Below are 72,089 nucleotides of genomic sequence, written 5' to 3' on the forward strand. Positions count from 1 at the left end.
TTTGATCTAATTTTCGTTTCTTACTTTCTGTCATGTGATAATCCTTTGGTACAGTTTTCTGAACATCTGCAAAATATTGTCCGGAAACTGCAAGGGCCTACATGAACAATTAAAGGTGGGGTGCATGATGCTTGAAAGCCAATGTTGACATTAGAAATCACCAAAACAAACACGCCCTTGACCCAAATGGGTGTCACCCCTGTTTTGATAGCTCCGCCCTACACATACATACGTAACCCAGGCAACTGTTCTTGCGGAACCTGTTGGGGCGGATGGCCGAGGGGATATTTTTATCAATAAATGAACTCAATGAGTAATACTATGGTAATACAAATGTGTTTTTGTAGTACTGTGTGTTGTACCGTGAAAGGTTTAGCTCCGTTTCACCCAGAAGACATTCAGTTCTCTCCAGTGCTGGAAAGCTGATCCTATATTAACACGGGTCCTACTCCTTGTCTTATCGTAAGCCTTTTTTCACTTTTTGTTTTTATCCGCCATGTCAATGTTTCAATCACTTTCTGCTAATGTCAGACATGCGCAGTGAACACTCTCTCCACCCCATTGACAAGACATGCCCCTTTATGCTAATGTCAGACATGCGCACTGAACACTCTGTCCACCCCATTGACAAGACACATCCCTTTCTGCTAATGTCAGACATGCGCACTGAACACTCTCTCCGCCTCTATTGGCAAGACACGCCCCTTTCTGCTAATGTCAGACATGCGCACTGAACACTCTCTCCACCACATATTGACAAGACAAGCCCCTTTCTGCTAATTGGCTACACGTTTGTTTTGTTTGTTGGCCTGACTCAGTTTTCTGAAACATTTCTCAAACATCGTGCACCCCACCTTTAATAGACATATATGTATTAGGTAATAAATGCTTGGAATGAACAAACATAGCATGAACCATTACAAACCAATCCAGTGCTTTGCTGTACTGCTGCTAAGCTTTGTTAAGTATACTGATATAGTATCTGCATCCCACCCTTGAGTCGTGGACGCTTGAGAGCGATATTAACCTGCAAGAATTGGTCTTTTCTTGGTCTTTGCATTTATGCTTTAACCAGCATGCATTTAAATAAACCTAGGTGAATTCTGACTAAACTGGGCTTGAGCTGAGATTTATTTGTTTTTCTGAACAATCTGAGAAGTGGAGTTTCTCTGGCTGTCATGAAACTGAGGGCTGAGACAGACGCAAATGATGTTGTTTTAATGAGAGATAGGAAGCAATCTAAGAAATACAATGACAACCAAGAGACAACCAATGACAATACAAGGGAGGAGACCGGACAGGAACCAAAACAATACACATGTGGCAATGTCAACAAATGTGACAATGGGTGACATATATCCCCCTTACCTGGTGGTCCTGCACTTCTTGGTGAGAAGTCTAAGCAATACCCAAGGTCCAGAGGCAGGCATTGTCCATTCCAGAGGAGTTTGGGAGCAGACAAGGAGCATACTAGTCCAAATCCAGCAGTGTCAACAATTTTCTTCCTAGAGTGGGTATTGCTGGCCCAATAGCCTCCTGCATGAGCAGGTCATGAGATGCCGCACTATCATCCTCAGATGTGAGCAGGTCAGCGGAGGCTGCACCATTGGCCGCAGGCATGATCAAGGCATTGGAGGCCATGCATCAGCTTCTTGAGGGAGCTCTGTAAGGATTTCAATTCCTCTTTGTCTCTAGTCTTCCATTCGGTGTAGTAGCTTATGAACGGTTAAACGGGGAGGGCCTGACTGTCGGCCGGACCAATTAAAACAATTAAGAGTGATGGATAACAGATGTTAAAGGTACCCAAGGTTCAGTGGACATGTAGAACTTGGTGATGTGTCTTGTTAAAATACAGAACAACTTAATCCCTTTGCTCTTATTTATTCTTGTTGACAATAAAACTGGATGCACAGTACACGGGTTTCACAGGATAAGTGGAATGCTTAGGATGCACAGGATGGTAAAAATGGTAAAGATGGTTTTCTGGTCACTACAAAAAATACAACAGAGAAATCAAGCTCACAAATAATAATAAGGATGGAAGTCATGCAACATCAAGCATAATATCTATAAACCTACTAATGACAAGTATACAACCCATCAGATTCAAGTAAACAATACAATACGTAACACATCTAATGGAAGAGGATTGTGGGAAATGTAGTATAAAGGAAAAAGGAAAAACTAATTCACAACTTGAGCTACCAATCAGAGTGGTAGGCTTGAGAGTACTAGGCTTGAGAGTACTAGGCTTGGAACACCCCAGGGCCCTGGATCCCATCCACGGCAACAGCATTTCAAAGTTGGCACCATAGTCTCCAGTGCTTCTATCCATATTAGGATAGATCAGGATGATCTGGATGGTAGAGGCAACGTTGAACGAATGGTCACATATTCCTAACTGCATCAAGTCAATTACCACTTTAGCAGAAATAAAGCAGTGGGTAAGTAAAGAAAAAGTATATTATAGTATATTGCGAAATTAGCAATCTTCCTTTTAAACAATCTTTATCATGGGTGAGTGTCTTTTAAACCTTTTCTCTTTTATGTGTCACTTTATACTTATTATTCTTTTTAACATATTTTAAACTGTTTTTATTAAAATCACATTTATTTTCTTTAATTGTTCTTTGTTTTTTTATGATTTTATCTTGTGTCTCTAATTTTTACATATATATTCTAATTTCTATGTAAAGCACTTTGAATGACCTTTGTGTATGAAATGTGCTATACAAATAAACTTGCCTTGCCTTGCCATTTGTGCTTAACACTAATATGCCTTAAGTCTGTGCATATTCTGCATTGTGCTTTGGATATTCCCAGAATAATAATCATTTAATCGGATGGTTGTTGACTTTAGGAGAGCACAGACTGACAATTCTACACTGAACATAGATGAATCCTCCATGGAGATTGTCAAGAGTACCAAATTCCTTGGAGTTTATCTGGCGGAAAACTTCACCTGGACACACAACGCCAGTTCCATCACCAAGAATGCCCAGCAGCTTCCTGTAAAGGCTGAGGAAAGCCATCCCCTTCCCCCATCCTGGCCCCATTCAACAGATGGACCACTGAGAGCATCCTGAGCAGCTGCATCACTGCCTGGTTTCGGAGTTTCATATTGCAAGAAGATATCGCAGCATATGGTGAGGACAGCTGTGAAGCTTATCGAAGTCTCTCTTCCCTCTATCTATCAATCTCTGGATCCCTCAGGATGAGTAGAAAAAGAGAAGCATTCCAAAATTGGTCACGCTGGGCGTGGCAGTGCTAAGGGTTAGCAGTGCTAATTGTTTGTGATCCTTATCCACTTGAGCTACCACGTTATGTACAAAGTGCAGCCAGGGAAGCTGGCAAGAATAGCTATAACAGCATAACTGGTAGGGAGATAAAGAAGGTGATACGGACATGAATTCTTCCTGGGACAAAGTGTCCAACCACTCCACAGTCAGCAAACCTGACTGGTCAGACGACTGCATCCAGACATGCTCATGAACCCTCCAGATCTGCTCCATTACCTAAGAAGAAGAAGATAAGCCTGGACTTAAACACTAACTTAAACTGATCCATAACTGTGGGGTTTTGTAGGAGATGCTGTAGCCTCTGTCTCACATTGTAGCCTTTACTACTTGAAGTGCTCCACACCATTAAGGGCAAGTCGTGGCCTAATGGTTAGAGAGTCTGACTCGTAATCCTAAGGTTGTGGGTTCGAGTCTCGGGCCGGCCACGACTAAGGTGCCCTTGAGCAAGGCACCGAACCCCCCAACTGTACCCCGGGCGCCGCAGCATAAATGGCTGCCGGGGGTGTGTTCACTGCTGTGTGTGTGCACTTTGGATGGGTCAAATGCAGAGAACGAATTCTGAGTATGGTTCACCATACTTAGCTGCATGTCACGTCACTTTCATTTGTCTGAAATAGGCATGGTTTAAAAAACAAAAGTTCACTCAGGTATTGTGGCGTGAGACCATTCAGTGCTTTACTGGTTATGTCATGTCTACAGTGGGTGTTCAGCCTCTTCTTCCAAACTATTTACATCAGTAAATACTTTGACAAAAATAATACTACTCACAGCAGCATTCCCCTTATTTTTGTTCACACCCTTTCTGGTATATAAAAAATATTCCCCAGGGCTGGCCAATTTCTCTAAAGTATTCTCTAAAAGTTACCAATATTTCACTGTTTTGGCGCCTTATCCCCTCAGAACTCGGAGAGTCCCTCTCTGTGGTGACACATCAGCACATGCACGCACATGCACACACATGCGTGCATGCGCACACACACACACATACACACACACACACACACACACACACACACACACACACACACCCCTGGTGTACAAAAAAGAGAGCTGAAACACTAGAATTTGCCTCTTCACTGTGTAGACTTTGCCTTGTATGGAAGATACCTTTTGGTGCAGCAAAATAAAATTATTTCATTAATTCTTTGAAGAACTTCATCCCATAAATGTATGAATTTAGCCGTAATGACTAATAACTTTATTTTAAGACCAACTTCACAAGCAAAAATGCACAAGAGCATTTAGATATGTTTGTGCTTTTGTTAACCTTGTTAATTTTATAACTGCACATTGAATGAAATTTGTTTATAAATTCTTAATTTATTCATTCATTCTTAATGAAACTTCCTGTGGTTAAGTTTAAACCTTCTGGGGAGAGATTTGGTGTTTGTATAAATAAACCCCCAGGTAGTCGATTATGTGGGGATTTGAAACATCCCCACAGTGTCATCACCAGAGCCGATCCTGACCTCCCTGGGGCCCTAAGCAAAATTCTGCTAATTTCTCCTACCTGACCTGGGAGCCATGTAAACCATTTGCCACACATTCACACTTGCACTAGCAGCACTGCACAGCTAATGTAGCTAAACAGATAGAGACTAGAGACAGAATCACATCAACTTAACTTTACTGTTATTTGCTCTTGCTTACATCAAACTAGAAGAGAACACAAGTTTACCTGATTGCTGTTCTCACATTTCACTCTCATTTTGATTCTTTTTTCTCTTTTCATGGCCAGATGGATAGCTCCGCTTCATATTGTCATCTACACAGTAAACATTAACACACGCTGTAAAATGAGGCAGGGGGAGGCGGGGCCTTGCGTCATTTTTCAGGGCCCTAGGCAACTTGCGTAGTGAGCGTATAGGGCCGATCGGCTCTGGTCATAACTGCGTCGTATGTTACTGTGAAATCAGTTCTGGCTCTCACTGATCATGTCACATCCTGTAAAGGATTGAATGTAATATTATTTATGTCTATAAATAATATAAATGTCTGCAGTCACTTTCCACCTAATATAGCTGATGGACTTTACTGGTATTTTGACCAACTAAATGTTTCTCCTCGTCTCTGAAACGCATCCGTACCGTGTGGCCAAGCAGACGATGACAGATGAGGACACAAAAGGATGAAACTTCATGCTGCGGTAAATCACATTACTGAGCTATAATGTCATTTATCTCAGTCTGCTGGCTCCCAGATGGCCCAGAAGTTCCAGAGACATGCAAGACAACTGGAGTCTTTTCTCATAACCTCATGAAATCTTAGCAAGCTTGTCGAAGCCAGCGAGGCAGTTTGATCTGTTTAATCTCTTAAACAAAATGTTTGTATTTTATTCAGTTAGAAGCGAGTTACGTAATGATACCAAAATTATGAACGAGTGATGTGTTTGTATCGTGTAGCTCGAGAGATTCGGTTACTGTTCACATATTGAAGGAAAGGCTGTCTGAGTATTCTGTTGTGCAACTACTGATCTTCTGAAACGTTCACACACAGCATTCACAGACTAATCCACACTGGTGGAACTTCAGCTATCAGTTTCATCTACAAAATGGAAAGGCCTTGCTAATATGGAGGGAAGACAGAAGACAGGAAAGACCTTAATGACCTGAGACATTAATCATGTTTAACCTGGTTATAGACTCAGAACACAATCCTTCAATATTTTAAAAAGTTTTCCTCCTTTTATACGGAACAACATGCAGCAGTATCTGAACTTTCATTACGTTTTTGAATTAAAATGTCTTTTTATCGATGTACGTATTTTCACTAGATGTCTATAAGATCTATAGACAGACTTTCGACCACACGTTTAACCATGATCTCAGCAGCCAGGTTGAAGAAGAGACCATGCTTTTGTTCACAGGTTTAACGAGCATCAGTTAGACATAAACACATCGTTTCTATTCTTACTGCTGTTTAGATTTAAATCTAGTTGTGGTGTGACATGATGTAATGTGAGCAGTAAGTGTGCTAGCATCATGTGCTGAAGCTAGCATGTTGGCTAGACCCTGAAAACATCCTCCATGTATTAAACATTTCAATTAAATTGTGCCAGAAATATTTTATTTTTCATTTAATTATTTAGGTTAACTCGTGTAAGCAATGATTTTCCAGATCTTTCCACCGTCCCATGTAAGAAACCCAAACTTTTGATGGCAAATGTAGATTTAGATTGGCTCTATGACACAAGCTACTCAATTACACATCTTTCCGTTCTGCAAAAAATTAGCTGTTACTGTGGGGAAAGTGCTTCCTTTAACAGGATATGTTCTGTTAAAAAACACAAAGAAGTAGACGGCGGGGTTGAACAAGAGCAGGTGCTCATTTAGGCAGAATGTAAAGTAGTCAGTCTGCTATTTACTCACATTACTGAGGCTCAACTACACACAGAAGTCAACAAATGTGTAATATACTTTCACCCAAATCTCTGAAGTGTCCTCGAACAGCGAAGAAATGTCGTTGAATCAAAAACGGAATATCGATGTGGACAAATGACAGATTTTCTTATGTTGAACTTCAAAAGGTGTTTTTTTTTTAATCCGTAATATATTAGCTATAAAAAAAACCCAGGATATTCACATCTGATCATTATAAAATTTTTAATGTGTACTCAGAGTGAGTTTTTCATTCCTAAACCTCAAAGCAGTCTTCAGTACATCAATACTGAATATGAATTCTTATAAAAACCTGTGCCTATCTCAGGTGTCATCAGGCATCGAGGCAGGATACACCCTGGACAGAGTGCCAACCCATCACAGGGCACACACACTCTCATTCACTCACACACTCACACACTACGGACAATTTTCCAGAGATGCCAATCAACCTACCATGCATGTCTTTGGACCGGGGGAGGAAACCGGAGTACCCGGAGGAAACCCCCGAGGCACGGAGAGAACATGCAAACTCCACACAAACAAGGCGGAGGCGGAAATCGAACCCCCAACCCTGGAGGTGTGAGGCAAACGTGCTAACAACTAAGCCACCGTGCCCTCCTGCAACAAAATTGCCTTTGAGGAATGAAAAACTTGAACTTGAAAGAACAAATTTGGTTAAGACACGAATAACGATATGGGGCACTATAGCCAAAAAAGTGCTTGGACCCCTTGTGATCGCTCCATTTAGAGGTATTTTCTAGCACATAATCATTTTAAGTGTTTTAAGTGTGACAAGCTACAGTTTGTAGCATTCATGGTTTTATTTCTATCTTTTCTTACGACCAGATTATAATTAAAGGAAAAAAATATTCTCTTTTTTCAGGATTATTGATGCAACTTTTTCTGATCAAATTTAAACTAGTACTTGGACACATTACAATCATTGTTTGCAGTAATAAATTCTGGTGTTCTGTCATTTTATCGAAGAATTTTGTTAGCAAATTTTTTTCATCTTTTGATTTAAATACTATATAAAAAAAATACACAACAAAATACAGAAAATACACAATTTTTTATTAGTTTTTTTTCTCCCAAAACTGAGTAAACAAAACCCTTATAGATCAAGTACAAGTGTTTGTAGTACAAATCCAAACACGAGCTGAGACTTTCAGACGAAAGCAGATATCTCATGCATGTTATTTACTGAATAGTGGAATCGGACATGTGTATCTCAGACATAAAGAGATCCCATAATGCACTGCAAACGCCGTGATACTGTCCGACGTGCGATCTGAGCAGTAAACAGTGGAGTGAGGTGTGTTTCCTGCATCACTTTAATTAAAGCTTAAAGCAAGCTGTTCAGGACGTTCAGATCCGTCCCCAAGTCGGCGTTTATGTTGAGCAGCAAACTTGATGAAAGGAGTCACAAATAAGCTTTTAAAATGTTTAACAATGTCACATGGAGAGAGAGAAAAGCTGCATTTGGAGTACGCTTTGTTTTTAAAGCTCCAGTTAGGAACTTTAACTTTAAATTCATGATATGAAATATTTATATCAAAATGGATTAATAACATGCTAATGAGGCATGTTGACTGTCTTAAAGAAATAAAATACATCAGACATGTGAATACATCACTCCCCAAGCCTTGTTTAGTGTCTGAAGCTTGCTTCATTAGTTACACGTTAACCTCAAAATAATACGATGTAGACTGAAGCAGTTTTGCATAGTTTATCATTATCATCATGAATATTCTAATGTATTCAAACTCTAGGCCACGCCCCCTACCTGATCCTGAAGTTGACACCAAACAACATCATTTATACTAAATACCAGCTTTCCTTTCTGGTTGGTGTTATGTGGTGTGGAGCAGACGGAGGAGCTTTATGCTGTCGGCTGTAGTAACCCGTGAAGGTCGTGGAGGGCGCTCTCGATCGTCACGGCTAGTTTCTCGGCGTTGGTCTCCTCGCAGCAGTTGAAGGCGGTGATGGAGAAGTGAATGTGATCCGGCTGAGGATTGTAACACACGGCGTAACCGTCCGGAACCAGAGGCCCGAAACACATCACGCTGTCCGTGTTAGCAGGAACCTGCAAGTAAAAACAGAGTTGAGTACAAGAACAACTCAGCTACATGTCAGAGAGAAGACACAAGGAAGGAAGGAAGGAAGGAAGGAAGGAAGGAAGGAAGGAAGGAAACTCTGATGACTAGCACCTTAAACTCCTCGTCTTTGAAAGCAGTGAAATTTTTGATTGAAAAGATGAAAATGAAACTGTTTCAGTTGGGAATGACTTCTGGGAAGGTCTGGGTAAGAGCATCTGTTCTATAAAGTGTGTGTGTGTGTGTGTGTGTGTGTGTGTGTGTGTGTGTGTGTGTGTGTGTGTGTGTGTGTGTGTGAGACAGAGAGAGATAGAACCTGTCCAGTGCGGAGTTTCCAGTGTGTGGCGAGCCCATAAGCCGTGTCCATGAACATTCTGGGCACGCTCAGTCCCTCCTCAATGGCCTGCAGCTTCAGACCCAGCAGGTGGCGATCGATAGCCTGGCCTTTCAGCGCCTGACACACACACACATAGACATTAAACATCCTCTATGCAAAAACACCTTGCACCAGCTTTATATAAAATACTGCTCTGTAGTTGAATGAAATGTGGGCGGAGTCACAGTCACCTGATCTGTCAGCTGACTGTAAGCTTCCACAGCTTCACGCAGCAGCTCCACCTTCACCTCACCCTGATACACACATACACACACACAGAGAAAGTTAATTCTATGTTCATTTTCCCTCTCCTCTTCTCTCATTGGTTCACGTGACTCACAATGAGGGAGGGGTCATCAAAAGCCTCAACGAATCTCAGCGTCTGATTGGTTGGGGAGCGGATGTAGTCGGTGCGTCCTCCTCGGAACATTCGGAGTGTTGCGATGTCACAGGCAGCACACACCTCCCCGTGCACTCTGAACACACACACACACACACTTAAATGATCAACCTGCTGAGATTTCTCTTGACTTCTGCTGTCTGTATGTGTGTTTAATCAGATTGTGTGTGTCTGTTCTTGTCTGTGACACAGATGAAGATTTGATACAGAAGCAGCTGGTGACCAAAAGGTTTAAATCTCTAAGATCTGTCCAGTGACTAATATCTTAATAAACAAATAAATAAATAGTGTTGTTTTTGCTCACCTGTAGTACGCGAGCTGGATGGCCATCTGGATGAAGGAGTTGGGGCTTAAAGACAACTTTTTGGGAAACTCCTTCCCAAAGTGCTGGAAGTTAAAGCAGCTGATGTCCAGATCATTAATGAGGCTAGAGAGAGGAAGAGAGAGAGAGATAGACAGACAGACAGAGAGATAGAGAGACAGAGAGAAAGAGACAGAGAGAAAGAAAGAGACAGAGAGATTATGGGGATAGATATGTTTTGAGTATTATGAATATGTATTTTTACAGATGTTCTTGACAAACATCAGGGTTCAGTGTGTAAATGTGCAGCGAGGACACACTGATACTCACATGTTGAGGTTCTGCTTGGCCATCTCCAGGTCCCACTTGATGGCACGGTCGATGTAGAAGTAAAGCTTCTTTGGCATGGGCAGAGGAACGAGAGGAGCTCGGACTGTATCAGGCTTCTTACTGAAATTATAAGGATTGTCTAAGATTAAGCTTTCTTTCTATTGACAGGTGTGTGTGTGTGTGTGTGTGTGTGTGTGTGTGTGTGTGTGTGTGTGTGTTTGTACCAGCACTGCAGGACATGATCCAGTAGGGTGGCTATTGGAAGTCCTTCAGCTGTGGCCTGTTCATACAGGAGACCCCACGATCCATCCTCACTGACCACAAACTACACAGAAGGAAGAGAAGATTATGGCAAAAAAAAACTCCTGAGTGTCATTAAGCTCTGTAGCTCCACCCACCTGTAAGGTTTTATCGAACCAACGATTCCCACTGTTGGAGTAGGTCCCGCCTCCATGAAGGATCTGAGCTGCCATTCTGCTCGAGTATCTAATCATCCATCAGACAAAGAAATTCAAATGATTCAGTGATTCAATCAAATGATTAGATTCAGTGGCTTAATTGAACCAAATTAATGGATGATAACCGAGGAAAATATATTAGCAATCACAAAGAGAAGTAGATGGAGAGAGAGAGAGAGAGAGAGAGAGAGAGAGAGAGAGCGCGCACGAGAGAGAGAGAGCGAGTGAGCACGAGAGAGAGCGAGCAAGACAGAGAGTGCAAAACAGAGAGAGCGAGACAGCAAGAGAAAGAGAGCAAGAGAGCATGAGAGACAGAGAATGCAAAAGAGAGAGCGCAAAAGAGAGATCAAGAAGGAGAACGAGAGAGAGAGAGAGATGAAGAAACATTACATACTTCTCATCACAGATAGTCATGACGGGCGAGTCGAGACACAGTGTGAACAGACTTTTCTCTATCAGCCTCACAGACTCCTTATTGATCTTATCTAAGAGACAGGACAAGGACAGTGAGGAAGGAATGTTGTGCAGTAGGTAGTGAGTAGTGATCAGGACATGTAGTGCAGTAGGTAGTGAGTAGTGATCAGGACATGTAGTGCAGTAGGTAGTGAGTAGTGATCAGGACATGTAGTGCAGTAGGTAGTGAGTAGTGATCAGGACATGTAGTGCAGTAGGTAGTGAGTAGTGATCAGGACATGTAGTGCAGTAGGTCGTGTGCAACATCCCAGTGGACTGTTGTTATTTTATGCTGTAATGCAGTAAAACAGGAATGTTCACAGATTTCTTCATGTGTACTCAGTCAGGACATGTTTACTGTGTGTGCATGTGTCTGTGTGTGTGTGTGTATATGCGTGTGTGCATGTGTGTGTGCGTGTGTGTTACCCTGCAGTAGGCGTGTGTAAGCTTGACCCCACGTGTGTCTGTGGTCACTGGTCAGGATGCCCATCGGCTCTTTGTCGGTTTTCCAGGACTGAGCTCGGATCCGACAAAGCTGAGAGTGAATCTGACTCTGAGTGAGGGGGGTGCCATCACTATTGTACACGTCCAGCTGGAAAAACTACACACACACGCACACACACACACACGCACACACACACGCACACACACAGACACACACACACACACGCACACACACACACGCACACACACACACGCACACACACACACGCACACACACACACAGACACACACACAGACACACACACAGACACACACACAGACACACACAGACACACACACAGACACTGCTGTGACCGATTCTAATTTCAGGAATTTTTTTTAGAAGTCTTGACTAGAAATAAAATCAAATGTTAAAGATTTATTAAAATGACCCTGTAATTAAGTCACCATCAGTCACCAACTTCATCTAAACTGCTCTTTGTCTTTAAACACTGATTTGGACTTCAGAATTCCTGCAGTGAAAATGTTGTGTATGTGTCTGATGTGATCTGATGTGATGTGATGTGATGATACACACCATAATGAATGATGATGCTGTGCTTACTGTGATATTGAGCTGATTAAATCCTGTCTGCTGTGCTGCTTCTCACCTGGTAGTTTCGGACCACGGTGATGTGGGCGGGGCCGCGGCGTGGGCGTCCATAATGAATCATATTATCATGCTTCGGACCGGGAACACGACAGGAAGAGAAGAGACGAGGAAACAACTCCATACACAATGGCCTGCCTCGCATATACTCTACTGGTAACCTCCCACTGAGAGAGAGAGGGAGGGGGGGAGGGGGAGAGAGAGAGAGAGAGAGAGAGAGAGAGAGAGAGAGAGAGAGAGAGAGAGAGAGAATAAAAATGTGTATAGTCTCTTGCTCAGTGTTATAATAAAAATAAAAAGTGTTATGTTATATATTATTATTATTATTATTATTATTATTATTATAATAAAAATAAAAAGTGTTATGTTTATTGTGCTAAAAACACAAACCTGTCCACTTTATTCTTGAAGTCGAGCACAGCGGAGATGAGCTTCGCTGCAAATCTGCACACAAACACATACTAAAGCACTTAAACACAGTGACCAATCAGAGGACAGTGCTGACTGATTCATCTAAATGCTTCATCCAATCAGAGCGCAGTGTCAGTGATTATCACCCTCATCCACTACACTCGCCCTCATCCACTACACTCGCCCTCATCTATTACCTTTAAAACATAAACAAACTGCTCAAATATTATCCTGATTATTTAAATCTGTAGCCATTAATCTTTTATCCCTGAGCTCGGAGATTTCTGGTCTGTTAACTGACTTTATTTATATTTGTTGCATATAGCTTTAGATTTTTTTCCACAAGGCACATATAAACATATGCCCAGTGTTAAAACCATGTGTCTGTGTGTGTGTAGGGGTGTGTGTGTGTGTAGGGGTGTGTGGTGTGTGTGTGGTGTATGTGTGTGTGTAGTGGTGTGTGTGTGTGTGCAGGGGTGTGTGTGTGTGTGTGTGTGTGTGTGTGTGTAGGAGTGTGTGTGTGTGTGTAGGAGTGTGTGTGTGTGTGTGTGTGTGTGTGTGTGTGTGTGTGTGTGTAGGTGTGTGTGTAGGTGTGTGTGTAGGTGTGTGTGTAGGTGTGTGTGTGTCTGACTCAGCTACAGCTCACTTCTGGATGTACCTCCCTTACTTGATGACTGTATCCAGTCCAGTTCTTGGGTGGACTGACATTTTGTTGCAAGAAGTAATAATGCTGTGTGTGTGTGTGTGTGTGTGTGTGTGTGTGTGTGTGTGTGTAGGAGTGTGTGTGTGTGTGTGTGTGTGTGTGTGTGTGTGTGTGTGTGTAGTTGTGTGTGTAGGTGTGTGTGTGTCTGTGTGTGTAGGTGTGTGTGCATGTGTGCGTGTATGTAGGTGTGTGTGTAGGTGTGTGTGTCTGACTCAGCTACAGCTCACTGATGGATGTACCTCCCTTACTTGATGACTGTATCCAGTCCAGTTCTTGAGAAAGAAAGAAGTAATAATGCTGTGTGTGTGTGTGTGTGTGTGTGTGCTCACAGTAGCTGTCCTCTCCAATCGCTGAAGTCACGTCGGGGCAGGGAGATGGCTGGGTTGGAGTGAACAGCCAGGGGCTGACGACTCTCCAGATACGCCCACTGAACCCACCAATCTGATAACTACACACACACACACACACACACACACACACACACACACACACACACACACACACACACACTTAACACATATGAACACAACCTACATTTTATCTAGAGGTTTATCTAGACATCTCCAGTGTCAACGTTGTGTAACAGTCGAGTGTGTAACTCTGTGTAAGAGTTAAAGCTGTAACTATTGTGTTCCACGTAACTCCTTACTGACTACATTGAGTGTTTAAACAGAGTCTCACGTGTGTGATGATATTTACCCAGTTGTGTGTGTATTTGGCGCGTTTCTCCAGCGCCCCCTGCAGTCTCTCTCCCAGTCCCCCCACACTGCCGAATCGCTGCACTGTCTTACGTGTGTGCTGTAGCTCATCCGGAGGTAAGAGCGGCTCCAGGGCCAGCAGGTAGCGCTGCAGTGTCTGAGCTAACTGAGGAACCGGCTGAGGGGGAGGAAGATCAGATGGATGATGCACTCGTCTCACTGGGACCTAAAAAACACACACACACACACACACACAAATAATTACACAATTAACACACACTTCAAAGCCTTTCACAGCACGTGTATGATGATGAAGCGGAACGATACAATGATTATGATCTTGATGTCATCACCACACACTTAAACTTTAATATTAAGATGATTATATCTCCTCGATGATATCTAGAACTCTAAGAATCCTCAGAGTACTCAGAACCAGATCAGTGTTTGCTGCGATCACACTTGACCTTCATCCTACCTCAGTCAGGGATTCCCATAATACACTGCAGGGGAAATAAAACTGGATGTTGCTAAAGAACAATTATTAATCTAAAGTCTTCAGTGAGGTTGTTGTGTTGTCCAAGCTCTTCTGCAGAAGCTTTAAAGGATCATAGACACAGGGATCAGACAAGAACGAACTGAACAGAGGAAAGACAAATGAAGCTGATGTTCCCTCGCAATCGGAAGACGTCCAGCAGCAACATCATCTCAGATCAGGTGGAAACCAGTGGAGCTCTGGTCCACCCATCTGCAGTGTGATCTACAGGTTGATCAGAAGTCACCGTCATGAACAACCTGTGGTCAAAAATCCTCCCCTGCTACAAGGAAATAAAACCAAACTATGCACAAAAGCTTAATTTCTGAGAACAGAAGAACTGCAGAAGGTTTTCTGGACTGAGGAGTCAAAATCCTAAACATTAGCTCTAACAGAAGGTAGCTTGTTCCCCGAAGAGCTGAAACAAGGGTGAGTGTCGAAGGATGGTGGACGGTCCCTGCAGGTCTGGGGCTGGAGTTCTGTGTACGGTGTTGGGGATTTGGTCAGAATGAATGGTTGCCAGGCAGATACTTATCCATCATGTTCTCCATCAGGGCTTCATCTGATCAGTACTGAATAACTCTAAACAAGTTAAATCTGACGACCACAAACTTGCTGCCAAAGCCATCAGGATGAAGCTTCAGTAAAAAGTAGAACAAGAAGTGGGATGTGGTAGTCTAGTGGTTAAGGTGTTGGGCTACCAATCGGAAGGTTGTGAGTTTGATTCCTACGAATCGACCAAGCTGCCACTGCTGGGCCCCTGGGCAAGGCCCTAAACCCTCAAATACTCAGTCGTATAAAAATGAGATAAAAATGCAAGTCGCTCTGGATACAAGGGCGTCTGCTAAATAATGTAAAGTCTTGATGTCTCGAGGTGGTACGTGACCATCACAGAGCCCTGAACTCAACCGTGTGGGGTTACATAAAGAGACACAACTGTGGTTAGTTGCTGTGTTTTAGGCACAAAGTGGACAAACACACAGCAAATACAGAATAGATTTACATTCTCCAGACAGTTTGTATGTTTACATGATTATACTTAATGAATATTTACACTTCTGAAAGTATCCAAAACAATAAGAGAGACATGATGATGATGATGATATAAAGTATTTCAGAAGGTTTAAAGGTCTGGGTGTCATTACTGTAATATAAAGACTAAAGTGATTCTTTCAGTGTTTAATCGGAAGCTAAACTTCACTTTATAACCAAACACATGCATTATTTATATAATAAATAAATAAATAAATAAATAAATAAATAAATAAATGTAACTTACTCTGGAGCGCAAAGCGAAGTTTGCTCGTGATAAAGTCTCTAAAATCATGATGACCACTAAACAAACCAGTAACTAAACAAACTAGTAACTAAACAAACTAGTAACTAAACAAACTAGTAACTAAACCAGTACCTAAAGCAGTAACTAAGTTCGCACTAAAGTGTAAACACAAGCCTCAGCAGAGACACACATTATTTACATGCATAAAAACACGCTAAGTATGAAAAAGTGCACAACATCGACTTCCGGTCACTGGAGCGGATCAGAACTTTGTTTTGTTTTGTTTTGTTTTGTTTTGTTTTGCAGTCCGAGCTCGTGCTCATCTGCACGTCCGGGGAAAGCAGGAAGAGTCCAGACCACGTGCGCAATGTTTGCGACGCATCTTCGTCAAATTCGCCTCACAAACCGGAAGTGCCCTTTCTGGCTGTTGCTCGCTGTGCTTACGCGTCAATGCGTCCGCCATATTGGAAAGGTCAAAATTCAATCGTAAGCAAAACAAGTCTATGGAGTGGTGCGGATTTTATTGTAATCAGTTTACAACAATGTCAGTGATGAAAAACTAATCAAGGTAATAACAGGATGAATATAGCTACACAAAGCAGAGAAATCCACTTGAGTTTCAAATGTTTTGTGCCCTCATGTAGTATTTTAATGCTTCTGTCCAGAAAAAAATAGAAGAAAGGGCATAAAAGCCTTTATTATCGCCACATATACATTACAGCACAGTGGAATACTTTTCTTCACATACCCTAACTGAGGAGGTTGGGGTCAGAGTGCAAAAGCAGCTATGATACAGCGCCCCTGGAGCACAGAGGGTTGAGGGCCTTGCTCAAGGGCCCAGCAGTGGCAGCTTGGCTGTGCTGGGCCTTGAACCTCAATCCCCGATGAACAACCTGAGCCACCACTGCCCATTAAGATACTTAAGATAAAAGAAACTTTCTTAATCTTTAATCTATGAGCTCAGTTTGTGATAAATAAATATTAATAAATCAATAAATAAATGTATTTTTGGACCAATCACAACTGACATGTAAATAATCAATCAATCAATCAATCAATCTTTATTTATAAAGCACATATAAAAACAGCCGAGGCTGACCAAAGTGCTGTACATTGAATAAAAAAGGACACAATTTAATCTTTGTAAAAACAAATCATAAAAACAGAAAACAAACAAAAAACAGTAAAAAAAAATAACATGCCAGGAAGACAACAATAAAAATCAGGGAGTGTTAAAAGCTAAGGAAAAGAAATATGTTTTCAAGGATGACTTTAATGTGGCAATAAAAGGGGCTAGCCTGATATATACAGTAAAGGTAGGCTACAACATAATTTAGGTCCCACAACTGCAAAGGTTCGATCACCTCGTTTTTTAAGGAGAGATCGCGTTAAAACAAGTAAGCACTGGTCACACGATCTTAAGTTTCTTGACGGGGAATGCTGGGCGAGTAAAGTGGTCAAATACTTAGGGGCCCAGATTATTTAGTCCTTTGTAAACATAAAGTAAAATTTTCTTTGAAAGCTGTCAGAGATGAAAAAAGCTGGATTTTACCACAGAATTAATCTGTTTGTCGAATTTAAGGTTGTGGTTAAAAAGAATACCCTAGTGCAGGGGGTTGCATAAGGAGCGAGAGAACCACAGTCAGCGGTTACAATGCAGTTTTCCGTAGGTCCGAATAGGATTATTTCGGTTTTATTTTCATTTAAGTTTAAAAAATGATTAGAGAGCCAGATCTTAAGTTCCTTCAGGCAAGCCAAAAGAGGATAAAATAATAAGAGGATAATGAAACACCTGGAAACTGTTAACTCCAAACCAGCTGATACTCAACTGATATTAGTGAGGACCACATAAAGGTTATTTACAGTAATGTTAAATTCTGACATATTTTTGATTGTCAGTAAATAAATCAGTGAGAAAATGACAATTTAAATAAAAAAAAATAATAATTTTGAAATATGGGAATAAGAACCACAAGGAGCAAATTAGCACAATTTTCTTGGATAGACGGACGATGTGTACAAGGTGAAAGATGTGGCACTCTGATGGTTTAACACACTATAAAGAAAAGATTCTTGTAGAAAGTGTTTTATAATTGACATGAGAGAAGGAGAGAGATATAAACCTTCGTGTAGCTAACACAAACAGGAAGCCGGTTTAGACGCATAAACTCAGACCGCAGCGTCGTCAGCACTTCCTTTTTACTTCTAAAAGCATGCATGTCAGTACATTATTGACCTGACAGCAAAACTCCAAACCTTAAGTATCTGTGGTGGAAATGACTAATCTTAAGATATTCATAAGGCTTTGTTCTTCTATGCTTCTATGTACCCTGTGTGCGTCATGACCAGAGACTGACATCGTCATCAGTAGGGACTGGGGACGAGTTGTCCATAAACAATGTCCTATAGGTCCTCTAGAAGACCTTGGCCTGGTCAGATTAGCTTGGTCAGGAGATGCATGAGGTAATGTTGAGCCAATGATTGATGATGTTTTGCTTTTACATATCATCTGTTCTTCTTGGGTTCTGTCTATAAAAACCTTGATGTAATGAATGATCTTGGCCCTTCATCTCTCATGCTACATGTGAAGTGTTGGGTCGTGCTGCGCAGCTGAGCACAATAAATTGTGTAACCTTTTTTACTCTTGCTCATGTCTACCAGTGTTATACTTTATTCTTTAAATCTCTCGAACCACAGAACTTCCACAACAGTATCATTGTGCCAAACCACAAGGACCTTTTGAAGTCACACAATGCGTTGGGGACATTGACTATGAGATAGAGGTATGACTAAGAGTTATGGGCAGCTATGTTCCTAGATTGATAAGACAGCAGAGACTGAGACCTGTGGGAATGCAAACAGGGAAGAACAAAACATATTCAGTGAGAGAAGCCCTTAAGTGCAGTGTCAGACGTGCTGATGGATGGAGGGAGGATCACGTGACTCAGATCAATTCACTGTGTTAGCTGATTCATCATGGCTGAAACAGAGAGCGTCAGTGTCGGACTCAGGGATTTATAACTGTAACGATTCTTCTGTCTTCAGTCTCATTACTACTCCATCACAAGGTGAGTTATTTACTCTCAGTGTTGTTCCATATGAGCTATTTTTTCTGTACTTTTAACTGTTCCTCATTTTTTTCCCTTCCTTCCTTCCTCCATTAATTTTTTTTCTGTTCTTCGCTTTCTTCTCTTACTCTATCACACAGTTCTCAACATCCATCCTTTTTAATGTTTTTTTCTGTACTTTATTTCCAAGTCTTCTTTACTTTCTCCTTCTTTCATCATTCTGTTCTCATCTCTTTTGCAATCCTTCCTTCCTTCCTTCTATTTCGATGCGTCTGTTTGTCCCTCTTTATTCTATCATTCATTCATTCCTGCCATGACACTGCATAAGTAAATGACTTAAAAATGTATACAGTGAGCTGTAACGTACATAAAGTCTCAGGGATTTCATCATTTTGCACCATCTCAGGGATTTGAACTACACACTCAGGTGATATTAATCATCTGAAACAGAATCTTTTCCTAAAGGCTCTCAGATTTTATTTAACACTGATGTTCACAGAAGTCCTGCTCCTCTGGCTGCTCTCCTGTAGATGCCGGACTCGTGGAATGATTTCGTTGAGTAATAAATGGAGAGAAAACTAATAAATGTAACTGTTTCACGAATATAAAGAAATGAGAAGCATACGTCGTATCCCACAAATAAATTCCATCAATTCTACAAATGCAGTGTATAAAAATGTGAACCTCTCTGTGTACACTTTGGTGTACACATTTTGGCCATATTATTTTAGTTTTTATACAGAAATCTACACTAACATGACGAGATATATACCGTTGTTCTTCTTCTTCTTTCGGCTGCTCTCTGTCCAGGTCGCCACAGTGGTCCATCTGGGACATATATTTGATCTGACACAGGTTTTACCTCCATTGTTTTTCAGGCTTAGGACAGGCACCATTGTTGTGTGTGAGAGAGAGAGAGAGAGAGAGAGAGAGAGAGAGAGAGAGAGAGAGAGAGAGAGAGAGAGAGAGAGAGAGAGCAAGAGGGAGAGGGGGAGAGAGGGGGGGAGAGGGGTGTGTATAGATTAGAGATAATAGCAGTAATATCGATAGGATATATTGGTTTTTTTTTTTTTTGTTTTTTTTCGAGATATATGTCTATATATCTCCTCTCTCTCTATCCCTTTCTTTTTTATCTTTTTTTCTCTTCCTCTCTCTTCTCTCTTTCACTTCTCTCTCTCCCTCATCTCTATCCTTCTCTTCTATCTCTCTCTTCTATCTCTCTCTCTCTCTCTCTCTTCTCTCTCTATCTTATATCTCTCTATCATATAGACTCATGGTGAGAGTCCAGTAGGTTGAGTGGCTGCTGTTTTCAGGGTTCATTCGAAACTTCACTTCAAAATCAGATTAGAGCTCTCAGTAGTCTACAGTTCTGATATCACAAAATAAAATGAAAGAGAGTGCAAACACATACACAACTGTATCACACATACACAACTGTATCACACATACACAACTGTATCACACTTACACAACTGTATCACACTTACACAACTGTATCATACTTACACAACTGTATCACACATACACAACTGTATCACACATACACAACTGTATCACACTTACACAACTGTATCACACTTACACAACTGTATCACACATACACAACTGTATCATACATACACAACTGTATCACACTTACACAACTGTATCACACTTACACAACTGTATCATACTTACACAACTGTATCACACATACACAACTGTATCACACATACACAACTGTATCACACTTACACAACTGTATCACACTTACACAACTGTATCACACATACACAACTGTATCACACTTACACAACTGTATCACATTTACACAACTGTATCACACATACACAACTGTATCACACTTACACAACTGTATCACACATACACAACTGTATCACACTTACACAACTGTATCACACATACACAACTGTATCATACATACACAACTGTATCACACTTACACAACTGTATCACACTTACACAACTGTATCACACATACACAACTGTATCATACATACACAACTGTATCACACTTACACAACTGTATCACACATACACAACTGTATCACACATACACAACTGTATCACACTTACACAACTGTATCACACTTACACAACTGTATCACACTTACACAACTGTATCACACTTACACAACTGTATCACACTTACACAACTGTATCACACATACACAACTGTATCACACTTACACAACTGTATCACACTTACACAACTGTATCACACTTACACAACTGTATCACACATACACAACTGTATCACACTTACACAACTGTATCACACTTACACAACTGTATCACACATACACAACTGTATCACATTTACACAACTGTATCACACTTACACAACTGTATCACATTTACACAACTGTATCACACATACACAACTGTATCACATTTACACAACTGTATCACACTTACACAACTGTATCACATTTACACAACTGTATCACACATACACAACTGTATCACACTTACACAACTGTATCACACTTACACAACTGTATCACACATACACAACTGTATCACACATACACAACTGTATCACACTTACACAACTGTATCACACATACACAACTGTATCACACTTACACAACTGTATCACACATACACAACTGTATCACACATACACAACTGTATCACACTTACACAACTGTATCACACATACACAACTGTATCACACATACACAACTGTATCACACTTACACAACTGTATCACACTTACACAACTGTATCACATTTACACAACTGTATCACACATACACAACAGTCTCACACATACACAACTGTATCATACATACACAACTGTATCACACTTACACAACTGTATCACACATACACAACTGTATCACACTTACACAACTGTATCACACTTACACAACTGTATCACACTTACACAACTGTATCACACATACACAACTGTATCACACATACACAACTGTATCACACATACACAACTGTATCACACATACACAACTGTATCACACATACACAACTGTATCACACTTACACAACTGTATCACACATGCACAACTGTATCATACATACACAACTGTATCACACATACACAACTGTATCACACATACACAACTGTATCACACTTACACAACTGTATCACACATACACAACTGTATCACACATACACAACTGTATCACACATACACAACTGTATCACACATACACAACTGTATCACACTTACACAACTGTATCATACATACACAACTGTATCACACATACACAACTGTATCACACTTACACAACTGTATCACACATACACAACTGTATCACACTTACACAACTGTATCATACATACACAACTGTATCATACTTACACAACTGTATCACACTTACACAACTGTATCATACATACACAACTGTATCACACATACACAACTGTATCATACATTACACAACTGTATCACACATACACAACTTCGTATCACACATACACAACTGTATCACACTACAAACTGTATCAACACTTACACAAACTGTTTCATACTTACACAACTGTATCACACTTACACAACTGTATCATACATACACAACTGTATCACACTTACACAACTGTATCACACTTACACAACTGTATCATACATACACAACTGTATCACACTTACACAACTGTATCATACATACACAACTGTATCACACATACACAACTGTATCACACATACACAACTGTATCACACTTACACAACTGTATCACACATACACAACTGTATCATACATACACAACTGTATCACACTTACACAACTGTATCACACATACACAACTGTATCACACTTACACAACTGTATCACAACTGTATCATACATACACAACTGTATCACACATACACAACTGTATCACACATACACAACTGTATCATACATACACAACTGTATCACACATACACAACTGTATCATACTTACACAACTGTATCACACTTACACAACTGTATCATACTTACACAACTGTATCACACATACACAACTGTATCATACATACACAACTGTATCACACATACACAACTGTATCACACTTACACAACTGTATCATACATACACAACTGTATCACACTTACACAACTGTATCACACATACACAACTGTATCACACTTACACAACTGTATCACACATACACAACTGTATCACACATACACAACTGTATCATACATACACAACTGTATCACACATACACAACTGTATCACACATGCACAACTGTATCATACATACACAACTGTATCACACATACACAACTGTATCACACTTACACAACTGTATCACACTTACACAACTGTATCATACTTACACAACTGTATCACACTTACACAACTGTATCATACATACACAACTGTATCACACATACACAACTGTATCATACATACACAACTGTATCATACTTACACAACTGTATCACACTTACACAACTGTATCATACATACACAACTGTATCACACTTACACAACTGTATCACACATACACAACTGTATCATACATACACAACTGTATCACACTTACACAACTGTATCACACATACACAACTGTATCACACATACACAACTGTATCATACATACACAACTGTATCACACTTACACAACTGTATCATACTTACACAACTGTATCACACTTACACAACTGTATCATACATACACAACTGTATCATACTTACACAACTGTATCACACTTACACAACTGTATCATACATACACAACTGTATCACACTTACACAACTGTATCACACATACACAACTGTATCACACTTACACAACTGTATCACACATACACAACTGTATCATACATACACAACTGTATCACACTTACACAACTGTATCACACTTACACAATAAACCTACCTCAACTGAATCCAGTCTTCGTGAGTTTGGCTGATCATTTCTTCTTTAAATTTGAACTTGTGAGTTGTTGTTTAAACTTAAAGTCAGATTGCCGGAGCTAGCCTGGGCCAATGTAGGGTGGCGACGGTCTTCTCCTACAGTATCTCAGTCTGTACAAATTATAGCCATTAATATAATAAATGCTCTAATGTCTTTAACACACATTGTGTAATAGGTTATTGTGCTGGGAGAGGATGATAAGGGTCAGTAAAGATGAGGAGGGTCAGTAAAGGATGATAAGGGTCAGTAAAGATGAGGAGGGTCAGTAAAGGATGATAAGGGTCAGTAAAGGATGATAAGGGTCAGTAAAGGATGAGGAGGGTCAGTAAAGGATGAGGAGGGTCAGTAAAGGATGATGAGGGTCAGTAAAGGATGAGGAGGGTCAGTAAAGGATGATGAGGGTCAGTAAAGGATGATGAGGGTCAGTAAAGGATGATGAGGGTCAGTAAAGGATGAGGAGGGTCAGTAAAGGATGATGAGGGTCAGTAAAGGATGATGAGGGTCAGTAAAGGATGATGAGGGTCAGTAAAGGATGATGAGGGTCAGTAAAGGATGATGAGGGTCAGTAAAGCGTCTGTCAGTCTGCTGATGTAGAATAGCACTTAGCGTGTATTAAAGCCCCCAGACAGATAAGCAGCACTTATTCAGGCCTGTGTGTGGCTGGAACACAAGCACTCAGAGATAAAGGATGTAGGTTGTGTACAGAGCTGTAGTGTACACGGTGACTCAGGGCTTCTTCCTCATGTATGACGCAAACACGTTAGAGTTTGATGGAAAACCGTGTTTTGTGTGTTTCAGTTCATACTTCTCACTTCCTCAGAAATCAACGTGCGAAATCAACAGCAAAAAAAATGTCAACGTACTTTCAAAATACACACACACACAAACACACACACACATACCACACACACACTCACACACACACACACACACACACACACACACACACACACACACACACACACACACACACACACACACAGATACACACACACACACAGATACACACACACACACACACTCTCTCTCACACACACACACACACACACACACACACACACACAGATACACAAACACAGACAGACACACACACTCTCACACACACAGGTACACACACAGACACACACACACACAGACACACACACAGTCACACACACAGTCACACACACATAGATAAACACAGACAGATAGACACAAACACACAGTCATACTCTCTCTCTCACACACACACACATACACACACACATACACACACACACACACACACACAGTCACACACAGACACACACACAGTCACACACACAGTCACACACACATAGATAAACACAGACAGATAGACACAAACACACAGTCATACTCTCTCTCACACACACACACACACACACACACACACACACACACACACACACACACACACACACACACACACACAGCCCATAGCACAACAGTTGCAAGACATCCGGTTCTCATGCTCAGACCCAGAGTGAGAGTTACTTCTTTTCTCCTCAGTGTGACAGAAGACTGTGATGATGTTCTGTATTTTTCTTTCCCTCCTGCTCGGGCAGTGTGTGCTGTGCTCAGCTCAGTCTGGTAAGTGAAACATTCTGTATAAATATAAATGAGGAATTAATCAGGAACATTGTCAGCTTTTGTCCAGACAAACAACACAATTTATGTGTGCATTTAATAATGATTGTTGTTTTACCTGTTTTTAAAAGTGGACTTTTCACCTGATGTTTATACATAATCCTGTGTGTGCGAAAGTATTTATCAGAAGCTTTTATACGTTTGTGATTTAGGGAAGTCCAATCCCGTGCCACGAAACTGCTAAGTGTTGCTAGTCAATCTTTCACCCTGTCATCTGGAGACTTTACTGACCACTGAATCTGACCGTTATTGACTTCTGAAAACTGAGAGAGCAAATTAGTCATGTTCTTTTGGTGAGACGCTCAGAGCCTCAGGGCCACAGGAGACTGTCTCTACAGGAAAACTTATAGAAGGGGACAGAAAGGACAGGGAACCTAGAGTCTACACACACACACACACACACACACACACACACACACACACACACAGGGGGGATGTGACAGAAAGAGAGAGAGATACAGAGAGACAGAGATACAGAGACAGACAGAGACAGAGAGAGTGATACAGAGAGAGAGAGAGAGAGAGAGAGAGAGAGAGAGAGAGAGAGAGAGAGGGAGAGAAAGATACAGAGAGAGATACAGAGAGAGGGGGGGTACAGAGAGAGATACAGAGAGAGACAGAGAGAGAGAGAGAGAGAGAGAGAGAGAGAGAGAGAGAGAGAGAGAGAGAGAGAGAGAGAGAGAGAGAGAGATACACAGAGAGAGAGAAAGAGAGAGAACCTGATGTTGGCTTTGGAAGGAGGAGATAAGTGAAGTATGTGGTGTACATGGTTTTAACATAATGTGAAGAGTGAAGAACATGTAAAACCTGTGAAATGAATAACTCCCGTGTGTAAAACTGTAGATAAACCACATGTGTGTTTTTACAGACGTACCTGTTCAGAGAATCGCAGCAGGCAGTGAAATCACCGTTTCCTGTGAAAATGAGGGGAGAGTGTCGTGGAGTAAACAAACTGACGGAAAGAGAAATATCATCAAAGCTTCAAATGAAGACCCTGATCAAGTCAAACCTTCTTCTGATTCCAGATATAAACTATTATCTAATTTATCCCTCGTAATAACAGACACGTTAGTGTCAGACTCTGGACTATACTACTGTAACGCTACTCCTGTGGTGAACCTGCAAGTCACTCAGGTAAAAGGTGAGTGTGTAAACCATCAGCTCTTTTATTTATCTGTCTTTTTTTTCAAACCATCAAGTGATAAAAACTTAAGCTTCCAGTATTACTAAGTATTACTAACGTACGGCTATATAATGTAAGGGATAAGCAGATTTATAAACGTATGTAGGGGGGCAGGGTGGCTTAGTGGTTAGCACGTTCGCCTCACACCTCCAGGGCCGGGGTTCGATTCCTGCCTCCGCCTTGTGTGTGTGGAGTTTGCATGCTCTCCCCGTGCCTCGGGGGTTTCCTCCGGGTACTCCGGTTTCCTCCCCCGGTCCAAAGACATGCATGGTAGGTTGATTGGCATCTCTGGAAAATTGTCCGTAGTGTGTGAGTGATGTCAATGCACTAAAACTATATAAAACTATAAACAGAAAAAGTGTGACATCAGAAATGTGTTGCTATGGTTACAATAACAGCAATAAACTAACAAACAATATTCTTTATTACACTTTCCTCAGACATCTCGACCAATGACATGAACGTATCTGCTCCAGGTGAGAGACAAACTGATAATAACATCTGATAGAGGAGTTTATTTTATTTATGTTTTATATGTTTTGAAGTCTTAAAATGTTCCTTTTACGTGAAAACGTCGGTGCTGCCACATGGACCACGACTCCATGCAGGAAGATAGCCTGAATCTCGATGGGAAATAAACAGACACCATTTAGGGGAGAGCGGGTCACATCCTAGCACTTAGGGTTCAGAGCATTTAAATATTATATTAAATAAGCATTTAAAGATTATTTAAATAAATTTAGACACAAGTCTAAAGTGGCAGATGATGTAGACTTTCACTGTAAAATCCCCAATGTAATGGTGCAAAATCCTAAAAATCACCTTCAAATAGTTTATTTTTCTTCTCATCACTAATCTTGAAATAATCTTATAATCTCTCTCTTTCTCTCTCTCTTTCTCTCTCTCTCTCTCTCTAGGTGGAGTGAGTGGTATTGAACAAGGGTTACTAGTCTGTCTTGCTGCTCTGTGCTTGTTCTTCTTTGCAGTCGAGTGATCCATCAACCTGAGCATGGATTAGAGGAAGGAAGTCATTCAGTTCACAACTACTATTCACTCATCACGTGAAAAAAGAAAAGATGCTTACATGATTTTGAACGCATATAAAATAAACATCGATTTTTATTTCACATTCTGTTATTTCATTAATGTATTAACAACCTGGTGTTTAACTGAGGTTCAGGAGGTGATATAGATGTTTGAGAGTCTTCTCCTGTTTTGTTATGGACACATTGATGATTGAATGTCTTTGTCATGTCTCACGCCGCAGTGTTAATATGAAGCTCATAGGAAAGTAGACACTCAGATAGGGCTGGGCGATATGGCCTAAAATGAAAATCCCTGAGTTTTTCGCACAAAAAAAATCAAATTTACGATCGATTTTTCCTGTGTATATATATACCTGAGACAGATTCCAAGGGACCGTCTGCAAAGTGCAAAACCCGAAAAGTGAAACCCGAAAAGCGAATAAAAACAGTCAATACACTGTTCACTGTAATACACTGTACTGTCATCAAATTCAGCTCACACACCACTGATGTCCCGATAGTTATACTACAACACTTATTCGGGGGAAATGTCTTTTTGTATAATTTTTATGATTTTTCATATAAAAAAGTATTACAGTGAAGTTATTGACTGCTTTTAAAGTATTCGCTTTTTGGGTTTTGCACTTTGCAGACAGTCCCTAGGAATCTGTTTCTCAGGTGTTCGCACCTAGAGACTTATGTATTTTGTCCAACATGGATGAAAGCTGATATTGAGGAGAAAATTGTGTTGTAGCTGCCTATATGAATACTATGATAGAAAAGAGGTGTTATTTGTGTAGTAACAGCATTTAGCTCAGGAGTTATTGACTCGGGAAACTCCAACCTGTGAATATGTGACCAACTTTACTTAAGTCGCAATACACAACATAGAGTATAATGTTTGTTGATGCGTATTACAGGAATTCACTGCATCCATGATCGCTTTCCAACGGCCCCCTTCTTATCATACTGGATACAGTTTGTAAATGTTTCTAAGACGGTAGGTTGTTTTTTTGGCGGTGTGTTTGTGCTGCTGCGGTCTTTTTCATTTCGCAGGGTGGAACATCCCTCCCACTCGACAGCATGCCTCTGTTTAAGGTGCTGTAGTAAATTAGTCGTACTGCTACCTTTGTTAGCAACAGACTTTAAACACACTTTGCAGCGGGGTGTTGTGTGTTCTGCATCTGATGCCGCAAAACCGAACCAATTCCATATGACAGATGACACTGCGCCTTTCTTGGGAACAAGTTCTTCCCTGCTCGCTGCCATGTTGTTTGTGTATCTCCATGGCAAAGGTGCAGGGGGATGGCTGAGCCCATTCGGAACTAGGGGAGCCCAGAGTGGAGCGTCAGCAGATGTTAAAGACAAAACCGATTTTCATTCAAACAAATCGATGTAAACTACACATTCGAGTTAATCGATAAAATCGATTTATCACCCAGCCCTACACTCAGAATTGATCTAGTCTACACACACACACACACACACACACACACACACACACACACACACACACACACACACACACACACACACACACACAATCTTGGGCACCCCCAATGAAAGTGCTTGGCAATTTCAACCTTCCCTCTAACAAGCTTCAGTCATCCTGCCTCCCCACACACAAGTGACAAAATATCCTGGACCTGGAATTCTCCGGTCCTCCCCCAGCTACAGACATGACAGCTAACACACTTCACATCTTTGACCATCACCTGGTATCCTTCACCATCACTCTCCCTATCCTACCTAAAACTTTCAGCAAGCGTCCACTCAAATACAAAAAACCTTCACTCTTATAATGAAGCTTCTGGCATTCTTTCATCTCTTCATGACCCTGACTCCTTCTCCTCACTCCTCCTTTGTGTACTAAACCCAAGAAGACTTCTTGTTCTGCTCCGTGGCCATCGAATATGGTGCGCAGCAATCGAAGAGAACTAAGAAATCACAACTTGATGCTGATCTTGCCTTGCCTCTTACCTTCTACAAGGACCTTCTACAAGCACAAGACCCTTATAAGCTCCACAACATCTTCTCTTCACACTACCCCAGCTCCACTTGCTTCATCCTCCCTGATTGCTGAAGACTTTGCTTTTTACAATGTGAAAATTATGTCACCTTTCTCATCCTCCTCGTCTTTTCAGCAGCGTTTATGGACAAGATTCTTGTCCACTCTCAGGACAGTTTTGGAATTGGCAAATCAGCATGGGATCTGCATGATTTGATCCCTATCTGGAAGGTAACTCATATCAGGTAACATGGAGGGGAGTGACATCTGCTCCACACAGTCTCTCAAATGGTGTCACACAGGGATCAGTACTTGGTCTTCTTTTCTCTCTGTATACTCTCAGGTAGAGAGTCAACTTATCTTCTCTTTCCCACCCTCACATACCACGGCTTCTATTCGGATCTCAGCATGTCTGGCAGACATATGATCGTGGATGACAGCTCAACAGTTGAAGCTCAATCCTAGCAAAACTGAACTGCTGATTAATCCCTACGTCATGATCTTGCTATAACCCTGCACAACGATCTGATCTCCCCTTCAGTCACAGGTTGCAATCTTGGGGTAATTATGGACAATCAACTGTCCTTCTTTGCATGTTGCTAATGACTCACTCATGTCGGTTCCTTCTCTACAACATTAGAAGGATTCGGCCATTTTTCTCCACACAGGCTTCTCAGGTACTTGTTCAGTCTCTTGCCATGTCAACACTGGACTACTGCAGTTCTCTCTGCCAGGTCTACATATGTATAAATCATACCGTACAAACAACCCAAAATGCAGCCGCATGACTTGTTTTCAACCTGCCTAAGTTCTCCACACCACCTCTCTGCTGCCCTCCTCCACTTGTTCCCGTAGCTGCATGCATCAGATTCAAAACACCGATGCTGGCCTACAAAGCCAAAAACAGATCAGCTCCATCTTACCTCAAAGCCCTCATCACTCCTCAAACTGCACCTCCCACCCTCAGATCTACAGCACTGCTCCACTGGTCCTATCATCTCTCTAAATAAGAGGTAGGTACACATCAAGACTCTTAACTGTTCTGCATCAAGGTGGTAGAATGAACGTACCCTAGATGTCCGAACAGCTGAGTCACTGGATGTCTTCCTACAACGGGTGAAGACCTTCATCTTCCGAAGCATCTAAAACTAGCACTTTTCCTTGTTTGTTGTATGTGTATATTTAAAAAAAAATTAAAACCTGAACAGAGTTTTAGTTTGATGATCCTTAGTAATCTGCCAAATGCTGTACCACTAGAGGGAGGCAGAGAGTAAACAGAGACATTGACACCACCTTCGGAGATGAATATTTGAACAAATATTTGAATCATTGTCCATTAGCCCGGTTGCTTGGGGGAGGTTCTTGCATAAAAAAGGTCTTTGATTCTAATCATTACTGTAATGCACTTTCCTATCTTTAATAGAGTTTTTTTACATTCAGAGATTAATAATATTTAAAAATATAAATAAATAAATAAACCTTACATTAAATGTCTGACCCAGCAGTATTTGAGTTTTTTCAAAAGCATGTAAATGCAAGAAAGACTTTGAAAGCATTCGGTGCAAAAATAAGATTTCATTGGTATTTGAAGCTCTATACCGTGTTACAGGAAGCTGAAAGAATAGAACATTCCAACATGTGACTGTTTCTCATGAGAATGAAAATAGATGGTATAAAAGGAGTTGGTTGAATAAGAAAGTTGGAGTGGTGACGGAGGATAACTGCTAGCTTTAAACGCTAAACATGCAGCTGCAGTATTTCTGATCTGACTCTTGGGTCTTAAGAATCAAATTAATAAAATATATGTGTTTTGTGAGTTTGGTGAGTTTTTCCACCAGACTGTCAACACATTAAGGATGTACGTGAATATGGAAACATTATTGGGAATGAACTGATAATGTAACAGATACAAATAAGAGGAAAATTATTCACAGCCAATCATATGACTATAAACTATCGAGGTGAGGGTTAACATGTGCTTCCTCTAAGATGACAGGAGAGAATGAGTTTTGTGTCCTGAACATAGCAGTGATGCGATAGGTAAATAAAATTAAAAAAGAAGAGGGCCAAACTCGGAGCCTTGTGGGATTCCAGTTGAAAAGATGTGTTCTCTTTCAAAGCCACTGCATATGACTGTGTTTCCAGGTAGTAAGCAGATCACTGATATGCTAGGCCAGTCATCAGCAGAAGGAGGAGGAGAGGAGGAAAAGAGAGAGAGGAGGAGAGACGAGAAGAAGAGCAAGCAAACAAGCAAAAGTATATGGTCAAAAGGGCAGAGCTTAGAATTGGGAATGAAATGAAATTACCGTCCTTGAAAATCAAGCCTCAAAAAGCTCTTTGCTTTGGGGATATGAGGACATAAAGATATGTGTCACACACATCCAGTTGAGTTTGTACAAGATAAACGTAATAACATAATCTTAATCTTAAAATACAAAACACTAGTTCCACTAGAACCAGTTCCACTGTCACTCTGACAGTAATAATCTCCTGCAACTTCAGTCTGGACTTCACTGATGGTCAGCGTGAAGTCAGTATCAGATCCACTGCCTTTGAAAGGAGCTAAAATACCTGATTGTAAACTATTAATGTGCTTGATCAGATGTTTGGGGGCTTCTCCTGGTTTCTGCACGTACCAGGAGAGATAGTTACCATTAAATACTCTGAGATTGGTTCTGCAGTTGATGGTGACTGTGTTTGATGGAGCAACAGTTTGCACTGAAGGAGTCTGAGTCACAGTCACCTGACCTCTGGATCCTGAAGAGAAACATAGTCTGTGTTGTAGAATTAGTATGAAATGAAGTGTGTGAGGCTGTGAGTTGCTGTTAATCTCTCACCTTGAGCCCAGACGACCAGTGTGTAGATGAAGACGCTGATCAGAGTCATGGTTGCAGACTCATGGTTCATGTGACTCACTCTTGCAGTCATGAACTATTAAAGTAACAGCGTTAAAGTGCTAAAGGGCTATACACACTCACAGAGCACTGACACATGAGCTGCCAATGCAGAGTGAAATCTTTAGTGTGTGAGTGAGTGTGTGAGAAGTTTATATATGTTTTCACCTGAACGGTGTAGATACGTTTTGGCCATACAGGCCTGTATTATTGACCCTGTCTTTTTCTCCCAGCAAAATAAATCATCAAAGTATATATTAAATGACAAAGGTGCAGGTCATCGATTTGTCTTATCTAAACACTAACATTGCCTGTGACTGTGAGAACTACACAGATAACCAAGAGGGGAAAAGTGTGGGAAAGATCTCAGTGTATAAATGAGTGAGTAAGTATGTAAACTCGTGTGGTTCAGTAAGAGAGCATGTTGAAGGCATCTCAGGAAGAATGTTCCCTCTCTGGTGTTTCAGTGCACTTATCTTCAGCGCTGTTCTCGGGTATCCGCTCCGCACTGACGTCGGATGGAACAACACGAGGTAAGACTACATGTAACTTTGAGATGTTGTAAAGCAGAAATGGGACATGGTACAAGATTTATTTTTTCTCTCTACAGTGAGCATGACAACATTTATGACGCTGAGCCAAGGAACGATTCTGAAATTCTAAAGTAAGTACATGTGTGTATTTTCTGTCACATACAATAAAATGGTTTGGACACAAACTACAAAAATGTTTCAGGTTTACTGGGTAATTGTTGTGTTATTGTGCTGCACTGAAGTCCCAATGAATGTACAGGCATTAGAAATGATTCAAACTTCTCTAATCACACAGTCTATGTGAATTTATCTGTATTTGTCTGTTTACTGTCTAAAAATTCCTGCTAGCGAATGCGTTTCCATCATGAGTCTAGAAATGTTAGTTCATTAGGAATCTTAATTTATATGTGGATTTCTGTAAAGCTGCTTGGTGTCAAGGGCTGTTTATAAAAGCTGTATGTTAAATAATATTGTGCTTACTTGATTTGTAAAAATCTCAAGAGGGAATTCTAAACATTTACTTGGTCCACTGTGTCCAAATATAAACTCACATCTGTTTACACTGCACCCATTTAGTGCTGTTACAGATCCTAAAAGTTCCGAAAGTTTCATTTAAGTGCAGATTTTTATGTCATATTTCTGGGGGGCACGGTGGCTTAGTGGTTAGCACGTTCGCCTCACACCTCCAGGGTTGGGGGTTCGATTCCCGCCTCCGCCTTGTGTGTGTGGAGTTTGCATGTTCTCTCCGTGCCTCGGGGGTTTCCTCCAGGTACTCCTGTTTCCCCCCCAGTCCAAAGACATGCATGGTAGGTTGATTGGCATCTCTGGAAAATTGTCTGTAGAGTGTGAGTGAATGAGAGTGTGTGTGTGCCCTGCGATGGGTTGGCACTCCGTCCAGGGTGTATCCTGCCTCGATGCCCGATGACGCCTCAGATAGGCACAGGGTCCCCGTGACCCAAGAATTTCGGATAAGCAGTAGAAAATGAATGAATGAATGAATGAATGAATGAATGAATGAATGAATGATTGTCACATTTCTTTAAAATCAAACCCATCGAAGCCAATACTGTACTCTAGCAGCACTAAACAGATAAGTGCAGAAATAACCAATTGATGATAAAAAAAAACATTCTGGACTTAATTCTGGACTGAAAATATTCACTGCTCTTTTTTTCACAGTAAATGTGAAGAATTCTGCAATACAACCCAGAACCACACTGCGTCTATGTGAGTATTCTGTGCAAATGTGAAACACTTCAGTAATAAATTCTGTCCATCTGTATCATTATTGTACAGAATGAAGGTACTCAACAGGCCGTGTCGTGTCCCTGCAATCGAGCTGTTTCTATACATATGATAACCTAACAGAACAAAATCGTTAATATAAAGGTGCGATTTAGAGCTGTGCTGTTGACCAATCACAATCCAGCACTCAGTAGCTCTGTGGAGTAATTCCACAATAATACTCATGTGTAGTAATGAGTAAGGTTAGTTTAAGTCATTAACACTGCTTACGCTTGTCACATTAAACATGCACGAGTAAAGATTTGACTATAATTCATATTGGATTAACATTCAAATTAACCAGATTCTTTACTGTCTTATTATAAACAGATTGCCCCGCAAAATGCACACGTAAGTTCTATCTGATTACAGATCAACATTTCTAACTGATGTAGATTCTGTATCCATGTCACTGACTTATAACTGTGTATATAATATGTATATATCTAATGCAGTGAATCTGACTCTGTCCTACTTTTCTCTGTCCAAACAGTCCAAAATTTTCAATTTGGTTACCCACAATGCACGTTCATCGCCTCGATGGTGGTCTGCGTCCTGGTGATGAAGAAAGTATTGATACTTCTAGTCCTCATTCTCCTGGAAAGAAATGAGATGTGAAACAGTGAAGAACAGAATCCTTAACCATCTGATACTACAGCATTTAGCACTGTGATTCAGAGTTTAATTAGAATGCTGTGAAACTTATACGTAATTATTTTCTTTGTAATACTAATTTCAACAATCAACAAAGTTATAATTGGGGTAACGTTGTTGTTTTTGTCTCTTCTTGACTGACACTTCCTTATTCCGTCTACTTTTAAACGCTATAATTATTATAGCATAGCGTTGTAAAGCTAAGGTAGCAAAGAACTGCAGTTATTATTAAAATAAATAATGCTTATATAATATTAATTGATTTTCCTTTAATAATAAATCACATAATGAACGTCTGCATTGTGTTTCGATTGATTTTCAAAATTCATTACTGAGGCAGATTTAAAGGCCTCGGACACATAATAACATAACAAAACCAAGACAATATTCACCATCTAGAAATCTATATAAAACCAGATCAGCTAATTCTGTTTTTGGGAAAAGAACAATGAGGCTGTTTTAGTCATTATCTCACTGTATCGCTCCTATTTCTAGCATTTTGCCCAAATCTTCCTGAACCCCCTGTATGGCAGGTTGACCATCACCACACCAGAGGAGGTCTAAGGTGACAGTGACGTGACATACGGCTAAATACGGTGACCCATACTCAGAATTCGTTCTCTGCATTTAACCCATCCAAAGTGCACACACAGCAGTGAACACACACACACACACACACACACACACACACACCGTGAACACACACCCGGAGCAGTGGGCAGCCATTTATGCTGCGGTGCCCAGGGAGCAGTTGGGGGGTTCGGTGCCTTTCTCAAGGGCATCTCCGTCGTGGTATTGACGGCTCAAGACTCAAACCCACAACCTTAGAGTTAGGAGTCAAACTCTCTAACCATTAGGCCACGACTTCCCATAAATATAAATATAGTACTTAAATATAGTGCTCAGTGAGCTTGGTGTAAATGGGCGGGAAATAGTCTCCTGAAGAAATCGAAGTGTGTTTGTAGGGGCAATATTTTTGGAAACTCCAACTCATCTCTCTCAAGACAACCTGCTTCGGTCTCTGCACCCCGTGGCCTGAGCGACAGGAACAGACATATTATGTTGTACAGCTTCCATGCGTTCGCCATGTAAAAGGTTAATAAGTACGTTGTGCAAACACTAGAAATTTAGCACCGTGTGTTGGTGAGCCAAAAAAGTTCAAATATAAAGACAGTAAACATTTAGTTTACAGAATGTACACAATGTTATAGCATATTACAGTGTATATAATGATCTGTTGTGTTATTAAATTACTTACTGTAACACAAAAGGGTATTTTTACACTAATAACACACTAAGGCTCAACAAACATCATGCCTACTTTATATATAAGGATCATTTTAGAGAGATCTCTAAAATCGCTGACTTTATCCTCCTAGTCTCTAGGTGGCAGGATTGCAGGTTAAAGCAGAGCCGGACGAAGAACCAACAGCAGGCGAAGAGGAAACGAGAGGAAGACGTAAGAAATGGAGAAGCGATGTTAGGCGTCGCTAAAAGCGTTATAACGGCAAATAAACGTGAGCTAGCTAGCTTTATAATCAGCCTCGAGTTTTATCTTTAACTACATTCACTTGCTAGGGGATTGTTTGAACGTTTCAATCACAAGAAGACGCTTCTGTTATCGCATTTGTTGGGTGAGTTGTTTTTTTGTCTGAATGTCAAACGCCTCATTGCTCCCTTCATTAGTGCACTACTTAGTGTGTGATGTAAGGGCTTATTGACTCAATGTAGTGCACTAACTATACACCAAGGGGCAGATTGAGACTTAGTGTGTGATGTAAGGGCTTATTGACTCAATGTAGTGCACTAACTATACACCAAGGGGCAGATTGAGACTTAGTGTGTGATGTAAGGGCTCATTAAATCAGTGTAGTGCACTAACTATACACCATGGGGCAGATTGAGAATTAGTGTGTGATGTAAGGGGTATTTAACTCAGTGTAGTGCACTAACTATACACCAAGGGGCAGATTGAGACTTAGTGTATGTGATGTAAGGGCTCTTTAACTCAGTGTAGTGCATTAACTATACACCAAGGGGCAGATTGAGACTTAGTGTGTGATGTAAGGGCTCAATAACTCAGTGTAGTGCACTAACTATACACCAAGGGGCAGATTGAGACTTAGTGTGTGATGTAAGGGCTCAATAACTCAGTGTAGTGCACTAACTATACACCAAGGGGCAGATTGAGACTTAGTGTGTGATGTAAGGGCTCAATAACTCAGTGTAGTGCACTAACTATACACCAAGGGGCAGATTGAGACTTAGTGTGTGATGTAAGGGCTCTTTAACTCAGTGTAGTGCATTAACTATACACCAAGGGGCAGATTGAGACTTAGTGTGTGATGTAAGGGCTCAATAACTCAGTGTAGTGCACTAACTATACACCAAGGGGCAGATTGAGACTTAGTGTGTGATGTAAGGGCTCAATAACTCAGTGTAGTGCACTAACTATACGCCAAGGGGCAGATTGAGACTTAGTGTGTGATGTAAGGGCTCAATAACTCAGTGTAGTGCACTAACTATACACCAAGGGGCAGATTGAGACTTAGTGTGTGATGTAAGGGCTCTTTAACTCAGTGTAGTGCATTAACTATGCACCAAGGGGCAGATTGAGACTTAGTGTGTGATGTAAGGGCTCTTTAACTCAGTGTAGTGCATTAACTATACACCAAGGGCAGATTGAGACTTAGTGTGTGATGTAAGGGCTCAATAACTCAGTGTAGTGCACTAACTATACACCAAGGGGCAGATTGAGACTTAGTGTGTGATGTAAGGGCTCAATAACTCAGTGTAGTGCACTAACTATACACCAAGGGGCAGATTGAGACTTAGTGTGTGATGTAAGGGCTCAATAACTCAGTGTAGTGCACTAACTATACACCAAGGGGCAGATTGAGACTTAGTGTGTGATGTAAGGGCTCAATAACTCAGTGTAGTGCACTAACTATACACCAAGGGGCAGATTGAGACTTAGGGTTGATGTTTGAATTCTGTTGCAGCTGTGTGTGTGTGTGTGTGTGTGTGTGTGTGTGTGTGTGTGTGTGTGTGTGTGTGGGCACTTTACAGAAAGGATGGATAAAACGCTGAGCAGCAATGCGCCGGTGGTCCAGGTGTGTTTCCCCAACGTGAGAGCTCAGGTGCTGGACAACCTGAACCGCCAGCGAGAGGAAGGGCGACTGTGTGATCTCTCTATCCAGGTTCAGGGTCAGGTGTTCAGGGCACATCGTTGTGTACTGGCGGCTTCATCGCCCTATTTTCATGACCAGGTATGTATATAAAAATAACCATCTGTGGATTCAGATAGGATTAATGTTCCTCAGTGTGTATGAATCCGGAATGTTCTCTGTGTTCCCTCAGGTTCTGCTAAAGAACGTGAGCACGGTGTCTCTGCCGTCCGTCATGGACCCTCTGGTCTTTGAGAGTGTCCTAAACTCGGCCTACACGGGCCAGCTGAGCATTGTGCGTGATGACATTGTCAACTACGTCACAGTGGCCAGCTTTCTACAGATGTGGCACATTGTGGACAAGTGCACGGATATCCTCAAAAGGTCTAGACCCTTGACCCAAGCCAGTCCAGGTGTAGAGCCTGGCAACTCCAGGCACCAAAGTCCCAGCAGCTCAGATTGCTGCCTGACTGAACCTGAGGAGCAGAAGAAGCCCCTCGCAGGAGAATGCGCCGCTCTTCCTCCTCTGGCCACCTGGAGGAGGCCGCAGCAGGTGCCCCAGCAGGGTAAATGGGGCAAATCCAAGCTGTTTCTGCCCCCCCAACACAGAGCCATTTCTCCCCCAGCTGGGGAAGCAGAGCGGGGAAGTAGCCCTGAGGCTGCGAATGAGAAACGCAACTGGGTGCGGTCTCGCCTCCGGGAGAGCAGGGAGGTGGACGAGGAGGACAGAAGGCGAGGGGAGAGGTGGATGGAGGCAGATGAAGGTGTAGGGGAGGAGTTGGAGGAGGAGGAGCGACGGGCCGGTGAGTGGAGCGTCTGCATCACTGCTGTTTAGCTTTAACTCCTGTCCATCAGGGGGAGTTTGCGCTCTCTATCTTTGTGCTTGCTTTCTCCCTCAAAGCGGATCAGACATTTTCTGCACCGTGAGAGTGTGTGTGTTCGTTGTTGTGTGTGTGTTTTCACCGTCTCTTCTGCTCTTCTCCTTCAGGAGGCTGTGGCTCAGGGGCAACTCTTAAAAAGGAGGGAGAGAAAGGGGGAGAGGGGAAGGGTGCTGAGAGGGACAAAGATCAGGAGGAAGGGTTTCTGGCAGCAGCAGCTCACAATGCAGAGGAAGTGCTTGTTGCTGCTCACTGTCCACTTTCTGGGCGTGGTCAGTGGCAGCCGGCAGCTGATTGGGCAACGGGTCCGTGCGCTCAGCCAGGTGGGAAGTTAATGGAGGATGCTGAGAAGGACGCAGAAGAAGTGGACTTTGGCCGTTTCTCAGAGGGAGGATTTGAGGGAGAGACGTATGACGAGATTGAGGATGGCACAGGGCAAGTTTCCCAAAGGCCTTTGCTTCCTTTGTCACCTGGCAATGCTGGGGGTGGAATGGACTTTGTGCTAGGGCCATCAGAGCTTTCGTGGACGTCAGGCGCGCTCTCATCCCCCTCTGTCCCTCCTTCCTCCTCTCCCGTGCCCTCCTCCTCGTCTCCGCCCTCCCTCACGCCCTATGCTGGCAAAGTGCACTTCTGCCACTGCGGTAAAGCCTTCACGCTAAAGAGCATGCGAGACCGTCACGTCAAGATGCAGCACCTGAACCTGCGGCCTTTTGCTTGCCCCGTCTGTGCCAAGAGCTTCAAGATGAAGCACCACCTGACCAAGCACGTGAAGACACATGGTGCTCTGAGGCCTTATGAGTGCACTGTCTGTGGCAAGAAGATCATCTGGAGGGATAGTTTCCTCAAACACCAGGCGCGCTGCCAACACCTCGCCAACAGGTCTGCCTGCATAGACACCAACGAAGCAGAGTCAGATCAGGACAAGGTGGAGTTGGAGTACGAGGGTTACCCAGGCGACGGACACGTAAAGATGGAGCAGGGAGAGCATGAGGGAGCTCCATTGGCCCATGTCCTGAAGGAGGAAGATGGTGGCAGCTACACTTGATAAGCAGATCATATCAACAAAGAATCCTGTAGATGTGAAGCAACATCTTCACGACTTGATCCACCACTGCAAGACCACATAATCTGTACTTCTTCAAATCCCCATCATAATATGATTGATGCCTATCTTGGCTGGAGAAGATACAGTTCCCCTTAAGGAACACGTGATGTTGTAGATTCACTGGTACTGCATGGTGATTACTCACACTGGGTATCATGATCATCATTTCACACTGGTTTAGTAGCTCACAGCTTTTAGTTCCACATCCTTCGACTATATTTAAACATTTCCTTTGTTGCATCATTTTCAATCATGTTTATTAAGGTCTATCACCAAACTTTTTTTTTTATTATTAATAGAGATTTAAACTTCATGTATAGTGCAGTCCAGACTGTTCAGTTCACTCAGTGTACCACACGCATCATCAGGGGTTTTAAGCAAAGCTGGAAGAGTGTCTGGAATTTAGATTTATTGCCGTACCTGGTGAAACGTGAGCGGCGTTCAGGAAAGCTCTCCATTGTATTTAGATGTTTCCTGATTTGATGGTTAAGTGTTTTACTTTTCATGTTAATTGCTTTTAAAATTTTTGGGGTAACTAATTAATTTAAAAAAAAAAAAAAACCTGTGCTTTTATCATTTCTGTGCTCGTTCCTCGTGACATTCGTACGTAAATATAACCTGCAAACGATCAGTTATTAGACCACCTGATTATTATAAATGTGTAGAATTCATAAAGTTTATTTATCAGTGCAAAGGAAGTCAAACTGCCCAGTTACGATCCAGAGGATCATGAATCACAAGTGCAGAACTGTTAGTTTTGATCGAAGTTAAAGCTAAATCATGAGCCTTGTGTTAGGACTTCTAAGGAAGCCAATTTTTAATATCGACCTTTACGCGTTTTAAATCGCAGCTCCGTATTTTAGCAATAGAGTTCGCTGGTATTAGTTAGCACTCAAAAACGTACCTGTCTTCTTTCGTCTTTGCCAATAAAACCTAAAATATGAATCTGGAATAATTTACACCAAGTTGTGAAAGTGTTTCTAACTCTCTGATATTAGCTAAAGCAGTGGAAGCTCCATCATCTTCCCCCACTTTCGTCCACTGCTCGGCTTTGTGTCACGGTAAATAAAGAACGCTTTGAGTTTATTAATGTGATGGAAGATCTATCGATGGATCACTGGCTTAGCTGATAATAGACATGTATATATTAAACAGCAGTTTATTATATTTATTAGAGGCGCCATCAATGGTTCTTGCTTGAAAATTAATTTTTTAGCTGAGCGGGAAAAAGGCCAACAGAGTCTATTTCATACTATCACATGTTCGAGAGACTTTATGTATAGTTTTAACTGTAATAATAATAAGTAGGTGACACATCCACTCCCACCCACAACTTCCTGTCATATACCCTTGGTAAATGACGTAATTCAGTTTTGGGAGTTTGTGCATCTCTATAAATTTTAATGGAGAGTCTGTATTGTTGATGGCCTCATTATTTGAAATTTGCTTATATAGACTCCAATGTTTTTAGTAGCTCAAAAATTCTTTTCCAGAGCTGTTTGGAAGTAAACTGTTAGTTTGCTGGACCACAGGGTGCTTTAAAATGAGTAAAGATGGCTACTTTTGTGTGTATAATTTAGATGAGGAACCCAAGAGGAACGTCATGCTGTATGCTGATGAGTGTCACTATATAACCGTTTAACTTATAATTTACTTTTTGAAGTGTTTCACTTTTAATGTTTTTTATATTTTAGTTGACAGGATCGGGAAGTTTTCAAGACGCACAACCTGAAGAAACCCGAAACCGTGCTTCAGTTTAAAATAATTATGGATGTTTGCTTTTAATATCTTCATATAGGTCAAGGCCCTGTCTTTGCAGTACAGCACAGTTTATATTGGATTTAATGTAAAATGTGTATCTGAAGCTCAGCACCTGGTTTATCACATACACCTTCTTCAAGTCAGTAACGTTCCATTCTGTCACAATCAAGACATATTTCTGGGATTATTATGTGTTATGTTTGGTCACTAGATTTTAGTCATCCGGTGCACTGCAACCTGTCGGTGCCTAAAGGCGCAGGGAGACGAGCCGTCGAGGACGTAAATTTGAGACTCTGATGTGATGGTATTTATTATTGACTTGTTGCTGAGCATAATGGGTTTGTGTGACTGCTTGATTACACACTGAATAAATATCAACAATCAACATTTTATATGGCTGTGTTTGTGATTTATTCTGTAACATGGCAAGCTGCATTTATTATGTCCTACAGGAGAGAATAAAGAGAAGCTGGTGATGGAACGACAGTTTCTAGATGTTATGAGTGAGAACAGAACTAACACGTTTTGTAGATGTTCCATTAAACACGCATTATGGAATATACAAACACCTTTTCATGGTATAAGAGGAATCATATATTTCAATAAATGAAACAGTTACTAGTTTATCACTTGGAGTGTTTTTGGTTTGTTTTAAACACTCATACAAGCATGAAATAAAACTATTATTATCCAAAACATATATTTTTATAGGACGAATCCAGGTGAGAAAAACAGAATAAATAATTTATACATTCCCGGTTGTGGTCAGTGATCACCGTCTTAATACTTTTTGCCGCAACAATGAAAATATCTGGTAAACCTTCTTCATCCTGTCAGACTGATTTATTTTCATTTACCTGATTTATTTTCATTTCAGTTACCTAGTAAAACCTTCTCAGACCTTTATTATGTAAATTTGTTCACTAAAACGCTTTATTTTGACGAATTTATTTAAGAGGATAAGGTCACTAATCAAACACGCTAACAAACGCTAACATCTCAAGCAGTGACACAATGAGTGATAGTGAAGTCACACCACAAGAATATTTCTTCACTAATTGGATATTTATTGGATTAATAACATTTTAGAGTGTTGTAATTAGTGTGTGCATTCAAATAGGATATATAACAAAAGTTTATGTTTGCTTAATGTCGCTGTTGATGCTAAGCTAGGTAGTTACCTCAGAAACTGCTCCTGGCCGGATCAGACCAGATCGTCACCATGGTAACCGCTGAGGTGAGATACTGTGTGTGTAGGAGAGCAGGTGGAAGGGGAGTAAAGTATGTAGTATTGGAGGGGGATATAAAATATAAACTGTTTTATTATGGTGTGGATAGGAAGAGAGATGGGGTGATACTGAAGGATGAGTGTGTGAGGAATGTTTTAGAGGTTAAAGAGATCAGTTTGAAGTGTGTGTGTGTGTGTGTGTGTGTGTGTGTGTGTGTGTGTGTGTGTGTGTGTGTGTGTGTGTGTGAGAGAGAGAGAGAGAGAGAGAGAGAGAGAGAGAGAGCACTGAAGTGTAACTGAGATTTACATTAACAGGACTGAAAAGTTTCATGTCTCTCAGAATAGAACAGAAATTTGACCAGATGTTTAACTTCCTTCAGTCAAACTCACTGAAGCACAAAACACAGCAGTGAATCTACAGATAATCTCAGTTTCACATCACACTGATCATCACTATTAACTCTAACACACAAAAAAGTCCCAGATTCAGCTTTATTTCAGCAAAACTACAAGAATATGAACAGAACAGTGAACAGAGTAAAGACAGAAATATTCTCATTGTGTAGAATTTAAACTCTATTGCAGGTGGATGATAAGCAGCTCCATCTTAAACTCCATCCTGGACCCATTAGACATCACAGTGACTCTTTCTGAAGGTGACGGGATGATTGATGTTGCTATGGGAGACTTTACAGATAAACTCCTCCCCCTTTTCCCAGAGCTCTTTGCTAAGGGTCAGGGTGCTGCTGCGGCTGTAACCTTCCTTCTTCTCTTCTTCTGAGCTGGTCAGAACCCCGTCCTTCACCTCTGAACCATCTACAGTCCAGCTCACCAGCGCCCCCTTTGGAGAATATCCAGACAGCAGGCAGAGCAGCGAGGCCGAACCTTCACACAGCTGTACAGGGGACGGAGGGAGCAGAGACACAGATGGAGGTTTGGGACCAGCTGGAGAAGACACACAGACACGGACCACTGAATTAGACACATGCTTGGAGCTACTAGATCTTTATTGAATTCTGTCATTTTATTTAAACAAAATGTCAAAAAATGAAGGATAAACCTACACTGTAAATAATAATAATAATAATAATAATAATAATAATAATAATAATAATAATAATAATGTAACATATGATTTCATTATTAGAAATAATTATTAATAAAAAGTAATTGATCAGGACTTTCTTTAGGCATCAGGAACAACGTTACAATGTTCTGTATATTTACTGAATGTTCCTACACATTTATTAGGGTTGATATGCTACTGAATTTTATTAAAGATCAAACCTTAAAACATCAAGATAAAAAGGTTTAACAAACAGTTTGTCTGAAGTTTATTCTTTAATTTCAATAATAAAGAGAAGAAAATTTTACTTACTGTTCACAGTGAGTTTGGTGCCGCTACCAAAAGTCCTCCACAGTGATACATTCTAATGAAACCGTCGTACAAAAACCTCCGTCACACTGCACTGCACACACACGCACACACACACACACACACACACACACACACACACACACACACACACACACACACACACACACTTCCACTTTGCATTGGCAGCAAGGTGTTTATAACCCTGTGACTTTAACACTTCATGACTAAGAGCTGCTGCTCAGCAACTTCCCCCACAGCAACCATGACTCTGATCAGCGTCTTCATCTACACACTGGTCCTCTGGGCTCAAGGTGAGAGATTAACATTAATTCACAGCCTCACACACTTCATTTCACACTAATTCTACAACACAGACTATGTTTCTCTTCAGGATCCAGAGGTCAGGTGACTGTGACTCAGACTCCTTCAGTGCAAACTGTTGCTCCATCAAACACAGTCACCATCAAATGCAGATTCGACACTGCTGTTTGGCACGACTGTGGACCAACTGGTGTATCATATGACTGTCTAGCCTGGTACCTACAGAAACCTGGAGAAGCTCCTAAACTTCTAGTGCGCTATGTGAGTCACCTGTTCTCAGGGACTCCAGATCGCTTCAAAGGCAGTGGATCTAAGACTGACTTCACTCTGACCATCAGTGGAGTCCAGGCTGAAGATGCAGGAGATTATTACTGTCAGAGTCTACACAAGATCAGTGGCAGCTACGTGTTCACACAGTGTTACAGCGCCGTACAAAAACCTCATCACAGAGAAGCTGAGAGAGACAACAGGTGCTGAGGAGGATGTGATAAAGCACAATGACACACACTATGAACAGGAGAAAACACACTACACACACACACAAACACACACACACACACACACACACACACACACACACACACACACACACACACACACAGCTGTGGATCTTTATTTTAAGTAACATATTATTGATATGTTACTACGCATAACTACACATCACTACAGAGTCATTTTATCTCTATGGAGACTTTTTGCTCTCTGGAGAAAATGATTTTCACTGATTTTATGGTTATTTAGTAGTTCTGCCTTTCTGAAGAGGTTCACATAGAGGAACAAGCAAGACTGTGTGAGTTAAAGTTAAAGTACTGTTGCTAATAACATACACATTCTTACACACACACACTCTTACACACACACTCTCACACACACACGCAAACAAACACACACACAAACACATACAAAAAAATGTTACAGATCAGATATATAGAAAGAAACAATTCAGGATATACATTATAAATATATAAATGTTTCCCAAATGAACCAGTCTGAGGTGACGGTGGTGAGAAAAAAAATCCCTGAGAAGATACACAGAAGAAACCTTGAGAGGAACCAGAGTTGAAGGAACCTCATCGTTATCATTACAGGACTGGGGACTTTATGGTCAGAAAGTGCAATTTTGTAACCAGGAGATTCATTCAGTGTTAACATGCAGTGTGTCATGTGGAACTTATCAAATGTTCATTGAATATAAACCTGACACCATAACCAAGAAAATGATAAAACTCAGGTCAAAACCAGAAACCAGCTATAACTAGAACTTCAGCAATTATGGATACATGAACAGGGACTAGGGACAATGTGTGAACTAGAACAAATAAGGGGTGGGATCTAGAAATCAGGGACTAACTGGAACTAGGATTGAGAAATGAACAGGAAGTAAGGAGAAGGTATTCAGTATGTACAAGATAAAAGGATAAGAAATGATTATGATTTAGACATGAAGTATAAAATCGCACAGCTACAGCACACAGTGACATTCTGTACAATCGTCTGCTTCCAGTTTGGGGAAGAAACATGTGGATGTGACGGTCAGGTGTCCACATACATTTGAGGTATATTTGCTTCAATTTACTCTAAATCTGATCAGTTGTTGGCTGGATGAAAGAAAAGATTCTGCTGGTTATTAAAGTATCGATTGTCTACTACGATGTGAACCGTTTGCGAAGGTGCATCGAGACCATCCAAAAAAATTACATGCTGTTCTTTAAGTCTCCTGTTTGTAGCCTGTAATCCAGATGAATATATGGTTCAGTAACATGACACATAAACCTGCATGTCACTGGGTTTAATGTATATGTGCTAATGACTTTCACTGTGAAGAGATGTGACATTCATCCTACAGCACTCACAGAGCCATGTTACGTTCTGAAACCAGATAAAAACGGTACATAGAGACTCTGACTATGACTTCAGACAGAGCGAGCAGTGAGGCGTAAGTGAGATTTGCATGAACAGGGTGTAAAAGTTCCAGTTCTCTCAGAACAGAACAGAAATTTCACCAGATGTTCAACTACACAGCCTTTAGTCAAACCCACTGAAGCACAACACAGAGCACAGAATCTAAAGCTAATCCCTTTCTCTCATCACTCTGTCAATCACTATTACTGTCACTATTAATAACAGAAGAGACGATGTCACAAACTCAGCTTTATTTCAGCAAAAACTACAAGAATATGAACAGAACAGTGAACAGAGTAAAGACAGAAATATTCTCATTGTGTAGAATTTAAACTCTATTGCAGGTGGATGATAAGCAGCTCCATCTTAAACTCCATCCTGGACCCATTAGACATCACAGTGACTCTTTCTGAAGGTGACGGGATGATTGATGTTGCTATGGGAGACTTTACAGATAAACTCCTCCCCCTTTTCCCAGAGCTCTTTGCTAAGGGTCAGGGTGCTGCTGCGACTGTAACCTTCCTTCTTCTCTTCTTCTGAGCTGGTCAGAACCCCGTCCTTCACCTCTGAACCATCTACAGTCCAGCTCACCAGCGCCCCCTTTGGAGAATATCCAGACAGCAGGCAGAGCAGCGAGGCCGAACCTTCACACAGCTGTACAGGGGACGGAGGGAGCAGAGACACAGATGGAGGTTTGGGACCAGCTGGAGAAGACACACAGACACGGACCACTGAATTAGACACATGCTTGAAACTACTAGAACTTTATTTAATTTCATTTTGCTGTCCACTCTGAATTATGTCATTTTATTTAAATAAAATGTCAAAAAATGAAGGATTAACCTACACTGTAAATAATAATAATAATAATAATAATAATAATAATAATAATTATAATTATAATTATAATTATAATAATGTAAAATAGGATTTCATTATTAGAAATAATTATTAATAAAAAGTAACTGATCAGTATTTTCTTTGGGCATCATGTACTGTACCTACACATTTATTATGGTTGATATGCTGCTGAAATTAATTAAACATCAAACCTTAAAACATCAAGATAAAAAGTTTTAACAAACAGTTTGTCTGAAGTTTATTCTTTAATTTCAATAATAAAGAGAAGAAAAGTTTATTTACTGTTCACAGTGAGTTTGGTGCCGCTACTAAAAGTGTCCCACAGTGATACGTTCTAAAGAAACTGTCGTACAAAAACCTCCGTCACACTGCACTGCACACACACACACACACACACACACACACACACACACACACACACACACACACACACACACACACACACACACACACACACACACACACACACTTCCACTTTGCATTGGCAGCAAAGTGTTTATAACCCTGTGACTTTAACACTTCATGACTAAGAGCTGCTGCTCAGCAACTTCACACACAGCAACCATGACTCTTATCAGCGTCTTCATCTGCACACTGGTCCTCTGGGCTCAAGGTGAGAGATTAACATCAACTCACAGCGTCAAACACTTCATTTCACACTAATTCTACAACACAGACTATGTTTCTCCTCAGGATCCAGAGGTCAGGTGACGGTGACTCAGACTCCTTCAGTGCAAACTGTTGCTCCATCAAACACAGTCACCATCAAATGCAGATTCGACACTGCTGTTTGGCACGACTGTGGACCAACTGGTGTATCATATGACTGTCTAGCCTGGTACCTACAGAAACCTGGAGAAGCTCCTAAACTTCTAGTGCACTATGTGAGTCACCTGTTTTCAGGGACTCCAGATCGCTTCAAAGGCAGTGGATCTAAGACTGACTTTACTCTGACCATCAGTGGAGTCCAGGCTGAAGATGCAGGAGATTATTACTGTCAGAGTTCACACAAGATCAGTGGCAGCTACGTGTTCACACAGTGTTACAGCGCCGTACAAAAACCTCATCACAGAGAAGCTGAGAGAGACAACAGGTGCTGAGGAGGATGTGATAAAGCACAATGACACACACTATGAACAGGAGAAAACACACTACACACACACAAACACACACACACACACACACACACACACACACACACACACACACAGCTGTGGATCTTTATTTTAAGTAACATATTATTGATATGTTACTACACATCACTACACATCACTACAGAGTCATTTTATCTCTATGGAGACTTTTTGCTCTCTGGAGAAAATGATTTTCATTGATTTTATGGTTATTTAGTAGTTCTGCCTTTCTGAAGAGGTTCACACAGAGAAACAAGCAAGACTGTATGAGTTAAAGTTAAAGTACTGTCGCTAATAACACACACTCTTACACACACACAGACACAGACACACAAACACACACTTATATATATATATATAGGTGAGAAAAAAAATCCCTGAGAAGATACAAGGAAGAAACCTTGAGAGAAACCAGACTTAAAGGAACCTCATTGTTATCATTACAGAACTGGGGACTTTATGGTCAGAAAGTGCAATTGTGTAACCAGGAAATTCATTCAGTGATAACATGCAGTGTGTCATGTTGAAATTATCAAATGTTGTCTACTACGATGTGAACCGTTTGCGAAGGTGCATCAAGACCATCCAAAAAAATGACATGCTGTTCTTTAAGTCTCCTGTTTGTAGCCTGTAATCCAGATGAATATATGGTTCAGTAACATGACACATAAACCTGCATGTCACTGGGTTTAATGTATATGTGCTAATGACTTTCACTGTGAAGAGATGTGACATTCATCCTACAGCACTCACAGAGCCGTGTTACGTTCTGAAACCAGATAAAAACGGTACATAGAGACTCTGACTATGGCTTCAGACAGAGCGAGCAGTGAGGCGTAAGTGAGATTTGCATGAACAGGGCGTAAAAGTTCCAGTTCTCTCAGAACAGAACAGAAATTTCACCAGATGTTCAACTACACAGCCTTCAGTCAAACCCACTGAAGCACAACACAGAGCACAGAATCTAAAGCTAATCCCTTTCTCTCATCACTCTGTCAATCACTATTACTGTCACTATTAATAACAGAAGAGACGATGTCACAAACTCAGCTTTATTTCAGCAAAAACTACAAGAATATGAACAGAACAGTGAACAGAGTAAAGACAGAAATGTCAGCATTGTGTAGAACTCCATCTTAAACTCCATCTTGCACCCATTAAACATCACAGTGACTCTTTCTGAAGGTGACGAGATGATTGATGTTATCATGGGAGACTTTACAGATAAACTCCTCCCCCTTTTCCCAGAGGTCTTTGCTAAGGGTCAGGGTGCTGCTGCGGCTGTAACCTTCCTTCTTCTCTTCTTCTGAGCTGGTCAGAACCCCGTTCTTCACCTCTGAGCCATCTACAGTCCAGCTCACCAGCGCCCCCTCTGGAGAATAACCAGACAACAGGCAGAGCAGCGAGGCCGATCCTTCAGACAGCTGCACAGGGGACGGAGGGAGCAGAGACAGGGATGGAGGTTGGGGACAAGGTGAAGCTGGAGAAGACACACACACACACGCAATTTAGTGAGTGCCAAATTATTAGAGATTATTTTACACTCACTTAATATTTTATTGTTTAACGTGTCAGTTTCATTGACGTAAACATACACTTAATGTTCAAATAGGGAAGAAATGCAGTGTTTATACATCAATACACTTATTTTATCTTCATTTACAGCATGGACACATGCTGTAAATCATCACCTTAACATTGATATGATTTAAGCAAAGTTCACCTTCTTTCTGATTTAGTGTTCGGATGGACCTCAAAGAACAGAAAGCACTAAACACTTGACACTAAACACACTAAACATTAAACACTGGAATTATTTCACTATTCAATAGTAAAACACTACATTTACACAATACCAAAGCCCTACTGTACAATCACATATCTTGCTGTAATTTATCTAGAAATATGCATTTTCATACCAGGTTTTATTTCTTTAATAGGACAAACTTTTAGAAAATTCAACTGCAGCAAATATAAACAGACATATTTAACAGTGTTTAAAAGAAACATGCCATTTTGTCTGAAGTTTGGTCTATAAAACACTGAGGTTCCCTCATCAGTATCTTACACTGCATCACCTTACTGTGTAAATCCTTTAAGATATAAAACAGAGTGTGTGGATATATTGCAAGTGTGTATTATTACATGTGGATTTAACATTAATATTTTTATACTCTTATTGAATATAAAAGGACATTTACATTGGATCGATTCTGGTATTAAAATATATTCCTCAACAGATCATAACACCTCAATAAAATGCAAATAATGTGGATATTTAATAATGTAAGTAATAATGAACTAAATTAATTTTGCATTTATATATAAAAAAAACCCACTTACTTTTGATAACGAGTTTAGAGGCATCACTAAAAGTGTACCACAGTGATACATTCTAATGAAACCGTCGTACAAAAACCTCTTTCACACTGCAGTGCACACACACACACACACACACACACACACACACACACACACACACACACACACACACACACACACACACACACACACACACACACACACACACACACACACACACACACACACACTTTGCATTACAGCCCATACTTCAGCACACTGAGTGTTTATAACCCTGTGACTTTAACACTTCATGACTGAAGCTGCTGCTCAGAACTTCACCCACAGCAACCATGACTTTGCTCACCATCTTCTTCTGCACGCTGGTCCTCTGGACTCAAGGTGAGAGTTTAAGAGTAACACACCTAATAATAATTTTACACCATTTATAAAAATAAAATATAAATGAGAGGATAAACCCAGACTCATGATGTTTCTCTTCAGGATCCAGAGGTCAGGGGACTGTGACTCAAACTCCTTCAGTGCAAACTGTTGCTCCTGGAAACACAGTCACCATCAACTGCAGAACCAGTAACAGGGTGGATAGTGGGACCAGTGTGTTCTGGTATCTGCAAAAGCCTGGAGAAGCTCCTAAACTTCTGATACACGAGGCGACACGATTACAATCAGGGATTCCAGCTCGCTTCAAAGGCAGTGGATCTGATAATGACTTCACTTTGACCATCAGTGGAGTCCAGACTGAAGATGCAGGAGATTATTACTGTACTGCTGAACATTATGTGAACGGCTGGGTGTTACACAGTGTTAGAGCATCGTACAAAAACCTCAGTCAGTGACAGTGTAGAGAAGTCCTGCTGCAGCTGGAAGGAAGTGCAGGTGCTCAGTCACACACAGTAGTCGCCTGATATGGCCCAACATGACATACGAATAGTGAAATTAAAACCTATGAAGGTTCTACTAGACAGTGAGACGAGGCACATAGGCATACAGAAACACACACACTTTTCCCCACAAGGCCTTTGGTGATATCAGCATGTATAGAGGTTTTTTTGTCTGACAAAATGGCCCCTGTAACGAAGTGAACACTTTATCATGACATGGACACAGGGAATAATCAGACCTTGTTATCGGTGATGTTAACGTGGTGCTCCATTTTCTCCTCTTCTTTATGATTCAATTCAATTCAGGTTTATTTGTATAGAGCTTTTAAGAGTTGACATTGAGCAGCTTTATAGAACATAAATATAGAACAAAACATTATTATAAAGAATAATATAAAGATTAATAGAATACAAAATTCAAGATTAAGATTAAGGGGGCATGTCCCCTCCGTTGTCGTGTCCCCCGCGATAATTTGAAAAATATTGCACTCTCTATTGTGAAAAATATATGTATGTATACCTAAATAATTGTGTAAGTAGAATGGAAAACCCCCGCAAAACTGCATTTAGAAACAGTTGAGTCCCCCCCCCCGCTTCCTCACAGTGCTTTGACACCCCCCCCCCCGCTTCCTCACAGTGCTTTGACACCCCCCCCCCTTCCTCACAGTGCTTTGACACCCCCCCCCCCCCGCTTCCTCACAGTGCTTTGACCCCACCTCCTCTTCCTCACAGTGGTTTGACCAGCAGTTCCCCCTCCCCTTCCTCACAGTGGTTTGACCAGCAGTTCCCCCTCCCCTTCCTCACAGTGGTTTGACCAGCAGTTCCCCCTCCCCTTCCTCACAGTGGTTTGACCCACTGCCTCCTTTCCCAGTACATCTCACCTACTCTGTACACACGAGTCAGGTGTGTAGCTGCGGCTCAATTAACGTTTAACTTCATTAATTAGGGGATTTTACTCACTTTAAATAAAGCGATTCTCTTTAATGTAGTTGATGCAGATTCATTCATAAATTAGTTGCGGCAAAAATGCTGATTACCGATGTAATTTTCCATGAATCTGCTATATTACCGATTAAAATATTACTTATCTAGTTAACGTTAGCTTGTTTACAATAGCTTGTTAACGTTAGCTTGTTTATAACAACTAGTTAACTTTAGCTTGTTTACAATAGCTTGTTAACGTTAGCTTGTTTATAACAACTAGTTAACTTTAGCTTGTTTACAATAGCTAGTTAACTTTAGCTTGTTTACAATGGCTAGTTAATGTTAGCTTGTTTACAATAGCTAGATAACGTTAGCTTGTTTACAATAGCTTGTTAACGTTAGCTTGTTTACAACAACTAGTTAACTTTAGCTTGTTTACAATAGCTAGTTAACGTTAGCTTGTTTACAATAGCTAGTTAACGTTAGCTTGTTTACAATAGCTAGTTAACGTTAGCTTGTTTAAAACAGCTAGTTAACGTTAGCTTGTTTACAATAGCTAGTTAACTTTAGCTTGTTTACAACAGCTAGTAAACGTTAGCTTGTTTACAATAGCTAGTTAACTTTAGCTTGTTTACAATAGCTAGTTAACGTTAGCTTGTTTACAATAGCTAGTTAACTTTAGCTTGTTTACAATAGCTAGTTAACGTTAGCTTGTTTACAATAGCTAGTTAACGTTAGCTTGTTTACAATAGCTAGTTAACGTTAGCTTGTTTACAATAGCTAGTAAACGTTAGCTTGTTTACAATAGCTAGTTAACGTTAGCTTGTTTACAATAGCTAGTTAACGTTAGCTTGTTTACAATAGCTAGTTAACTTTAGCTTGTTTACAATAGCTAGTTAACGTTAGCTTGTTTACAATAGCTAGTTAACTTTAGCTTGTTTACAATAGCTAGTTAACGTTAGCTTGTTTACAATAGCTAGTTAACGTTAGCTTGTTTACAATAGCTAGTTAACGTTAGCTTGTTTACAATAGCTAGTAAACGTTAGCTTGTTTACAATAGCTAGTAAACGTTAGCTTGTTTACAATAGCTAGTTAACGTTAGCTTGTTTACAATAGCTAGTAAACGTTAGCTTGTTTACAATAGCTAGTAAACGTTAGCTTGTTTACAATAGCTTGTTCCATAGTGCACTGTAACTAACACGCCAAAGCCGTCGAGAAAAACTTTGAGAATAACCATAATGACGCGTCTCCATGCTACAGTAATAATGATAAAAGCAAAGTTTTTCACTGAGGAGACGTGTCTTTATAAATACAATTTGACTGTAGATTAGATTACAATTTGACACACACACACACACACACACACACACACTCACTCACACTGTTAAATGAAATTTACGCCCATGCATTGATCACGTGCAAAAGATCACGAGTGTTCCATGGCACATCTAATGTTTTGGAAATTCTTTTGTACTCCTCTTTTATCAAACCATATTTATAGCGGTTAATTATTTTTACAATGATTATCATTGTTTGCTAAAATTCAGACAATTATGTATTTTACATGTGAGAGACCACACCGATGACAGCAAGGGAACAACACAGATTCCAAATGTTCTTAACAATTCAAATAGAAACAGAAAAAAATAAATAAATGAAAGTCAAGCTTCAGGGCTGCTTTTCTTCAGCTGCTCCAAATACGAGTCAATTTTGGCTTCTGCTGAAACACTTAACATGAAGAAGAACTTCAGATTTCAGTATAACAACCTGTGGAAGCAAACATCTATAAGGACTTCACCCAAACAAGATCAAGGTTTTGGAATGGTCAGGAGTCGGGATCTAAATACAGCCGAAGGTCAGCGTGGTGACGTGAAGAAGGCTGAGCACACGAGATGAGATAGAATGGCAAAATGTGCCAAACATATTGACTCTTACCCAGAAAGATCTAAAGATGCCTTCAACTAAATGTAATTATAATAAACTACCAATGTACAATGTTAATTTTATTCTCTTGATATGATTCTTATTGTTTTTTACTGGGGGGGGGGGGGGCCGCTAGTGGTTAGCATGTTTGCCTCACACCTCCAGGGTCGGGGGTTCGATTCCCGCCTCCGCCTTGTGTGTGTGGAGTTTGCATGTTCTCCCCATGACTCGGGGGTTTCCTCCGGGTACTCCGGTTTCCTCCCCCGGTCCAAAGACATGCATGGTAGGTTGATTGGCATCTCTGGAAAATCGTCCGTAGTGTGTGTGTGTGTGTGTGTGTGTGTGAGTGAATGAGAGTGTTTGTGTGCCCTGCGATGGGTTGGCACTCCGTCCAGGGTGTATCCTGCACCGATGCCCGATGACGCCTGAGATAGGCACAAGCTCCCCGTGACCAGAGAAGTTCAGATAAGCGGTAGAAAATGAATGAATGAATGTTTTTTACTTCATATATAGCTTGAAATTTCACAATTCACAAAAAGGACCTGTCCTGTTTTTTTTCTTGGTCACAAAACCTGCCGTTTTAAACATGGGTGTGAAGACTTTTTATATCCACTGTATTATCTGTAAAGTTATGATTATGACACATCGCTCGGATTTAAATACAGCAATAAATAAAGAAATGAAACCTGTAACATTCTATACAACTATAATACCAGCACAGAGACGGAGAAAGCGGTGAGGTGTAGCTGAGATTTGCATTAACTAACTAAACGGATCTGTTTTGCTCAGAATAGAACAGAGAATTCACCAGATGTTCAGCTTCATTCAGTCAAACTCACTGACGCACATCTAATGAATTTAATAACAGAACAATTTACAAACTCTGCTTTATTTCAGCAAAACTACAGGAAGATCAACAGGACAGTGAACAGGGTAAAGACAGTAATGTGTAGAATTTAAACTCTGTTGCAGATGCAGATGATAAGCAGCTCTATGTTAATCTTCTCTATCCTTCATGTGAGACTGTACAGATAAACCCGCCCCCTTTTCCCAGAGGTCTTTGCTGAGGTTCAGGGTGCTGCTGCAGCTGTAACGGCCGTTCTTCTCTCTGGTCAGAATCCTGTCCTTCACCTCTGAGCCATCCACTGTCCAGCTCACTAGCGCCCTCTGTGGACAGTATCCAGACAGGCAGAGCAGTGAGGCCGATCCTTCACACAGCTGCACAGTAAAAAAAAAAAATTATTAGTTTATTCTTTAACTTCATTAATAAATAAAATACAAATTTACTAGATGAGTTTTGTGCCTCGGATAAAGTGGTAGAAAATGAGTGAGAGAGCGAGAGTGAGTGAGTTTTGTGCCTCCATCAAAAGTTCACCACAGTGATACATTTGAATGAAACCATTGTACAAAAACCTCCGTTACACACACCATTTAGCAGAAGCCCTTATTCAGAGCGACTTACTTTTTCATTCACTCATTTCCTACCGCTTATCCGAACTTCTCGGGTCACGGGGAGCCTGTGCCTATCTCAGGCGTCATCGAGCATCGAGGCAGGATACACCCTGGACGGAGTGCCAACCCATCACAGGGCACACACACACACACATTCTCATTCACACACACACTCACAAACTATGGACAATTTTCCAGAGATGCCAATCAACCGACTATGCATGTCTTTGGACCGGGGGAGGAAACCGGAGTACCCGGAGGAAACCCAGGGAGAACATGCAAACTCCACACACACAAGGCGGAGGCGGGAATCGAACCCCCAACCCTGGAGGTGTGAGGCGAACCACTAAGCCACCATGCCCCCCACTTACTTTTTTTTTATCTAATTTTTATACAATTGAGCAATTGAGGGTGTAGGGCCTTGCTCAGGGGCCCAGCAGTAGCAGTTTGGTGGATGTAGGAGTTGAACTTACAACCTACCGTTTGGTAGCCCAACACTTTAACCACTAGGCTACCATACCCCACATACAAACACACACACACACACAAATACACACACATACACACATGCACACACACCCACACACATACACACAAACACATACAGACATGCACGCACACATACACACACAAACACATACAGACATGCACGCACACATACACACACAAACACATACAGACATGCACACATACACACACATGCACACACACACACATTCTGCTGCTCAGCAACTTCACCCACAGCAACCATGACTTTGATCAGCGTCTTCATCTGCACACTGGTCCTCTGGGCTCAAGGTGAGAGATTAACAGCAACTCACAGCCTCACACACTTCATTTCACACTAATTCTACAACACAGACTATGTTTCTCTTCACGATCCAGATGTCAGGTGACTGGGACTCAGACTCCTTCAGTGCAAACTACCCTCCCCTTCAGTCACTGCTCGCAACCTTGGGGTCCCCATGAACAATCAACTTTCTTTTCCTTTCAAGAACAATTCGGCCTGGTCTGAAGAATCACGGATCCTGGTACATCACGTTGCTGACCACAGATATGCTGATTACTAACAGAAGGCTAGCTGGATGTACTGCTGACACATTAAACATAACCTGTGTGTCACTGGGTTTTTGCAAGAGATTTGAAATACAGAGTCAAAATGATAGAAAATGGTCACTGTTTGGTTATTACCAAGTCTCAGAGAGAGAGAGAGAGAGAGAGAGAGAGACAGTGAGAGAGAGTGAGAGACACTGAGAGAGTGAGACAGAGAGAGAGAGATACAGAGTGAGAGAGACAGAGAGAGAGCACTGAGGTGTAATAGATTTACATTAACAGGACTGAAGAGTTTCACGTCTCTCAGAATAGAACAGAAATGTCACCAGATGTTTAACTTCCTTGTCAAACTCACTGAAGCACAAAACACAGCAGTGAATCTACAGATAATCTCAGTTTCACATCACATCGCTATTAACTCTCAGGGTAAGAGGCAAGTATACTACTAGACTCTTCTCTGTTCTGGCACCAAGGTGGTGGAATGAACTTCCCCTAGAGGTCCGGACAGCTGAGTCACTGGCTATTTTCAAGCAGCGGTTGAAGACCTACTTATTCAGGAAACACTTCAACTAGCACTTCTTTCCTTATCTTTTGCATTTATAAATAAATAAATAAAAACTCAACCTTTGACACTTTTTCATTGTAACTTTGAACAATGTTTTAAACTCATGGTATCTTCAGTATGTAACCCAGTGAGCCAGCATTAATGTATTCAATGTTAGAGATTTAAGCACTTGTACGTCGCTCTGGATAAGGGAGTCTGCCAAATAATGTAAATGTAAATGTAATTGTAAATGTATTAACTCTAACAGACAAAAAAGTCCAAGATTCAGCTTTATTTCAGCAAAACTACAAGAATATGAACAGAACAGTGAACAGAGTAAAGACAGAAATATTCTCATTGTGTAGAATTTAAACTCTATTGCAGGTGGATGATAAGCAGCTCCATCTTAAACTCCATCCTGGACCCATTAGACATCACAGTGACTCTTTCTGAAGGTGACGGGATGATTGATGTTGCTATGGGAGACTTTACAGATAAACTCCTCCCCCTTTTCCCAGAGCTCTTTGCTAAGGGTCAGGGTGCTGCTGCGGCTGTAACCTTCCTTCTTCTCTTCTTCTGAGCTGGTCAGAACCCCGTCCTTCACCTCTGAACCATCTACAGTCCAGCTCACCAGCGCCCCCTGTGGAGAATATCCAGACAGCAGGCAGAGCAGCGAGGCCGAACCTTCACACAGCTGTACAGGGGACGGAGGGAGCAGAGACACGGATGGAGGTTTGGGACCAGCTGGAGAAGACACACAAAACCAGACAAATGGGTACATTAAATATTAATAACTTTAGACAGTGAGAAAAGGAGTTTCGGTGTAATTAAACTTTAAACACACAATAATCCGGTTTCTAAAGGTCAGTGTGTGTAATCTGTAAATACTCGGAACTACAACAGAGATAAAGCCTGAGACTGCAGCAGCAGAAGTGAGTTCCAGCAGCAGGAGAGCATTTCCTAATTCCTCTTTATATCATAGAGCGTCTTAAGACCTTCGTTAAACTTCATACTGGTGTTGACTCTCAGTAAGTGAGTAAGTGACGTGACATACGGCTAAGTACGGTGACCCATACTCCGAATTCGTTCTCTGCATTTAACCCATCCAAAGTGCACACACACAGCAGTGAACACACACGCACACACACACACTCACCGCGAACACACACCCGGAGCAGTGGGCAGCCATTTATGCCCGGGGAGCAGTTGGGCAGTTCGGTGCCTTGCTCAAGGGCACCTCAGTCGTGGCCAGCCCAAGACTCGAACCCACAACCTTAGGGTTAGGAGTCAGACTCTCTAACCATTAGGCCACGACTTCCCCATGTAATGTAATAGTATTAAAATAAAACACTAAAGAACAAAAGGATGTAAACTGTAATCAATCTGATATTGTAACACTAACCATCACAACAGATATTAACGGTAAACATTAATGTGTTTATTAATTAATAAACACATTTCACTACATTATACTGTGAATGCTTATTTGTGTGACAAATTTGAGCTGATTACATATGAGCAGATTCTAAATGAGCTCCCAGAACAACATTACAGTGTATGAAACAGTTTAGTTTCTGTGTATTTACTGTAACACTGAAATCATTTTTATATCACAGTTTCTCAAAAGTTTCTTAATGTTTAAAGTAATTGATAAAGAATAAACTTTTACTTACTGTTCACAAACAGTTTGGATCCTCCACCAAAAGTCCACCACAGTGATACATTCTAATTTAAGCGTCGTACAAAAACCTCCGTCACACTGCAGTGCTCACACACACACACACACACACACACACACACACACACACACACACACACACACACACACACACACACACACACTTTGCATTGACAGATTCTTCATACTTTAGCGCTCTGCGAGTGTTTATAACCTTCTGGCTTTAACACTTCATGACTGAGAGCTGCTACTTCACCCACAGCAACCATGACTCTGATCAGCATCTTCATCTGCACACTGGTCCTCTGGGCTCAAGGTGAGAGATTAACATCAACTCACAGCCTCACACACACTTCATTTCACACTAATTCTACAACACAATGTTTCTCTTCAGGATCCAGAGGTCAGGTGATTGTGACTCAGACTCCTTCAGTGCAAACTGTTGCTCCGGGAAACACAGTCACCATCAACTGCAGAACCAATCTCAGAGTATTTGATGGTAACTATCTACACTGGTACCTGCAGAAACCAGGAGAAGCCCCTAAACTTCTGATTAAGCATGTTAATAGTTTACAATCAGGTATTTCAGCTCGCTTCAAAGGCAGTGGATCTGATACTGACTTCACGCTGACCATCAGTGAAGTCCAGACTGAAGATGCAGGAGATTATTACTGTCTTAGTGACCTTCAGATCAGTGGCATCTCAGTGTTCACACAGTGGTAAAGAGTCGTACAAAAACCTCGGTAAGTGAGAGCACATGGAGAAGCACTGCTGCAGCTGGGAGCGACTGCAGGTGCTGAGGAGGATGTGATACAGCACAATAACATTCATTCATTCATTCATTTTCTACCGCTTACCCGAACTACCTCGTGTCACGGGGAGCCTGTGCCTATCTCAAGCGTCATCGGGCATCGAGGCAGGATACACCCTAGATGGATTGCCAACCCATCACAGGGCACACACACACACTCTCACTCACTCACACACACACACTACGGACAATTTTCCAGAGATGCCAATCAACCTACCATGCATGTCTTTGGACCGGGGGAGGAAACCAGAGTACCCGGAGGAAACCCCCGAGGCACGGGGAGAACATGCAAACTCCACACACACAAGGCGGAGGCTGGAATCGAACCCCCGACCCTGGAGGTGTGAGGCGAACGTGCTAACCACTAAGCCACCGTGCCACCCCCCCCCAGCACAATAACAGTGCAATGAAATAAATCTACTGAACCTCATATTAATCAGTCTTTCCTCTAAACATAAGTAGAAAGGTATTCAGGTTTGCCCAAAACGTTCAACCAGCTCCATCTGCTCCTGGAGAAAGTTTAAATCATCATATGTGTCTGTGGGACACTTTGGGCTTTAACTGTGCTGGATTGCAGTCATGTGGCAGAACCTCTTTCTTCACCTCTTGCTGCTTTAACAAAAAAAAAAGTTTAAAGCAGCAGCAGCTAAACTTACTCAGCAGATTCGACTGTTTCTATTAACACACATGTATGTACATATAAAGCTATAAAGCAGCTTTAAGATAATAAAATAATTAATTCTAGATATGTTTGAAAGTATAAATTAATCCCTAATGATCAAGTCAGATGTGATGGTCAGAAAACAACTTACTGAAATGATATGAGAAAGAAATATCGAGAGGAACCATTGAGCCTCATCTGGGTGTGACCCCTGAAAGTGAGATCATAAATCATTTTCCTTCTAGAACTGTGGACAGAAAGTGCAATTGTACAACCGGGAGATTTATTCTAGTGTTAACATGAAGTCTGTCATGTTAAAGTTGAAATGATGAAACGTTTACTGATGGAGACTTAAGTACTAATCTGTTTGTGGCAATTTTAGACCTAAACCTACATCACAGAAAGCACGTGCTACAGAATTACAGATCCTCACCACTTCAACCTAAACCTCCACACAGTCCAAAGCCATTTTTATGATTTCTAAGTGGTTCTATACACAACAGCCCCATGTATCTCCAGGCTGTCCATGTGGATCATTCTCAGCAGCAGTGGGCACCAGAAAGTGATGAGACTCCAACCAGACAAACAGGATCATAATGGATCAGGCAGGTCCAGATAGCAAAAGTGGCCAGGAGTCACCAGTCTGCACCTTTTCATCAAAGTAGGTGCGGTGATCCTAAAAGACCTCTCAGGTACTGTAGTGTGAGATCATTCAGTGCTTGATAGGTTAGTAACAGTATTTTATAATCAATCTGAAATTTGACTGCGATGTGTCAATGCATTGTGGATAAGATAGGAGTGATCGTGGAATCAAGAAGTACAAGAACTTCTGTTAGAGCCTGACAGCTGTCACATATAGCTGCATGTCATCAGCATATCAGTGGAAGCTAATACCATTTTTACGAACGATTGCACCAAAGGGTAGCATGTTGAAGGAGAAAAGCAGTGGGCCTTAAACAGAACCTTGTGGAACACCAAATATAACCATCGATATGATTAGAGACGTCCCTATTGCGATCTCGAAACTGATTATGTTCAGTCAAATAAGACCTGAGCCATGAAAGGGCTGTTCCCTTTAATGTGTGTAATGTTCTAGCCTGTCAAGTACAATAACATGGTCAATGTCATAAGTTTCAACAGCAGAGAAGCATATACTGATACGGAAAATTTGTGTGGTCTGTATATTAACAGACTCTAAGATAATCCTGCTGTAAACATGAGATGATGACTGCAGAGGTGTACTTCATGTACTTCAAAAGCTTCTTCATCGCCCCCTATCTGTGGATGTGTGGTACCTACAAATACTCCTCTCTCCTGCAAGACTCTTAGCATTGCATGGGTCAGATCACAAGCTACGAAAACAAATCAGAGTTACTTCCTGTCTAGGTTCAGGTCTGATCGGGCTGCTGGAGTCTGACGAACTCCTCTGCATCCACACGTCCACTTAAAGGGTCAGGATGAGCTTTTACATGCCGTACTTTAAGATCATTAAGTAACACAAGTCTCAGTTTATCACTTTGTACAATATTTTGTTCTGTTCAACTCTATTTTATTATAGATTTATTTCCTTTATTGTATTTATTGCTTACATATTTCTGATCAAATACATCTAGTGCTGGTTAATATTATGAACAGCAGTGTAAGAAATTACAGATTGTACACAACCAGATTTCACTCTAACATGCACATCGGAAAAAGCTCATAGGCTTAAGTATCATAAGGTGATACGTTTAGAACTCTTAATGAATAAATCAATTAAATCGTTAGTAATCGTTGAGCTGGATTTGTTCTGTGTTCTTCTGGACACAGATCAACCCAAAGTACTTCATGTATTTTGTCACTGCTACGTTGGAATACATTTCTGGTTCTTCATCAAGATCTTCACCTTCATCATCTTATTTTCTTATATTTTTATTTCTTACAGCAGCTACGCTAATTCCTCTCCACTCGCTTCTCTTTTTCTACCCATCTCTGGGCATCTAGAGATCCTACCAGCTCCAGTTGTGTTCTGCTTCATGAAGATTCTGGACTTCTGGAACACTTTGAGGAGAACAAACCTGTGATACACAAAATAACATTCTACACCATCACTATCTCCATCACCGAGTCTTCTGTTGGTGTTGAATCTATAATGAACTCAGATGAGTTAACTTATGAGATGCTCAGGTTCTCCTGGTTACACAACTCTGACTGAACGTATATGACTGTAGAAAGGTCATTATTTATAATCTTACACTCTCAGTATTTATAATAATATATAAATAGACTCTCTGGTGTCACCCAAATAAGGATGAGGTTCAATTTTAAGTTTGGTTCCTCTCTAGGTTTCTTCCTCTTACCATCTAAAGGAGTTTTTCCCTTGATATTTATCACAGACTTGCTCATTAGGAAATACAAATAAACTCACATAAAAACGTTATGTTCTGTAAATCTGGTGTCCGTTATTAAAAGCGCTATAGAAATAAAATGGACACATTCACAGTGTAAAGGATAAAAACTTCACATTAATCCTTGACATGACACGAATGTAACAGCCTTGAGTTTCAGCCTGACTCTGAATCCGTTCCTCGCTGCTCGTACCAAATCACACCGACACAAACAGGTCGTCTACGTTCACTTTATATAGCATTAAAAAAAAAATGACATGGAAGGAATGACTTGGACATTTGTGACAAAATATAACTAGTCATACAAAATAAAACTAAACAAAGAAGAAACAAAGACAACACACTTCCTGTAGTCGTGTGCCGATCATAAAGTCGAAGTTTTAAAAAGCACAATATCGTTATCGCGGATGTTTCGTCAGTCAGCTAGCCTAAAGTCGCTAAAGTAGTGTGTTTGTATACAGTATTGCGATAGTTTCTTCACGACAGCATGATCATTTCTCAGCACTAACAGAACAACAGGGTGCCGATATTTATGTCCAAAATCGCTATATAGTAATTCATGATGAATATAGTTCTAAAGATGAAAATTGATTCTCGGCACACACGTCAAAACGTAAACTAATCAGTAACTGTATTTTACAAACAGGAAGTGACAGAGACGTAAAATTAGATTAAAAAAAAAAAAAAAACGCTTCCAAAAAGTGGAAGAAAACTGTAAAGAATAATGACAGACTTTCTGAAGCCAAAGTGCTGATGTAGGGTTTGTGGTTAACGCTAAACCTGATGCTACGTCATCACTTTGTGCTCGTTCAGTCTTACTGCAGCTGTTGGCTCAAATACGCCACAAAACCTCTCAGTGGTGGAGGTGATAAATATCTCTATCAGAGAGCCAGATGACTCAATCTACTCAAAAGACCTGAAGCTAGCGGGGGAAAAAGGGCTTATTATCAGTGTGTAGCATCTTCTCTGAGTTACGGATGTTAGCTGCTACACCATCTAGTGTCGTATGAACGTATGTTTACATGCACAAGCTTCCCACTGATTACTTAATCGGGTTTGTTTAAAAGAAAGTGAGTGCGGGTCAGAATCCCACGACCTGCTGCACTACACACATTACAGTGAGGTCAGGACTGATGTCTCATGTTGGATTAATCACTGAGCTAAAGTTTCTGAGTTTAAATTGCAGGACCACCTAAGGCTGCGGGGTCTGTGGGGTCTTAGAGAATGGACCGTAAGCTGCTCCGGATGAGAGCGTGTGCCAAAATGTCATGAATGGAGCAAACGTTATTATACAGCCATCAGTTTAAGGTCTTTTGGTCCATCAGAATCTGGGCGAGGGCAACAACCTGCCCAGTGACTTAGCAAAACAGCTCATTCATCATTTACAAGTTAAAAAAATAATAATAAAAGGAAACAGAGATAAATCTTACAAAAATAACAACAACCACCTGCTTTTGGAAAGCTGAGGAAAATCAAAGCAAATAAAAAAAGTGTGCACTTTGGCCCCTAACGAGGGCACTAATATTGACATCTACGTTGAAATCGAGCCAGAAAAACCTTCCATATTATAGAAAGCAACACAGAACGTCGCTGCGTCAAGGAATATTATTTCTTTCCATTTAAATTCTGCATTATTTGAATATGAATCAAGCAAAATGATTGTACGTGTGTGTGGTGTGTGTGTGTGTGTGTGGTGTGTGTGAGTGTCAGCTGACAGTAAATCGGCCCCATGTTTAGGAGGACGACATGTCCAGTGCAGGGACAGGGCTCGGACTGTGGATCTTTTAGTGCACTTCTCTTACAAAGGCCTCCAATTCTCTCTCTCTCTCATCTGTAATGATCATTGACACATTTACACATTGTTTTCTGTTTCTTCTCCTGAGTCTTGAAGGAATTCAGTCTCTCGGTGTCTCACTCGTACTCGGCGATGATCACCATCATCCCCACACCGAACAGCATGGCGATGACCTCCATCACCGACTGACCCACGCTCGACCGGCCACTCAGAAGCTCCGGCAGCACCGTCACCGTGGCGATGTAAACAAAGCCGCCGGCAGTGAAGGGGAGGATCCAGGCGGTGGCGGCCTCGCCCACTCCCTCAGCCAATAGGGAGCAGGCGGTGCCGGCTAACGCTCCGATGGCAGTAAGGAGTTGGAGACACATAGCCTAAATTAAAAAAAAGAGGGAAATTTAATGCAAGCAATCACAAACACATTACAGACATAATTATTATTAATTATTATTATCTCCTCGTTTAAAGAAGTACAGAAACCCATTTTATTATTTATTATAATTTAAAACTTCTGATCTGAATTGAAATCTTTTGTTCCGATGCCGTCGTTGACCGAACAAAACACCGGAGCGACGCACCTTCCTCTTGGTGCATCCTGATTGGACGAGGATGGCGAAGTCTCCGATCTCGTGTGGTACCTCGTGCAGGAGGATGGTGATGGTGGTTACCACGCCGACAGTAGGACCGACCAGGAAAGAGGCGCCGATGGCCAGACCGTCGGTGAAGTTGTGAGTGAAATCAGCAGCCAGGTTCAGATAACCAGATACTTTAATATCTACAGAGAGATCATGCATCGTTATAAACCTGCACTGCTGCCAGGGCTGCTGTCACAGAGCATTAATCAACACCTTCTGACCAATCAGAGGCCAGAACTAAGCGAGTCACACAGCGTCTCTTACCCGAACTCTCCTCTTTTGCTTTCTTCGCCTTCTTGTCCTTTTTCTCGTCTTTCTTTTTGGCTCCTTCCTTCTCGCCCTCCCCGTCACTGTCCTTGCATTTCGGAGCAGCTGTGAAGATATAAAACTTCACAATCACACACGTTACTGAAAAATCTGTAAAAAAAAAAAAAAAAAAAGTCTGGGGTGAATCTTACCGTGTGAGTGTGAGTGTCCTCCCTTCAGCAGGCGCACAAACTTCTCCACCACCAGGAACGCCATGATTCCTCCGAGAACCCAGAGACCCACAGACATCATGTGATCATGTGCAGCACCTGAACACACACACACACTCTTAGAAAGGATCTCTTCCATTAGTGTGTGTATCCCTGTCATCTCTACTCTGAGTGAGCGGTGTACCGTGAGAATGACCATGTGACTCCTCGGCAGCGTCTGAGTGGTCCTCGTTTCCGTGGTGAGAGTGAGGCGCTGAATCAGATAGAAGACATTACATCACTTTATTCAGCTTCTGATATAGTAAATAAGAACAATTTATGACTTCATAGAGACTTTATTTTCACCCAAAATATCTTTTAGTAGCCCTTATGTATGTGGACTAGTTTGATCTTCTCAGTGATCTATACAGCAGCAGCAGCTCCTCTAACAAACTCTTAAACTAAAGATCACAACAATTAGGGTGTAATTCATTTTAAACTGTAGAGTAATTTGGTGACGCTGGTTTCCATGATGTAACTGATGAGTACTGACCCAGAGCATGAGGTATGAGATGCAGGAAGGCGTCACCCAGCAGCCCCCCTGAGGCAAAGCTCAGCAGGATCTTCAGCAGGTTCTGGTGCTGATCCGAGTTCGACTGCACCGGGATGAGGAAGAGGATGAGGAAGGGTGCTGCGCTGATCAGCAACGTCGCTCCCACCGCCTACAAAATAACAGCCAGTAACAGACACAATATGATGTTCATATTCCCTCTATGGATTATTCATGTACATAATAAATGTGTTCTAGCATTTTAGACTAAAACATAAAGTATAAAATATTAACTACATGTCAGTTAGAGGTGAAGATGATTAAATCATTTCTGCTTCATTGTGCACACAGTGGTATTAAACCTGCACTCTGCTGACCTCTGGTGTTTGATCTTACTAACATGTGACTGCTCTGGATTGTGATTGGTCAGAAACTGATGATTAATTCTCTATAACAGCAGCTAGTGCAGGTGTTTATTATTAATGTGCTCACTCGAATATGTTACTGTTTCTATAGTAACAGCTCATACACACGGTGACAGCTCATAAACATAGATTTGGTGAAGTTTTCATTTATGGAAGGAGTCTCCAGTGTCACTGAAATTTAATATGTGAACACTGATAGCTGGTGTCATTTTTACCTGCATCCACAACTCCACTGAGTCCCGACTCTCTGCCGGTAACCCCCGCTTCAGGCGCTCTTTGGTATGACCATGGGCGTGTCCGTGATCGTGAGCATGTCCATGGTGGTGTCCATGATCGTGGGCATGTCCATGGTGGTCGTGGCCATGTCCGTGATCGTGGGCGTGGCCGTGATCGTGGCCGTGTCCGTGATCGTGGGCGTGGTCGTGTCCGTGATCGTGGGCGTGTCCGTGATCGTGTCCGTGATCGTGGGCGTGTCCGTGATCGTGGGCGTGTCCGTGATCGTGGGCGTGTCCGTGATCGTGGGCGTGTCCGTGATAGAGCTCCTCCTCCTCAGAGGGCAGATTTGCTTCTGCACTCCATTTGCTTGCACCATGAAACATCTTCACATCACCATGGTCATGGCCATGATGATGTCCGTGGTGATGGTGTCCGTGGTGATGTCCATGGTCATGGCCATGATGATGTCCATGGTGATGTCCGTGTTCACATGACAGCACTACTAAACCAAACACCAGCAGCAGCACAGACACATACAGGGCCCTCATCTCACCTGTAGGGAAATAAAAACACACTATTTACTTTACACCTCTAATCAGGATGTGCACGTAAACATTGTGTGACTAGCACTGAGCTAACAAAGACTAAACACTGCTGTGTTTAAGTAAGCAAGGTGTGGAACTAGAAACCAGCAACAAAGATGGAGCAAAATATCGCCATTATATTGCAAGGGGGGTGAAGTCACGCACTAAATATGTATAAATCAACATATAAATCAAATAGTTATATCAAACTCGACAGTGTATAGTGGATAGAGGGCGGTGTATACTGAACAGTTTATAGTGGATGGTGTATAGTGTATAGTGGACGATGTATACTGTATAGTGGACGTTGTATAGTGGACGGTGTATAGTATATCGAGGACGGTGGGCAGTGTATAGTGGACGGTGTATAGAGGACGGTGGACAGTGCATAGTGGACGGTGTATAGTGGACGGTGTACAGTGTATAGTGGATGGTGGACAGTGTATAGTGGACGGTGGACATTGTATAGCGGACGGTGGACAGTGTATAGCGGACAGTGCATATTGTATACTTGGAACACTTAGTGTATAGTACATAACCATTTATATAGTGTGTATAGTGTGTTAGGGCACTTGTATGATGTACATGCCCATTTCTATAGTGTGTATATAGTGTGTATAGTGTGTTAGGGCACTTGTATGAAGTACATACCCATTTATATAGTGTGTAGTGTGTTAGGGCACTTGTATGAAGTACATACCCATTTATATAGTGTGTAGTGTGTTAGGGCACTTGTATGAAGTACATACCCATTTATATAGTGTGTATAGTGTATAGTGTGTTAGGGCACTTGTATGAAGTACATACCCATTTATATAGTGTGTATAGTGTATAGTGTGTTAGGGCACTTGTATGAAGTACATACCCATTTATATAGTGTGTAGTGTGTTAGGGCACTTGTATGAAGTACATAACCATTTATATAGTGTGTATAGTGTGTTAGGGCACTTGTATGATGTACATACCCATTTCTATAGTGTGTATATAGTGTGTATAGTGTGTTAGGGCAATTGTATGATGTACATACCCATTTATATAGTGTGTATAGTGTGTAGTGTGTTAGGCCACTTGTATGAAGTACATACCCATTTATATAGTGTGTAGTGTGTATAGTGTGTTAGGGCACTTGTATGAAGTACATACCCATTTATATAGTGTGTAGTGTGTTAGGGCACTTGTATGATGTACATACCCATTTCTATAGTGTGTATATAGTGGTGTATAGTGTGTTAGGGCAATTGTATGAAGTACATACCCATTTATATAGTGTGTATATAGTGTGTATAGTGTGTTAGGGCACTTGTATGAAGTACATACCCATTTATATAGTGTGTAGTGTGTTAGGGCACTTGTATGAAGTACATACCCATTTATATAGTGTGTGTATAGTGTGTAGTGTGTTAGGGCACTTGTATGAAGTACATACCCATTTATATAGTGTGTAGTGTGTTAGGGCACTTGTATGAAGTACATACCCATTTATATAGTGTGTATAGTGTATAGTGTGTTAGGGCACTTGTATGAAGTACATACCCATTTATATAGTGTGTATAGTGTATAGTGTGTTAGGGCACTTGTATGAAGTACATACCCATTTATATAGTGTGTAAGGGCACTTGTATGAAGTACATACCCATTTATATAGTGTGTGTATAGTGTGTAGTGTGTTAGGGCACTTGTATGAAGTACATACCCATTTCTATAGTGTGTATAGTGTGTGGTGTGTTAGGGCACTTGTATGAAGTACATACCCATTTATATAGTGTGTATAGTGTGTAGTGTGTTAGGGCACTTGTATGAAGTACATACCCATTTATATAGTGTGTATAGTGTGTAGTGTGTTAGGGCACTTGTATGAAGTACATACCCATTTAGGATACAGCCTTTGTTAAAGCACTTCCTCAACATATATTTATATTGTTGCTTTATTCACTCTTTACTCTAACACGTACTGTACTTTAAAAGGAAATCAGATTTTTACAGAACACACGTATTAATGACGATAATAAATGCATTAGTTTAGTTATAACCCGATGTATAAACAGTGCAGATAACTAGCCGGTTAGCACGTTAGCTAGGAGTTGCTACAGCAGGGGAAATGATGATGATTATTATTGTTATTATTATTACTGTTCTTATCGATGTGTAATAAAACATACACAAAATAACACACTCACCCGAGAAGCGTGCACGTCCCCTGTATATCTATAATTCTGTACGGATCTAATCTGACCTCTTATTTACGGAGAGGCTGCAGATGATCAGATTCTCGTCCGGTTCTAACCGACGTGGCGTTTAGTCCAACTCAAATCTCGCGAGATGTCAGACAGAACACGTGACTTCAGAGAGCCCCAACATGGTGGCCCTGTATAACACCTGACTCATGTGTCTGCTTTATTTATGAAAGTGAAAAAGTGAAAGTGACGTGACATAAGGCTAAGTATGGTAACCCCTACAAAGAATTCGTTTTCTGCATTTAATTAACCCATCTAAAGTGCAGTGAACACACACACACACCGTGAACACACACTCGGAGCAGTGGGCAGCCATTTATGCTTATTGGGGGGTTCGGTGCCTTGCTCAAGGGCACCTCAGTCGAGACTCGAACCCACAACCTTAGGATTACGAGTGTAAAGGTTTAAACATGATCTAAATCTGTGTTAAGATACATTTTAACCTGAATTTGTCTTCAGTGCATTTTACTAATGATTCCTACATTGAGTTTCCAGCATATGGAAACAGACAGAACATTCTATTTGGAATTTCTATTAGAAAACATTCTACAAAAGTGCTCCAGGTTCCTAACCCTGGTCCAGAACATTTTAGTGTTCCTAACACTCCTGATTCATCTGATCTACAACTGAACAGCCATCCTGACCAGACAGGGCATAGATAGTGTATAGTGGATGGTGTATAGTGGATGGTGTAGTATATAGTGGACAGTGTATAGTGGACGGTGTATAGTGGATGGTGTAGTGTATAGTGGACGGTGTATAGTGGACGGTGTATAGTGTATAGTGTACAACTGAACAGCCATCCTGAACAGACAGGGTGTGTTGGAGCGCAGGGGAAACTAACGTGTGTAGTACAGAGGGTTCTCCATTACCAAGGTGAGGAAACTGTGGGAGAAAACAAACACGAAAACAGTTCTGGAGTCTGAAGCTCACAAAAATATAATAATAAATCAAAGTTTGCTGTGTTTACCCTTTGATTAAAGTCAGAAATACCAATAATTTAAAACTGGACCTTCCATAAGCATAAAAATCCAGTACATCCTTTTCAGTTCAAAAAAGTTCACACTGAATCAAAGACTTTTGGTCCTAAAGGTATCGTCATGTCTATAAGATGTGGAGATGAAGCATCTGATGTGTAACACTGTTAAACTGGTAGCAGTCAGTAGTGTGATGCTCCTAATGTCCACCAGAGATCCCCAGATGTGTCCTTCATGGAGCGTAATGCCTCGATTTGTCACTTACACTTTATTACTCATTACATACTGGACTATAAAACGTTTATAATATTGAGCCACGTTGCTCTCACGCTGGAGGATCCAGTTCTCCTCCTGAGTCTCAGCTCTGGTGCAAAACACAGCTGGAATATTTTTACATACTGAATTAAAGATAGTCTTAATCATTGTCTTAAAAAAATAAAACATCATCTGCTTGAAAAACCCTTCAGGAATCTCGAGTGTGGTGTTATAGCGTGGATCAGAGGTGCTGTACAAGGCTTCAGCTCTTTATAATTCTATAGAGTTACATATACAGTTATACACAAGTTAATAAATAAATACCAGTTTGGTTAAAATATCTGTCTATTTTAAGGGTTTCTTTTAATTAAGCTAAAACAGATCAAAAATAAACTATATACATATTAGAACACACCCAAACAGGCTATATACTGTAATATAAATCTGAATATAAATAGAAAGTTATGGTTTATTTTTAAATTAAAGCGGAAGCATCATCTACATCTGCATTAAAGCTCATATAAAAGTGATTGTAAATGATTATCATGCTGCTGCACCTTCATGTCATTAACACAGCAACCCTGATACAGAGACAGAGCGACAACTAAAG

General features: G+C 41.1%; 4 protein-coding genes, 3 long non-coding RNA genes and 6 gene segments (V, D, J or C); 7 read left to right on the plus strand and 6 right to left on the minus strand.

Moving 5' to 3' along the window:
- LOC113638191 overlaps positions 1-232 on the plus strand; it is a 37,396-nt gene extending 37,164 nt beyond the window's left edge. For both annotated transcript variants that reach the window (XM_027139222.2, XM_027139221.2), the window contains exon 2: positions 1-232. This exon is cut by the window's left edge and continues 4,806 nt beyond it. The gene's annotated coding sequence lies outside the window, so the exon portion shown is untranslated.
- A 7,500-nt stretch (positions 233-7,732) lies between these two features.
- On the minus strand, positions 7,733-16,176 carry cratb (carnitine O-acetyltransferase b). The gene is made up of 15 exons (XM_047819936.1): positions 15,813-16,176; positions 14,000-14,224; positions 13,630-13,748; positions 12,577-12,630; positions 12,188-12,353; positions 11,520-11,694; positions 11,035-11,125; positions 10,581-10,668; positions 10,407-10,507; positions 10,183-10,302; positions 9,856-9,978; positions 9,492-9,627; positions 9,343-9,405; positions 9,092-9,229; positions 7,733-8,765 (listed from the first exon to the last, which is right to left on the minus strand). Exons 1-15 carry the CDS (start codon positions 15,858-15,860, stop codon positions 8,562-8,564), a joined length of 1,851 nt encoding a protein of 616 aa, XP_047675892.1. The 5' UTR covers positions 15,861-16,176; the 3' UTR covers positions 7,733-8,561.
- On the plus strand, positions 10,945-11,331 carry LOC125145782. Its single transcript, XR_007144217.1, has 2 exons — positions 10,945-11,171; positions 11,207-11,331. It is a non-coding gene; the product is annotated as an uncharacterized LOC125145782 (long non-coding RNA).
- Positions 16,177-31,642: 15,466 nt separating the features above from the next.
- Positions 31,643-32,549, minus strand: LOC125145713. The segment is given in 2 exon segments: positions 31,643-32,378; positions 32,459-32,549. Coding segments are annotated over 2 exon segments (477 nt in total).
- A 3,839-nt stretch (positions 32,550-36,388) lies between these two features.
- Positions 36,389-42,289, plus strand: zbtb22a (zinc finger and BTB domain containing 22a). 3 transcript variants are annotated; one of them, XM_047819937.1, is made up of 4 exons: positions 36,389-36,620; positions 37,989-38,255; positions 38,347-38,956; positions 39,142-42,289. In XM_047819937.1, the coding sequence occupies exons 2-4, from the start codon at positions 38,061-38,063 to the stop codon at positions 40,074-40,076; spliced, it is 1,740 nt and encodes a 579-aa protein (XP_047675893.1). In that variant the 5' UTR covers positions 36,389-36,620; positions 37,989-38,060; the 3' UTR covers positions 40,077-42,289. The 3 variants fall into 3 exon arrangements, with proteins under 3 accessions (XP_047675893.1, XP_047675894.1, XP_026995021.1); XM_047819938.1 differs by having other exon boundaries at positions 38,023-38,255; XM_027139220.2 differs by having other exon boundaries at positions 36,390-36,620; positions 38,056-38,255.
- Positions 42,290-43,603: 1,314 nt separating this feature from the next.
- LOC113638176 lies at positions 43,604-44,683 on the minus strand. The segment is given in 3 exon segments: positions 43,604-44,070; positions 44,504-44,555; positions 44,669-44,683. Coding segments are annotated over 3 exon segments (384 nt in total).
- Positions 44,658-47,146, plus strand: LOC113638175. The segment is given in 2 exon segments: positions 44,658-44,814; positions 44,895-47,146. Coding segments are annotated over 2 exon segments (498 nt in total).
- Positions 46,963-48,017, minus strand: LOC113638182. Its single transcript, XR_003439522.2, has 2 exons — positions 47,870-48,017; positions 46,963-47,430 (listed from the first exon to the last, which is right to left on the minus strand). It is a non-coding gene; the product is annotated as an uncharacterized LOC113638182 (long non-coding RNA).
- A 26-nt stretch (positions 48,018-48,043) lies between these two features.
- LOC113638179 lies at positions 48,044-48,732 on the plus strand. The segment is given in 2 exon segments: positions 48,044-48,200; positions 48,281-48,732. Coding segments are annotated over 2 exon segments (498 nt in total).
- Positions 48,733-51,344: 2,612 nt separating this feature from the next.
- On the plus strand, positions 51,345-52,059 carry LOC113638180. The segment is given in 2 exon segments: positions 51,345-51,423; positions 51,526-52,059. Coding segments are annotated over 2 exon segments (402 nt in total).
- A 6,037-nt stretch (positions 52,060-58,096) lies between these two features.
- On the minus strand, positions 58,097-59,631 carry LOC113638185. The gene is made up of 2 exons (XR_003439524.2): positions 59,493-59,631; positions 58,097-58,563 (listed from the first exon to the last, which is right to left on the minus strand). It is a non-coding gene; the product is annotated as an uncharacterized LOC113638185 (long non-coding RNA).
- Positions 59,632-59,674: 43 nt separating this feature from the next.
- Positions 59,675-60,389, plus strand: LOC113638181. The segment is given in 2 exon segments: positions 59,675-59,813; positions 59,892-60,389. Coding segments are annotated over 2 exon segments (378 nt in total).
- A 3,181-nt stretch (positions 60,390-63,570) lies between these two features.
- On the minus strand, positions 63,571-70,343 carry slc39a7 (solute carrier family 39 member 7). The gene is made up of 8 exons (XM_027139213.2): positions 70,191-70,343; positions 67,429-67,982; positions 66,792-66,960; positions 66,444-66,512; positions 66,242-66,358; positions 66,048-66,155; positions 65,727-65,923; positions 63,571-65,522 (listed from the first exon to the last, which is right to left on the minus strand). The coding sequence occupies exons 2-8, from the start codon at positions 67,975-67,977 to the stop codon at positions 65,268-65,270; spliced, it is 1,464 nt and encodes a 487-aa protein (XP_026995014.2). The 5' UTR covers positions 67,978-67,982; positions 70,191-70,343; the 3' UTR covers positions 63,571-65,267.
- Between the last annotated feature and the right edge of the window lie 1,746 nt (positions 70,344-72,089).

The sequence above is a fragment of the Tachysurus fulvidraco genome, chromosome 10 (assembly GCF_022655615.1).
Source record: "Tachysurus fulvidraco isolate hzauxx_2018 chromosome 10, HZAU_PFXX_2.0, whole genome shotgun sequence".
Taxonomy (NCBI): Eukaryota; Metazoa; Chordata; class Actinopteri; order Siluriformes; family Bagridae; genus Tachysurus; species Tachysurus fulvidraco.

Excerpts from the sequence above, each read along its gene's own strand:
- cratb (XM_047819936.1), bottom strand. The coding sequence starts at position 15,860 with ATGATTTTAGAGACTTTATCACGAGCAAACTTCGCTTTGCGCTCCAGA. Across the intron at positions 12,631-13,629 it reads GATTGGAGAGGACAGCTACT|ATTTGCAGCGAAGCTCATCT; the intron begins GTGAGCACACAC and ends GTTTGTGTGCAG. Across the intron at positions 10,669-11,034 it reads ATGACTATCTGTGATGAGAA|ATACTCGAGCAGAATGGCAG; the intron begins GTATGTAATGTT and ends ATGGATGATTAG.
- zbtb22a (XM_047819937.1), top strand. The coding sequence starts at position 38,061 with ATGGATAAAACGCTGAGCAGCAATGCGCCGGTGGTCCAGGTGTGTTTC. Across the intron at positions 38,256-38,346 it reads CGCCCTATTTTCATGACCAG|GTTCTGCTAAAGAACGTGAG; the intron begins GTATGTATATAA and ends GTGTTCCCTCAG. Across the intron at positions 38,957-39,141 it reads GGAGGAGGAGCGACGGGCCG|GAGGCTGTGGCTCAGGGGCA; the intron begins GTGAGTGGAGCG and ends CTTCTCCTTCAG.
- slc39a7 (XM_027139213.2), bottom strand. The coding sequence starts at position 67,977 with ATGAGGGCCCTGTATGTGTCTGTGCTGCTGCTGGTGTTTGGTTTAGTA. Across the intron at positions 66,961-67,428 it reads CAGTGGAGTTGTGGATGCAG|GCGGTGGGAGCGACGTTGCT; the intron begins GTAAAAATGACA and ends GTTATTTTGTAG. Across the intron at positions 66,156-66,241 it reads AGGACACTCACACTCACACG|CTGCTCCGAAATGCAAGGAC; the intron begins GTAAGATTCACC and ends ATATCTTCACAG.